Here is a 60,948-nt window from a genome sequence, read left to right on the forward strand (position 1 = left end):
TTTATTTTTTATTAATATTTGAAGAGAGAATAATTAAGTAAAAATATGTAAAAAAAATAAATACATCTAAAAATTAAAAAACAAACAAATTTTTTTAAAAATCTTTTAATTAGGTACTGAGGAGTATGTATTAATATTTTGGTTTAAATTTACTGTTTAAGGGGGGAATATTTGAGGTAGATTTAAGGAAGAGAAAATTCAGGGTGAAGTTGGGAATTTCTAGCAATCCTTGGGAATCAGCTAATCAAGCTATAGGGGGGTACATATAAGGCTCTTTTTGAATTTTGAGTGAGTAGATATTGCGTGATGTTGCCTGGGAAGTGTCAATCAGGCCAATATTCCTAATATGGGTTTTTCATCATAAAAATTGTTAACCGAAATTATTATAAATGTATTGCCCTTCAAATCTCACAAACTGATCTCGCTATTTACTATTGTCTTGCAAAATATATAGAAAGTGTTGATTGATTAATTTGACTTGTTTAAGTGTTCAATATAGCTGATGAAGCCATCGCTCTCTCTCTCTCCCACCCTTTCCTTATACTTCTGCTTATATTCTCCTATAGCCAATTCTATAAAGAAAAAGATGGCTATTTGGAGCAGCAATTATTGAGACAAGGATGCCTATATATACATGATTGGCCAAATGTATTTGTCCAATTGATACAATCAATTATCAGTCAGAAGCGGGGTCTCTTGGCTTCCCTCTATGTCATTACTCGAACTAGTATCAGCTGGCTTCAGCAAGCAAGCAAAACAAAGAGAAATTATCTGAAAAAATTGAAAGATTTCAAAGTTAGAGGAGAGAAAGAGTGTACAATAGAAGGGAGAAGAAGGAAGATGGAATTTAGAGAGCTTACCATGCATATGGATGCACATATAATGCTAAAACCTTTGCATTCAAAAGGAGCATTGCTAGATAAAAACCATGCTGAAACAATAGTTAATTATATCGTCAGCATCGAGAACTGTCAAATGGTCTAATAAGCATCTAGCAAAGACAGTGTTCAACTCACAAGTCAATGGACTCATAGCAATAGGAGATAGCAAATCAGATATAGATTGTGTCCCAGCAATAAATGTTTGTGCTTTTCCCTGCAGTGAAGTTAATTAAAGCATAAGATTCTGAGAAAGAAGATCATATAAAATGTGTTAAAGATTATTCCAAGGAAGATATTGTTAATTTATTATTATATACTATTGTGGTTAACTTTCTTATAGAAAAAAGAAAAAAGCCTTATTTCAGCTATGCCATCGTCTCTCATTTTCATTCTTTAGTCAATGCAGCAAACTCAGTCACATAGTCTAGAATATTTCACTTGAAATATATTGTCATCATTGACAAGCTTGCTCGAAGACTTTTGCTTCATATTGTTTTTCTTAGTTTCACCATTTCCTTGGTCAGCTAAACAAGGTAATATGACTGCAGCATCTGTATCTCATTTCTCCCAGTTCAGTCTGTACTTTAGAGACTCCAAATCCCAACTTCCCAATTTCATAACTTGTTAACTAAAAGCATCATAATAGAACAGACAAAGTTGAGAAATCTTTCATTATTCCATACCGATCAAAACAGGACATAGTCTAATTTTTAAATCCAATTAGTTAATAGAGAATTTTGCAGGAGATGACATATTAGTGAGAAGACTCTGTGTTAGTTGCTTGTAAGTGAGGGACAATGCTGTTTGTACAGCATTTTCTCATCTCAGCATTCTGTGTAATCAGTAATGTTTATGTGGCTTGATTTCTTTTTTATGAATATATAAATACTTATTGGGTACATAAAAGGGAGAGCAAACCTGATTGGTTGAGCTTGACGCATTTGAAATAATAGCATAAGTCTGCACGACAAGAAATTAATAGTCATATCAGGATCATAAAGCTGGTTGTAACTATAAAAGTGGGGAATAATTTTATCACATATCAGGAAAATTACTCACGGCAGGTTTCACAAGGACATAGATGATACCAAAAGAGGCACTTAAGTATGGTACCTGCATTGGTGAGTTAAATTCTTAATATCACTAACAACAAGGAAATGTAAACTGTAAGATTTTTTTAACAAGACATATATGTACTGTAAATTTGTATGATACGAAATAACTGCATGGCACAAGGTTACACACTCCAGTTATAACATTTTATTTAAGTTATCTAAAAGGCTTACTGTAGATAAGGTGTTACTGTTGAACTTGAAGTACAACAGTTATAAAATAAACATTGATATTAAAACAACTTATACAAAGTTATCAATTTTACGTACCCAAGGTGCCCATGCTAATCCATAGAGCCAAGCCTACATAGAAATAAAATATGAATAGCACAATGGTATCAGCAAGTTTGCTTTCAGAAGCAAGGGAAAAAGTAAAGGAATGAATACAAGATAACTTACATATGCTATTGATGCAAGCAAGGCAGAGCAGAGTATAACTTTCTCTCCAACCAATGGATTGAGTATTGGAAGCAACAACATCTGGAAGCCAACTGAGGGTAAGTAACCATGCATAATAAACTTATTAAACACTCATAGAAGCCTGATTGAATATCACCAAGTTAGAAACAATTTTTGACAAGCAGAATATTAACTGCACAAATAAAAGTACATAGGTTTCTGAATTCAATGGGAAAGTATATAATGAGAATGAGAAAGCAAGTTATTGATTCATAAGTAAACAAAAGGAAACAATTCAGAAAGAAAAAGAAAAGAGACCAAGATGATTAAAGAGCTAAAGGCAAACTGTAATGAGTTGACAGTCAAAAAGGTACAAAAACTTAGGATTCTTGGGGTGGCAATGGTGACATGAACTTAAGCTATCTTATTTGAAGCACAGCCAAATTTCACATGTGCATTAAGTAATAGGATGCAGGTTCAGAATATTATAAAGTAATATTTACAATTACATTAATTCAATGATCCATGTAGTTGACCTCACTCAGTGACAAAAGGCTATTGTTCTTGTATTTACATTATTGCGAATTCTCTAAACAAAACTTCCTTAATAATGTCTTACAGTCAATTCTAACACCTTACAGCTTTGGCAAGCTGTTTCACTATTAGAAACGAAAGGTGTTTTTAGACTGAAACTTTAAGTAGTCAAATTATTAAGACAGGTTGGTACAAGTTTAAAAGAATTTCTCCATTCTACTTACATTTGAGAAGCCTAGATTAATTATAAGAAAATTCTGTCATGCACTCTTTACCTGGGAGAGAATAATCATAACACCAATAGCTTTATTTACAAATTATATGAAGTTACTACTAACTAGATATCTTTAATTTTAGGTATGGAGGAATTAAAGGAAGAAAATTCCTTTGGGAAATATTATACCTGAGAAAAGATTGAACCAATTCCCACCATCATCAGAAGTTCTGAGAACTGATTTTTGTTAAAACCAAAAACAGCTTTCAAATAGTACTGCACAGGAATTGTGATACTGTCAAAAAACTATGGAATCAGAAAAAAGAACTTTTTAATTAAATACAAACCCTAAAAATAAGAATAGAAATAATAGCCTGCATCATATGAACAAAAACAAAGGTGGAAAAAATTGATAGATTAATAGAAATAGAAATATGAACAAAAACTATGCAGTTGTAAGTAAAAAAATGTTAGCTGATACTGTCCAAATGGCAAAGTTGAGGGTAAAAATATGTTAGTTTGACACATTTAAAGTAAGAATAATGTACTTGAGAAGGCCAAATAATGGATTTTAGTAAAATCTAGAGCAAGCTCCCTCACTTAAACGCTCTTTGGTCTTGAAATGTGCACAAACCACTGACACATTCAACCCTTATGCTGAAACTATAGTTTAAATTGAAAGTGCAGAATTAGCATTAATCACTTTTTTGCAACTTGGTAAAAAAGGCTCTCTCTAATTTTTGTTTTCTTGGGTCAAAAAACAACTATCCGAAAATATTTAACCTAAAAGAAGAAGGTTCTTAATGGTTATTAAAATCTCCAACACTGTCAAGATAACCAGAGCCTCAGCATATGGTCTTCAAATAATAAAAAGAATAGCAAGCCATTAAGTTGGGGGATTGGAACTTACCAGCAAAACACTGCTTATGCCTGACATTCCCAGCTCATAAAAGAAGGACACAAGAGCCATGCCCCTCAAAGTGGGACTGAAAAATGAAATATATCACAGTATTTATGATTCATGCACATACAATATTTCACAAAAGAAAACTATACTGATAATTAAATAATGCTTAGCATTCAAAAATGACAGGCAACCTGAAAATTACTATTTCCGCAGCTCTCCTCATAGATATATATCTTTGTCGGGGAACATCAACAATTTTAGCCCAGCAACCTGACTCACGATCATTTTTCGGAGCCGGTATCACCGTTTCAACAAGGAAGAATTTCATATAAACAGGACAAGAAGTCAATAGTACTATTGAAACCTGGAATCATTAAACTGTAAATAAGATTTATTATCAAAGGGGAAGTATGAAAAAAATGTGATATGGTCTGAACAAGTGAACATTAATGTAGAACTCACGACACAGACATACCGCAAAAATGTACTTTTCAGGAAGAGACCAAGCCAGTACATCCCCCAGAACATGTGAAGCAGAAAGGAGACCAGTAATCCAACCAAATACTGCTGCCCTTTTGCTTTCATTGACAACATCTGCCTGACAGAGGAAATATAAAAGGTGTGTATAAAATTCTTTACCATCTTATGTTTATTTTCAATTAGTTAAGAAAAAATCTCACTGCATATGCAACAGAAATGCAGAAAATACTCCCTTGACTGATTATATTTGAAATTGTGCGAAGCACATAGTAGGCATAGACATATTCCTCAGACTGATGCCAGACAAGTAAAACTGCAACAAGAATACAGTGAAAAGAGAAAAAAAAAAATCCATGAGTAAACAAACTGACATGGAATTAGAGAAAGTCATCATCACAAGTTTCTATCTGTTTGAAAACTGACATGGATCATTTATTTTTTCATCGTTGAGATTAATTAAAAGGATGAAAATGGCATTCACTTTTCCTTTCAATTTATTTTTTGAATTTTTCTGGTATTACTAAAATGCTAATTTTAAGTAAATAATGTTGTTATGGACAACTTAACATTATCAACACATTAGATTGAGCAAAATGTTGACTTCACAAATTTTTATGCATTTTTTCAATTTGTGAAGGTGACACTGTACTCATCATTTGTGACCAAATCAACATTAAGCTGTTAGTGCTTAGTAGACTACATGAAGTCTAGAAGAATACAATAAGAAATAATTCAGTATTTTGGCAGAAGAAACTTCAGCAAAGCATATCAGATGATCTGTAATAAATGCATCTTCAGTTCAATTTGGTATCAATTTTATGAACAAACTACAAAAGGAAATTGAAAGCACAGCAGAATAAAATAAAAGGAGTATTAACAACGAAATTTAAAGGTTTTGCTGTGATTTTAGTCAGAGATACTGAGGTGGTAAATTTTTACAAGTTCTTATATGCATTTGATGTCAACGAGCATACCAAAGGGAAATATAGCCGTGGATATGGTAATCAGGAGCAAGGGTTTACGGCCATACTCATCTGAGAGCTGACCCAGTAGTGGAAGTACCACCATCTTGAAAATTCCAACAATCTGCAGAAAAAATTACATTACTAAATCTAAAATTCTATTAAAAAATAAAAAAACACACTTCCTCATTATATTCCACACACATACCAAATATGCCAAAGAAGGACATCATGTATTGGTAAAATAAAGAATCAGCCATATGAACATGGACCAAATTATTAGTGAAGCAAGAGAATAAATTGAGGAAGTGGAGAATCTGCCACATATAAAAATGTAAATAAATATAGGGTTGTGGACTGGAGAGCTAGCTGACAAAAGTATCTCTCTTTTTCCCTTTCTTCGTATTTGTATAACATCTTGTTGAATGGTGACTTCTTCCACCAACTATATCTTGTCTCTAAGATCAATGATTGGTCGCAATTTCGGTACACCTTCCCCACTACCTTACAATAAAATACTGCAGTGCTTCATCAAAGAAACTGACAAATTGGCTCTCACGAACATGTCACCAAGACAATCCTTGCAATTCAATAGTATAATAGTACTATAATCACACAGCCAAAATGGAACACTTGATTCCAAGGCCTCAGATCTCTTATCCCTTAATTTTCCCACCAACCCAAAAGAACATGGTAGAGAAAAAGCTGAAAGAAAAAGGGATCATGAATAATGAGGATCATGTTGGTACCGTTTGTTGGAACCCATTGATGTAAATAGCTTTTGAGCAAGTTGACTCTCCAGGGCACAAAGCAGAGGTTGTGACATCAACAAGAACAGAAACTGTCATCTCCTCAGCTACCCAATGGATGCTAAGTGGCAGCAGCAAGTGAAGCAAAGGCCTCAGTTCTCTGAGGCCACTCAACCATGACATGTTTGTTGTGCACCTTTGCAGCATCAAAAAGTTGTACTAGTACCTTGTTCTGGGACAACACACGTAAGAAAGTGGTTGTGTCAGAAACTGAGCATTGGGATTTGTATCCAAGTACAGAGGGAAAGCCTTATTATATTATGATTATAAAAATTGACTACGAAATCATTTCTCATGTCGAGTGTGGTCCTGTCCATTGGAAAGAGAGTGGCAAGAACAAGACACCATCGCAAACAAAGAGGCTGTCTACGTGCCTACACTTGCACCAAATATTCATAGAGTATAGTTTATAATTTGTAGTAACTATAGCAGTATTTTTTTGCCGTTTTAGATCATTATAGAGTATAGACAATTCTAACGATTGTAGAACACTGTAACTTATAACTTACAGTACATAATAAAAAAAAAGGTCGTATTCTATAAATATGAATTACTTTATATTGGGAAATTTTGCTGAAATAATACTAATTTGATAGCTTCAAGGAAAATTACCCCATTAGTTAAAAAAATAATTAGTACAAGTTGGTTGATTTTATTATTATAAAATCAAATATTAAAGTGATAATCGTTTATAATTTTATCGACTAAAATAAAATTTAGAATAAATTATTCTGACACCATGAGGTTTCTAGAAATTGCACATTTTTTTTTTATTTTTTTAATGTTTATAGTAACCTCCCTTACTGGATAATGCTTTTTAAATAGTTGAACAATTACATTAATGTATGAGGAGCGTCAAATGTAATATTTTTTGAATAATTAAGGAATTGGTGTAAGTGTACTAAATTGACAAAACCTCAAAATATTAGTTTAATTTACATTAAAATTTATTTATCATTATTTTGTTCATATTTAAATCAAATCCAAAATAGTAAAATCAAACACGCTGCGAATAAATTTGGTACTAGTGTTTACTATTCTGTCAACGCAAGCGCGTTATAAAATAATACCGGTATCTCTTTTCTCTTTTAAATGATGAACAAACACTCAATAGATGTGAACCGGAAAAATAAGTCTTTTTTTAATATTTTGTGTGTTCATAATCCTTAATAAAATATATTTTTCCATCTTTTTCTCTATTTCTTTTCACATAAATTTTATATGATTTATAAAAAAAATTCAATTAAATAGATTTATTTTAGTAACGATATGCATAACTCATGCATAATTCAAGTTCATAAAGAACAAAAATACAATGAATAAAATATTTTTTATGAACTCATAATATTTCTCGTTCGAGAATCAATAACTATTTTTCTCAATTAGTATATTGAAATCTATTTAAGAAATTATAAAAAAAGAGCTTTACTGAGGAATGTCTCAAGAGATTATGTTCTAACTAAATTATTATACTTGAAGTTATTTGTTTGAAAATTGTTAGTAATGGTGCAGATTAATTTAGTCCATTGCAAATCACTTGGCAAGAAACATGCTGCGACTCCCATTTGCATGCCATACAGCAAGAAACAGAACGTCCTTTCATTTTTAAAAACTATATGACGTAAATGATTTTTGACTAAATTCTTTCTGCAGATTATACTTGCGGATCATGAAAAAATCACGTTACTGTTTGGCTATTGTTTTATGTACTTATTGAAAACTGCCTAGTTTTAATTTTCCCAATATTCAATTTGATTATGTCTGCTGTAATTTTTTGTTCTTATTTTCATTGCCCTGGTTTTTCACGTGATTTCTATTTTTTTTATTAACCTCTGCTTTTTTTTTTTTTTTTTGCTGAATTTGTAAACCTCTGTTTCTAATTTCCATTATTTCCCTGAAACACCAAAATTAGACTTTTTTTTCTTCTACTTCTTTAGGAAATTCATTATGAGCTTATTGAACAGTAGAATTCCATATTTGAATGGTTTTTAATTCTGGTTTTGTGGAACAATTGTAAAAGATTAAATAAGAATGCACCAAAATTAATTGTCATAAAATTAATTATATAAATTTACATGTACATTAAATATACATTAGAAATTTTTAATATTATATATAATGACATTAATTATTTTATAATATAATTGGTTTATGAGATCAATTGATTGATTAGAGTATGTTAATAATCTGAAAATCATAAGTTTGAATCTTACATGAATTATAAATTTTAAATTATTTATTTTATTAAATCTTGGTGTCAATCTTTTAATTATTTATATATATTTATTATTATACTAGGTAAAAAAAATAGGCACAAAGTGCTTGGACTGAAAATACTAAATATATATATGTTGTTGGTGTGACATATTTGAAAAGATGTAACTAAAAAATAAAATAAAATTGAATTGCACATCCAGCAACATAACAAATTGATGTGTTATTGTGTTAATGAGTTTTAATTAAGTAGAAAGAATAATATTTTATTATGAACTAATTTTTTTTTTATAAGTTTTATCCCATTTGTATAAGTTTTCAGGTACAAGATTAAATTTAACCTGTATACGACTAAAAGAAATTATATGTTTTACTTATAAATTTTAATAAGTTTCTATGTGTACAACCCATCTCTTATCTCATCAAAATTGTAAAACTATGATTCATTCTACTTCAAATCCGATCCAAGCTAATTTAATTTGTTCAATTATCATATTTTTATTTTTTCCATCTGAATTAACCTGATGACCTAATTAATTATTTTTTTAAAATAAGTTTGGGAGTTCAATTAAAAAAGAAAAAAATGAAAACTGAGTTTTAGAAAAAAAAAGTAAAGAAAAGGAGAATGAGTTTACATTTTTAATAAATATTTTTAATTTAATAATTTTAATCTAAACAACTATATAAAGAGAATATTTTACATTTTTAATAAAATAAACTTATTAAATCAATTTTAGAGCAAGCAGACATATAAGTCCGACAACATTTGTGTGTCTGCATTTCTAATGCACTCTCATATTTTATTGTGTTAAATTTAATATATTATAAAAAAAACAATTCCTTGTCTATATTCTTTTAATTATATTTTTTTAATATTAATTGTACTGTTTATTTCTTTTGTGGAAAGTAAAAAAATAAATATGACTTTTATTTTTTTTTTCTTTAGGGAACATGGCCTTTATTTTTAGTTCCTATGTACTAATCACACGTCAATCTCTCTTTCTCTCTATATATATAAACTTCCCTTTGAAGTTTTTAGAGTTGTTGGATTAAAATTTTTACTTGACAACATCTGTTGATTTCACTTCAACTCATCTGAATTGTTGTTAGAATAAAGTTACAATTAATCCTTGATTGAATTTCACCGAATTTAACATTAATGAGTAACTAAACTACTCAATTATTAATTAAGTACAAGATTTTTTAAAATGATTATAATATTTTATTTTAATTATTAATTAACGACAAAATTAAGAAATTTATATACACATGCATGTCTAATTTTTAATTTAAATAATTTATTTCATATTTCATGAATAATAATGATTAAAAAAATATGGATTTTATAATTAAAAATAATATATTATATTGTTGAAGAAAGAATATTATAACATATATTTAATAAATAAAAATTAAATTTAAAATAATTTATAATTAAAATTATATATACTAATAATATTTTTATTACTAAAATCAATATAAAAAATTTTATTAGTCCAGTATTAAAAAAATATAATCCTTATTTATTGTGTCAATAATAATAATAATAATAAATTAATAAATAAAATAGCATTTAAATTTGAATTAGCTATTTAAAGTTAAACTAATAACATTTGAATTGGAATTTTAAATCTTAAAAATAAGAGTTACTTAAATGTGTATCAATTATATATTAAATAATTTTGTAATAGTCAGGTATAAAAAAATTCTGAAAGTTATTTTATTGAAATCCTTGACGGACCTAGCTGTTATAATTAAAAACATGAAAGAATTATATAGATTTAAGAAATGATTGGACCTTTCTTTTAAAAAAAAAAGAATGATTGAACCTAATTATATTAAAAATGAAATTATAATTATTTTTTATAAATAAATTTTAAAATTCATGAGTATTGATTATAACTATTGTTCAAATAATATATATATATATAATAAAAAAAATTACGTTTGTATCTAAAGTAAAAAAAAAAAAAATAACGTTAAAAGTTTCAAAGTTTTTTAACTGAAAAAAAAAATACTTAAATGACTTAATTTCTAACGGTTATTGACAAAAAGAAATTCTAACTGTTAAAGTATTAAATAAATCTCCACCTTTATTGTTATTAAAAAACTCACACAAAAAAAAATTGAAGTAGGTAACATACCTCATAATTATAAAACAAAAACTGAAACCAAATACAATTATAAAACCAAATACCTAATTGTTCATTCAAATAATATATTAAAAAATCCACCTCTTTCATTTACAGCAAAATGGTTCGAAGTTGAAATAAAACAAAGAAAAGAAGTTGAAAGTAATCGTAAAATGTTGAGCACGAGTCCCATCCGATAGATCTAATCCCCAAGAGACATCCATTTCATTTTTTGTGTGAAAGGAAATAAAATTGATAAACAAAATCTTATTCCTAATAAGGAAGGAAAATAAATTTTGAATTCCATAAAAAATGTTTTTTTGTTTTATTTACTATGAATATTTAAGTATTGATAGAATATGATTCATATAATTTTATTTGCGTTTTCAAAACTATTTTTTATATACCAATATGTTAGCAAATAATAACAAATAATTACTACTTGCAAGTTAGTCAAGAAGTAAGATATTTTTACTAACAAAGAGCAAATTCTATATAACATTAACATATTTGTTATCCTTTATTTTGATAGGTATATTGCTCAATAATCTATCTTTTAGGTTAGATAAAAGTATGGTAAAGGTGTGAGTTTTTCAACTATGAGATATTCTCAACATTTATCAAAAGAAAGCTTTAATCAGTACATATGCGATGTTAATTGATGAAGAGTCAAATATCAATTTTATTACTGTTTGTCTGCTCCAATTAGCATGGACATAACATATTTTCTGACCATGTTTTGTTAATCTGTGACTCTTTAACGTATTATAAAAAATTTACTTAGGCTAAGTCACTTATTCTTTCTAAATATAGATAGTAAAAAAAGAAGAGAGATAGATACAACCATATGTAAGTCTTACATGCAATACAGATTCTATCTACAAGAATACATGCATTTGCAATGACAAATTCACAACCTCTTGGAAAAAGCTTATTTTTTGTTTATTCCTTTTGCGTATGATTTTCTCTTTAGTTCAACCTTACAATATTAATCAAATTTAACATATTAATACTATTTTATTATACAATTATACACAAATTAAAAATATTTTTTCAAAATCATATTCATGCACAAATTTAACACAAAAAAATACACTTATTGAAAATTTAAATTGCTCACATTAATGCTTTTACTATATAATTTATGCATAAATTTGAAATACTTTTAATAATCAAATTCATGCACACAGTTAACAAAAAATATATTTAACAAAAAATTACATTGCTCATATTAATGCTACTCATTATATAATTTTAATTATTATAATTAAGTTAATAATATATTTATAAAATCACATTCATGCATAACCTACCCTTGGTAAGATCAAATCAAATTTAACAGACAAAGTTATATTTAATGAAAATTAAATATCTCGAATTAATTATATTTACTATATAATTTATTTAAACAATTATAATGAAGTTAATGAAAAATATTTTTTTAAAATCAGGTTCATGCATGTAAATCAGATTTGTAACAGTCAATTCGTGATTTAGAAAAATGATGTAATTTTATATAATTTTTTTTATAAAAAAAACGCACTTAACATTTAAAACATGAAAAATATTAAGGTTTAAGGTGGTAAGAAGTTGTGACTTCAGACAACTTAACAAAGTTTTAAGTAATTTACTCAATACAACTTTATATCATAATTTTTATAAAAATTAAAATTTAATAATAATATCTACCCAATAATAATAAAAATAAGAAGAAAAAGAATAGAGTTTTTTTCTTCATATTAATCAATTATAAATATTATGATTTTTACTTTTATAAATCCAAACCTTAAAGGATAATAAATATCCATTGAGTATCATAAATTTAAAATAATTGTTGAATATAGAATAATAGTGTATTTATTATTAATAATAATTTTTAATAATTATGGTTTTTTTAAAATTATGAGAAAAACATAATAATTAGTAACATATGAAAAGATAGTATGTAAGTTTTGTTTTTTTGACAATAGTAACATATTAAAAAAAGTAAAACTTATAAATAATAATTAATAAAAGTTAAATTAAAATATATAAAGTCTGCAAAATATACTAGTTCTTATCAAATAAAAATACTAATTATTGTAGATAAATTATTTTTAAAAATAATAATAATAATAATATCACCCAATGAACCTAAAAAAATATGACGTAATTAAATTAATATATTCAAAATAATTAAAAATATCATTTTAAAATAATTAGAAAATATATTTTTAATTAAAAACAAAATTTCAAGATATTTAAAATAATTAATTTTAAGTTTTAAATAAATATATTTAAAAACTATTAAATATAAACAGAAAAAATTTCAGCTACATGTTAACATAATACTCAAATTAAATAAATGAATATTTAAATTTAAATAATTATATATATATATATATATATATATATATATATATATTCATATTTACTCGAATTTATCCGTTTCATAGTATTTCATCACTATCATTACTTTAAAAAAAAATAATGATGATAAATTTCAGAAGGTTAAGATTTTTTAAGAAAACATACGTTTGATTAAAAATTTAATTAACTATTTTTCTTATAATTTTAATGTAACTATGCTTAATATACTACAAAATATTTTGATAAAATCTAGTACCGATGTAATTATGGCTTAAAAAATAGTGATATAACTGGGTACAATTAGTAGTACAATTACAAAATTGATAATCCAGAACAGAAGTGCTTTTGATATGTTAATTGAAGTGCATAATCTTCTCAACATGTCTGTTTATAATAGTTATAGATAAAAATAAAATGGAAAAAAAATCGCGTAGTATTAGATGCGGTGGACACGTGGGAGAGAGTGTAAGGAAGGAAGTTGCATCCATCCATCCATCGTCGTCGTCGAACCAATTAACCAAACCCTATCTAGCTTCTTCGCATTCTCATTCACTCTGCCCCCAACCCAAAGCCCCATTCCCTAACCCTAACCCTAACCCTAAATCCGAATCTTCTCATGAAACCTCCCACGCAACACTCCACCGTTTCAGAATCAGGTTCGATTCCCTAACCCTCCACAAATCCCCTTTCTTTTCTTTGCAGTTTCTCCATGGAGGGCTCTGCAGAGGATCTCGGAGCCCCCGAGTCATGGGAGGTCGCTGATTTGGACGAGTCCATGAACCGCTTGAACCTCATGGTCTTTTCCAACAACGATTCTAAGCAACCTCACCAGCGTCTCGCCGATTATAATGACGATGATGCTCCGCTGCCGCCGCCTCCTCCTCCTCCGCCTCCTTCGTCCAGTTGCGACGAGGTTTCCGATGACGCCATCAATCAGGTTGATCAGTTCCTTCGCGAAGCCATTCAGAACCCTCGCGAACGGCTTTCAAGTAGGTTTACCTTCGAATCGGTGGAAGAGATTTATTTATAAGCTGTTCAGAGAGAAATTGCTACTTTGTTATAATAGACTCCGAAGGTCTTGGATTACTTTTTCTGGGGGTGTTGTGTGTGTGTAGACTCGATCAGTGCCCTAAATTGTCATTAAGGAGTTGATTTAGGTAATGATTACTGATAAAGTTATCGGGGATTCAATTAAGTACACTGCTAGTGGAATTTTCCACTTGTGTGGTCTGATTAGAGAAACAATTCCAGCATGCTGTCTCTACTTTCGAGTCTAGCTACAATTTGAAAGGATTTGGGTCCCTAAAGTGATGGATTCTTATTTGAATTGAAATGCATCTCCCTCGCTCTCTCCCTTATCATAAATAGATATAATTCCTTATTCCTCACCTCTACGGTGAATGCCTCACTTCACAGGAGCCAACTCCCGAGAACTTAACCAAGCTGCTTCCCGACAGTGATTTTGAGTTTGAAGCATGTGTTTTGTATGTCTGGATTTGTGGCGTAGGCCTCTCCCTGTTCCTTCTAGATTTTGAGTTTTTTGGGGGAGATTAATAACCCCCTTCCCAAAAATATAGGATGCAAAAACACTTAAATGTTCGTTCTTATGTGATGCACTTGCTTACAACTTTTCTAATGGGCTTATTATGCACTTATGCATGCATTATTTGTATGTTATTTGTTTAGATCTAATAAGCTGTATGTTCTTAGAATGATATATCTTGCCCAACTGATTAAGGCTTCTAATTTGATGAATTCAGTCTTGAGGATGGAGCAAGATGTTGAGAATTTTATTCGTGATCCTACTCAACAGCAGCTTGAATTTAAGCAGCTTCCAACATCCTATTTAAGGCTGGCCGCACACCGGGTGGCTCAGCATTACTCATTGCAGTCAATGGTTTTACTGGATAATAGTTTACCAGATGGTTCTGGGTCAAGAATTATTGTTCGCAAAACCTCTGAATGTAAGCTTCCAGTTATCCGCCTTGCAGACATCCCAGTAAAATTATCACCAGAAAACAGTGCTGTCATGAAGGTTGCAATCAAACAGAGGCCGCAGAAGTGGACACAGATTCTCAGCAATGCAAATTCAAACTCAATGAAGAATAATAGCTCTAAAAGTGTGGAGGAGAGAAAAGAGGAATATAATAGGGCTCGAGCTAGGATTTTTAATTCAAGTAATAATGATGGTACTGTAGGTGGGAAGCCAGAATGTGAGTCAAGGCAGCAGGATAACTCATTGCATAGTTCCTTGGTTGTTCCTCGGGTGGAAGATAAATCAGCTTCTGTATCTGATGTCACTTCTGGTAGGGGGCTGGTTGAGTCTTCAACTAATACCAATAGGGCTAGAAGTAGGATAGAGAAGGAGCCAGTTGGTAGGTACAGGCAAAATAATAGGGTGGCTATATTTCGGGACCGAGAGGTTGACCGCAAAGATCCTGATTATGACAGGAACTATGATAGGTATGTGCACCTTTTACCATGTTAGTCATGACTTTGTCTGTTAAGTTTTGTGACCTTTTTGTCTTGTTCCTCTTTGTCAAAGTAAATGGTTTAAGTTTGCTCGCATGAATGATTTGTGACCTGTACAGTGATTATAAATTTTTGCATGTTTCTTCATATTCAGATCACATTTTCATTTATCTTGTAGTTATGGAGTGTAGACAGAAAATCTAACCAAGGCATTTGCACATGCATTTAGCATACATTAAGCATATCCTGTCCTGTGCGCATTTACTGGATATTTGCTAGCACCTGTCATGTTGAAGATTTGATTTTATGCATGCTCTCTTGTTTGAATGAATAAATGAAAATTGGCTTTGGTTAACAAAATATTCAGATTTCCCTGTCTGTTTGCAAGTGCTCTTCAAACCTAGAATGATTTGAATGATTGTTATGCTATTATTTTAATACTAAAAATATTATAGCAGCAATGTGAAATATTTCTGCATTATCGTGAAATGGTAGTGGCAAGTGATTATATTCCAGGTGGGGGTGGCAAAGCAAACCAACTCAATCCATCCCAACCCATAAAAAATGGTTGGATTGGGTTGAACCCATTTTGATAGTGGGTTAAAAATCTAATCTTAACACAACTCTTGATGGGTTTCTGGTTTGGATTGGATTGACTCGCCATAATTTTTTTAAAAATAAGCTATGGGTTGACCCACAACAACAACAAAGCCTTATCTCATTAGGTGAAGTCGGCTATATGGACCACATGACGCCATTCAACTTGGTTAAAGACCAAACTTTTAGAGACACTAAATAAGAAAACAGAAAAATATAAACCATCCGAACATAACCATAATAACATTAATTAGTCCATCAAAACATCCTAATAATTGAAGCATTGAAGCATCAAATAATCCACCAATGACCTTAAATGGCCAAAACTAGAAACATTAATACTTTAGTTCATCAGCACCAAATAAGTCCATAACCACAAATAACTCTTGATGAACCAATAAACCACAAAGCAAATGCCTAAGGCTGTAGTCAATACTCAAAATGAATCAGTAATAGATCAGTGGGTTGAGTTATTCAGCCCAACCTGCCTCTTTTAGCGGCTTAAATGGGCCAATCCAATGGGTTGAATCCATTTTGCCATCCCTAATTCCAGACAATGCTTGTGTCTATTATAAATCGTAAATAATTATAACTTTTCTGCAGGTTGGCTGAAGCCCATAGAACTTATCAATGTCTTTGTTATTTCATGTTCAAAATTTAAAAGTATCACATTTGTATTTCCATTTTTCTTTCAGCATATTCCTATTGGGTCTTGCTCCATTTATCACGTGATTGTCTATAATATGTATAGTTGCTGCAAACACATAATCTGTGTGATTTCTACAATACCAACTTTTGAGGTCAGGGTTGTTCTCTACTTGTGTAAACTATTTAGGCCTTATCACTAGTCGATGTGGACTTGGGTTTTTCTTAATACACCCCTTCATGCCCAACACTATTGGGCTTGATATGTGGATAATATGGTGGTTGGCCCAATAGCCGATTTAGGATAAGCTCTGATATCATTTTAGAATGTGAGTTTGGGTCCAACTCAACCCCATAAAACTGATTTTTGAGGTGAGGGTTGCTCCCCCTCTTATTTACACTATTTTGGCCTTATCACTAGTTGATGTGAGACTCTTGAGTTTTTCCAATATTTTGTATTTGTGGTTTACTTGTTTGGTATCATAGTTCTTTCCCATTGAAAGTGATTGGAATATACTCTGAAGGAGTGATCCTTATTCCAAGTACTATGCTAGAAATGCCCCAAAATATGTTTAAGTGGCTACTACCCAATTGACAATATATTAATAAGTTTTTGAGGGGATTAAACCAAAAGGACAGTTCTGAATGGTGGCTAATGTGTTCAAATTTCTTGCATAAAGTATGCGTTTAAATGCTGCATAATGGATGTTCAAGCATCTAGAGATTTATTTGGCTTTAGGACATCTATACCTGATTTGATGTTGGAATTGGGGATCACAATGAATTGTGATTTTCTGTTCTTGTTTGTCATATACATTGGATTATAGTTATGTGTTGTATTTTACTATAGTGTTCTGGTTGCACAAGTAATTATATAAAAACTGTTATATTTGATGTATGGATTAACCTAATAATCTACTTATAACTTGCATGGCAGGTATATGCAAAGATTTGATCCTGGTTTTGGGTTCAATGGAGGATCATATGCAATACTGCCAATGTATACAGCAGTATTGAATTACAAGACTGAGTTTCCACAGCTTGGATCCACTCACAGACCCCACCTTTCTGCTGAACACCAACCACGGCCTCTTCCACAGCATATATCTGGGCCCTGGGCTGCACAATCAGCACCTGCTGGAATTGGATATGGACATCCCGAGACCATGATGCCACCATTTAATCCTAATCAAGTTGGTGCACACTCATCATCAGCCATGTATCTGCATTCATCTCAGTATCCCTGTCAGCGCCCTGGAATGCCATTTATCCATCATGAACATGTTCACCAACCCTTTGCACAGGTATAAACAGCTACCAAGATCTCCATTTTGTGATTGTTTAAGTCTTATACTATGTTTTAACAAGGTCCATAGCTTCCCTATCAGTGGCTTAATTGCTTACAGTAAGTTTTTTACTACTTCCATGAACTGAAAGCAAGCAATTCTAATGTGTTATGTAAAGCTTTTGTTGCATAAACTTCCATGAAGTTCAAAGGCATAAAAGGAATTTGATAGCAGTTTATATAAAGATGTAGATTAGCTCTATAATAGAATAAATAGGTAATTTACCTTTCCCATTCGGCCAATTTGATTGATATACATGCATGGGCATACTTAAAAAACTTTTAAAGATCTATAAAATTGTAATAGAAACATTTGATCAGTTATAGAGGAATACAAGTCTCTATTCAAAATAATACAATATTTTTATAGCTAAACAGTAACCTTAAGAAGTTGAACTTATCATCTGAAACTTTATAGAATATAAAAATATAAACTTCAATGGTTATATAATAATAATAATAATAATAATAATAATAATAATAATAATAATAATACAAATTGAATTGAATATTTAAAATAAAAAAGCAAATTTCTTAGTACACTTGCATTTGACATAAAAGACCAATCTTATTATTCTTTAGTTTTTCATTTTGCCTTTGAAGTTTGAATCTAATTGAACTCTTTCATGTACATGATACTGCAGTCTCATCAGCCCCCACCTGATGCAAGTTTTGGATTGGCCCGGCCCCGGTGAGGGGCATGGGCCATGCCTGCACCCAATCAGCCAGTGGTATAAGACAAGATCATGGGCTGCTGCAGCTCCAAATTTCTTTTAGCTGATTGGAGTGCAGGCATATAGGCCGAGTTTGGCTGGAATGGATTTTCGTATTTCTGAAAGATAAACTCACCAGCATTGATCTATCCCTCCAATCTCGGCTTTGCATGGATGCTTCCTGCATCTTCCACCAGTCCGTGACTGTGTCCCTATAGACATTTGAATTTTTTGAGGAGCTTTTAGAGCTTATATTGTTGTTCATGAAGAGAAAATTGAGGACCTCTTCAGAGGAAATGGAGCCAAAGAAGTTTGTGCTTGACTTGGATAAAGGTATGTGTTAGTATATATGAAAATATCATAGTCTTTGATTATCCTTCTTTCCTCATCATCTCTTAGGATTGTTTATCATATTTCGTTATCTTATCATGTTTTGTTTTCCTAATTAATTAGCTAAGATTATGTTTCATATAAATAGGGGTTTGTGCTTTAGGTTTTATGAACACACCACTACATTGTAATACATCTCAGTTAAATATCAATTAGTGTTCCATTCTCTTTCATCTCTCTTACTCCCTCTTTTTTCCTAAAACTCTATTTTCATGGTATTTGAGTGATACCATCTTCCGTGACCTATCTTGTCACTGCACTGTTGCTAAGCTCCCTAGAATTTGGAGTTCTACACTTATACTTTAATTTTATGGTTCTTCCGTCAAATTAATCTTCTCATGTGTCAACCTTTTGGCATCTTAAGGCATTTTCTCTTGCTTTAGCTGTATTCCTTCATGCAAGTGTGACCCTCTTTTGCTTGTACTCTTCATTCTGACTGCCTCGTTTTTCATCTTAGCCTCTGCCGTGCATTTATTCCTCTAATTAGTTAGAATTATGATTAGTATAAATAAGGGTTAGTCCTTTAGATTTTATAAACAGGCCTAAAATCATATAATTTCAACAATATGCTTTGCTTAACCTGTTCTGTGGTTTGACTCAGTAGTGTTTCCTATGTTAAAAGTTCATCAATTTCATTTTATAAAACTGGGAAAATGAATAAAAAGGAATCGTAGGCCTTATCCTTTTTCATGTGAACCATGGTGTAAAACAAATTTTACAGTAATGCTTTCAAGATGAGTATGTAATGCAAATGGAGCATTTGTTAAAACGACCTTTTAAGGAATGTGTTTGTTGATATTTTGTTTTTGTTGTTTTGGCTAGCTACAGCTCCCTCAACAAGCTTAAGGGGTTTCAGTTAAAGAGCTCGGTCCATCATTTGCTTTGAGGTTTTTGATGCAGAGATTTAACTGAATTTTCCAAGCTCTAGTCACTAGTGGCAATCGCTATACTTTACAATATGGTCTGGTGAATTATCCTTGACCTTATGTATAATACATGACCAACTATAGATTTGAGTTTGTATATTTCACTCAGTTCTATCATTTCTTTTTCTGCATTTCCTTATTCTCTACATATATATTATCAATTTTTTGGAGTAATCGGTTATTTGCTTCATTTTTTACCCTCGTCTTTTTGTTAACATTATTGCATAAAATGAGACAACTGTTGCCTGGTATTGGTGGGAGTGAGAAAGAGGGGAAGAGACAGAAAAGGGGTGGTGAAGGGTGAACCAGGCGATGCTTATGCTGGTTAAACTAGATTAGAAACAATAAGAAAAGTTAAACTAGATTAGAAAAATAAGAAAAGTTAAACTAGATTAGAAACAGTACCCAGATAAACCATAGCCCCCAAACAAAATAAGTAAAGTAAAATAAAAAAGGAAGAGGCGGTTGCTTGCATAAGGCGAAGGGCAACAGAAAACAGAAGTTTGGAACAATGATGGAATGCAATGCATGTGGTTGGCTCAACGCCTTGGGGTGCTGGCAAATCTGTCACACAGAACTCTCTTCCATGCCTTTAGAACATGGCGGCGGTGGCTGCTGGATTTGGGATCGGTTGGCAACGGGAGGTGCCAGGGAGAGGGAGATGTAGAATTTGAAAAGATTAGGGGGTGTTTGGTTTGGTTGTTTTCTGTTTTCATTTTCACTGAAAAATGTTTTTCCAAACGAACCAAAGACTGAAAATAATAAAATCTTGTTTTCAGTATTTTCAGTTAAAATCAGGAATCTCATTTTGGGTAAAATAAAAACGCAGTGACAATTAATGTAATTTTAAACAAATTTAAAAATACATTTCCTTTTGAAAATGTATTTTTATTGTTTTTATTTCTTGAAAACAGAAAATAAGAAATCAAATCAAACATATTTTTAAAATTCTAATCTTTTAAAAATGAAAATAATTTTTAGAAAATAAAAATATAAACTAAACACATCCTTAATGTTTCATTTTACAAGATTTCATGTAAAAGCATAGTATATGTTGGAGCATCGGTGGTCCAAAACTCAGAAAATGGAAAGAATTTTTAATTTTTTTTTAGTTTCATTAAGATGAAAATAAAGAAAGAAGAAAGAGAATACAACTATAACAAATTAATCTCATTTTTTCCACCAATTTCTCAATTTTTCTCGTTCGAACAAAGTGTCAAGTGTTCCAGAGTGATGATCTATGACACGGCAGTGACTTAGTTGTGATGTAGTCAATAATTTAATGTCATGTTACTGCTTAGCAATATTTTCAATTTGAAAATTGTGACGTAAAATTGACTATTAAAACATGTGTTTCAGTTATTTTTCATAATGTTGCTTCATGTATAATATAGTTTAATCATTATAGTAAATTTTTCATAAAATAGACTGTCATTATATTCTAATCATACGAATATATATGAGCACACCATAATTGCACCACCCAATACTTGATTATCTATTTCAAGTTCTATACCATCCTGGCATCGTGGCACGTGCGATAATTAACGTTAAACATGATAATAGGCATTCAGATTTCATGGTGTGCTACTCTTACCACCTACTCCAACAATCTAAGAACTGCTGACAAGAAAATTCATGTCTTAATTTAATGTATTTACAAGTACGCTTTGGGCAAATAGAAAGAATCGGAACGCAGTTATATTTGCAAAACAAAATTCTGGCATAATCCATCTGCTTGAGTTCAAGGAGGGAAATCAACTTGTTCGGAGATTGAATCCAAAGCCATCTTAAAAACATTGTGCTGATTTTACCATCAACACTTCCTCAGCAAATGCAACTCTCAGGTATCCACAGTCAGCATCTTGTCTACGCTTGAAAAGCTTTGGTAGAAAGCTTTGAAATGCTTGTAAGCAATGTCTATATCTTCCTTCGCACATATTTCCCTTATACTGCAATCCAAGTAAAAGCAGGCTCAACCCATGTTATATTCTTGTAGTGGGTCAGAGATGAATAAAACAAGAAAATAAGAACACTTGCTTCTTTTCCACTCCAGCAAGACTTTTTGCTTTATAAAAGAATTTCAATAAGAGGAAGGCAAGAATTTGACCGGGTTAATAACTAATGTGCTTAGTAGCGAGAACTAAATGACAATAGGGCCTTCATACCAACAGCTCGCACCTGATTCTAAATACTGAATATCACAAATTGATTTTACTCCCCTCAGTTTAAAAATACTAACAAACCCTACTACGGTTTGTTGACTTTCATCTTTGCTTATCTCATATGTAAGATGTATTTTTAGTATCAAGGCTGTCTGGCTGAGTATATGACATGGTTTCAAAGGCTTTGATTAAATATAGGCTTTGGTTTAATTTCTCTCTAAACAAAGTATTAATGCAAAAATCATTTTATACCTGTGCATTGAAAGTTGAGCAATTCCACAGTCAACCGTTCGGATGCCAACTCCAGAAGCAAGTATTGGGCCTATGGTTGATCCACATCCCATGCCATTTCTAACCGCAAATTCCTACAATTTGAGTAGACAAATTTTAATTTTTCAGATGCCTCAGTTATGTAATATAATATAACAATCAACAAATCAGAGAAAAGAAGACCTAACAACTCTTATCTATACACTAATTTTCATTTTTGACAATTCATGCAAGCTTTAATATCTGTCTTCCCTATAATGATTCAAAAATTCCTTTCTTAAAGAGAAAGAGGTGCCTCTAGAAAACTATACTAATATAGTAACATTAGTAAGTTGCCTCCAATGGTCTGTGATTAACAGCATTAATTATAAGATGTATAAAACAATTTCTGGAAACTGATATGCTAATTCATAAATGGATGGGTGAACATTGTTGATATAAATAAATTAGTAGAATCTCTATAGTAAAATATATGATTTATTCTTATATTGTAATGGGTGAACCTTTAGGCTAATATATTGAAAATTTATTCTAATCAACAATGAGCAAAGATTGTTAAGACTTGCATCAATGGTGGTAATAAGATAGGCCAAAAATACTCTTTGATCTTTTCTTTTGATGATACTTATTCTATTATTCTTTGCTATGGAGTTAGGTTGGAATGGGATTTTTTTATAGGTTTAATTACCCATTTAGTCCTTATAGTTTTCAAACTTATCCCTTTTAGTCCCTATAGTTAATAGGTGGATTTTTTAGTCCCAGAAGTTTATATTTTAATTCCCAAAAGGTCTCTGCCGTTAAAATAATTTAACTAACAGAGTTAAAAGAATTTAACGGCAGAGACCTTTTGGGAATTAAAATGTAAACTTTAGAGACTAAAAAATCTACTTATTAACTATAAGGACTAAAAGGGATAAGTTTGGAAACTATAGGGACTAAATGAGTAATATAGTAACTTAATCTTAACTTAAACAATTCAAATAATAACTCAAATAATTAATTCAAATAGTAACTCAAATAATTAAGATAGTTTAAAGGAAATTTAACTAATGTTGAGTAAAGTAAATCAAGGAGAAGCTAACAGATTAGCATAGTATATAATGTGGCTATTGAAATTGAAGAGAACTTCATATTGTTACATGTCAATCAAATAACTTGCAATCAAATAATTCGCACTTAAGACTTTATAAATAGATGTGTATAAACAAATGCAACCCTAAAGAGGAATTACCTGAGTTGGAAGGTTATGGATTTTTCCAGCTTCTTTAAAAAGAAAAGGTGTGATTCCACTAGTAGCATAGCGCTGGTTTGCATTGTGCTTAATAACCAATACTCTCTGCAGCTTTGGTCGGTGGAGTTCTTCATGCTTATCCATAAAATTTGGATGAACTCCATGGGCCATATCTGCAGACACTGTTAAGGATAGAATCCAAAAGATACTTTAGTGGTCCCTGACAGAAAGCCAATTGACAGTATTGAATAGTATTACTAAATCACATAAAATACACATAATACAACAGTAGTTGCTGTCCTAGAGTCACAGACTCCAACAGAGATGAGTTCCCAGTCCACCAAACTAAAAGCAAATAATACACATAAGTGACATAACTAACTCCCTACTACATATATATCTAATAATACATGCCACTTTGACAGTTATTACCACACATATATCTAATAATACATAACTGCTACTAATTGCCTATATGAAAGAAATTACTGTGCTACATGCCCACTTCTGAAATAAACTTTGCAGATGGGTGATTTTTTCCCCGGGGCAGGATCTAACTATGGATCCTTTCCTGGCATACTTGAATCTTGGTTTATCATCAGTCCCTTTCAAAATACTAAGTTAAACAATGAATTTGGGAACAAAGACATCAAATTTACTATTGCTTATCACTATTTTCCATTAAATGTACTCTTTTATCTCGAATATAACTATTATTTTATTACCACATTTAACATCTAATTAAAAAACAAATTTTCAATGTTGCAGGACAAAATCACCAGCACATTTTCATTAAATCGATAACAAACTCCTGCATAACCTCTTTTCCCTCTTTTTTTGTTTAATTCAAACTTGGTTTGTATCCAAAAAACCAATTGGCATTCTGATAGATCTAGCAACCAAAAGAGAGGGTCCCACACCACACCATTCTTAATTTACATTTACAAATTCTGAACTTTCCAGCCAAAACCCATAACTTTGAGTCTTAAGCCTTTTCAGAACCCATTGTAATTGGGGTATTCTAGTTGATCAATAACACATGATGCACAATTGACGTTTGCAAACAGTCCATAATATTGGAATCAAGATGATGGTATCAACCCTTGTGTATCATTTGCCTCAATTTTACTTTAGAAGGGTGATAAGTGGATGATATACCAAGAAATGATTGGCGAATAGTGCGCTCAAAAAGAGCCTTCACTAACATAGTTATTTGTTAAGTCACCAACTATACGTCTCATGGCCTGAAACATGGTGGGTGCTCCAGCTCCTTGAACAGAACCTGAACCCACCTAAATAGCAGCAGTTAGACATAGCATTGAGAAATCAACAGCAAAATGTCATCATACTGTAATTAAAAAAAAATGCATAGTAAGCTGTAACAACTCTAACAGGCAAAATCCTATTTTATCTAAATGGCTTTACAGCTTTCAAATGAAGGAATTTTTCCATCTTGGGATATCTTCTTTTGGGGGTTGGGGGTGGGGGGTGTCTACAGGTGCAAGAACAGTTTGAATTTAATATTATTAAATTAAATAATTACAAACACAATTAATAAATAAATTGATTGAAGTTAAACATATTACTCCTTAATATCATAAAGGATTTAATTTGATCTACAATAAGTGCGAAGAGTTTTGCACTAGTAATGAATGATACAATGCTATTTTCATTAATTTGATGGAAGTTATATGCATCTGATCTATGATAAACTCCGTAAAAAAATTGTTAATAAGTGATAATAAGATTTCTATCAAAATTCTTAGTAATTCTCTCAATAAAAGAAACCAAACCATCTATAAGAAACCCATTCCACTTTATTCTGAGTTTAACAGTATTTATTATTAAAGAATGGAATCTTGAATGTAACAATTTATTGGATGCCTCAATCCAAGTGGATGGAACAATTAATTGAAGAATTTCATATTTGCTTTAATTCTTTGGTTGCATCTCAACATTGGTCCCAGGGACAGAGACCCCAAAGGTTTGAAACAATCTCCCTTGTGCCTGGTTTTGAAGGTTCATTGATTTAGTCCTTGCTTTTCGATTGAAGAGAAGTAGTTATGATCATTTTGTTTACTACTGGCAGTCTAGAGTGGTTGTATCCACATGGTGGTATATGGTGATGATATACCCACAGCTGGGAGTGACATCCTACATTATGGTTTTTTCATTTAGAAACAATAATTTGGTGCTTTTGGTGAATCCCAGGTGTTTTGTTCCAATTTGGAGCAATTTCCGACATAATAAACACATAATTTATTGTTGGCAAGCAAAAATGGAACAAAATCTATAAACAAAACATTGAGCATACAAATTAAGCAAGATAAAGAAACACCTCCTCATTGTCAAATAAAGCAACCATTCGAATTGCATTTTCACTTGCTAAGTCACCAGGAGATTCACACGAGTCAATAAGTGCCCTTAATGCACAATAACTTGAAGCCAGATTATCTAATCTTCCAGAAAAAATAAATTCATTGTTTCCACCTCCAAGGCAGCTAGGTTGAGTATCACAAACATTCAGTTCAATATTCACTATGTCATCAACATCACAGTTCAACTCATCTGACAGTACCTGTGAATTAATACAAGGGCTATTATTGCCTATTATAAAGAATAAGTAAGCAAAAGATAGGTAATTCTATAATTTACAGTTAAAACCACAGATAATTTAAAATCATGATGGACAAACTATTACACTATTCCATTCTCAGAATAACAATATTACATTTTACCCATATCAATGGCTAAAACACCTAGACATCATTCTAGTTTGACCCAGCAACTTATTCCAAAATCCAAAAAACTGGTGGCATGCAGCCATTCACATGTGAATTCATGTTACATCACTAGTAGTTATGGTGTCATTATCATTTTCGCATAATATTCCATTTTGCCTCCTTTTTTCTTATTTGTTAGCTACTCTAATTAATTCCTTCTCACATATGATTTATTTAAGAACTAATATATGAAAGCAATTAAAAATCTTGGTTTACAGTCTTTATCTTGGCCTCAATCTAATCATCCCTTTCTCTGACTGAAAATCTTCATTCCCCATCTTGCCACATATTGTCATGCATTTACATACCAAACATCAAATGAAACCAATTCATTGGCATATTGCTTTGTAATGAACTGAAGAATAAAAGAATATATAAAAAGTAAATTGCATACAATTTTCTGAGACTAATAAAGTACTACTACAACTAAAGAAGAATGGTAATCTGAAAGGTAGAAATGTTTCTTATATGATAGTCAAGATCAATTGAATGAATATCGCCAGGTGGGTTTCTTCTTCTTTGTTTTTGGAATAAGTGTTTGAAATTGAAATCAATATCTTTTCACAGGATATGCATGGTTTACTATCCTCTGACAGTCATAATATGTTCAAACTTCAAACCTATGACAATTCTTCACATTGAAGTAGAAAGAAGCAAAGACAACAGCTACCTGCATAAGCAGCCGATGATGATGAGCTTTGGATGACAAGGCACTATTCTTCTCCTTGGAGTTGGATTCCAAAGAAGTGTCCTCAGGTTTCATTGAGAGTAAAGGAAGAAGATGAGTCTCTAGATTTGGTTTAAAACCATCCAGGTTCACTGTGCTAAACAATAAACCACCAAATAAGAGAGGGTGATAGAATCTGCTGGTAGCTTGCATGTTTCTGTGGCAGAACACTGGCATATGACAAAGAAAGTAATGGAAAAAAAATATTTGGGCCAAACAGGAAAACTAGATACATTCGTAAGTTACTAGTAAGTAGTAACACTGTTTTGATATTACAGCACAATAGCCAACAAAAATTGAATTGCTAGAATTTTATAAAGCACAACAAAGTTGCTTCAATCTGGACAACAATATACCCCATCTAAGCATCCAAATCAGTACAAATATAGAAGAAAACCACAATCTTCAGTTTTGTACAACCACTACATATTTGACTTTAAAATCAGAAATATCAAATAGATCACCGTAAATTTGATAAATTTGTTAATTCTAACAAGTCTACCAAATTTACAATCATATGGTCTATGTAATGACTTGGGTGTAATTCGGTTGGCAACACACACTAACCTTGTGGGAGAGGAGGACCTGGGTTTGATCCTGAGAATACACTCTTGGGGAGGGGCGATAAGTTTTAAGTGACTAAGCCCCGGATTGAGGATTAGTCTCATAGTTGGTCCAAAGGACTTGTGGGGATGCCTCGAGATCCCATCGGAGAGCCAAAGGCCCCAATTACGGTAGTTGAAACAAAAAAAAAAATAATATGGTGTACGTGATGAATGATGAATGACATAAAGTTATAACTTATATAATATATACCGGTCGAGATGAATGGCGAGTGTGGGAATGCGCAAAATGGGTCTATCGACTTTGACAAGCTTATGCACAAAAGAATTATGGCCAGTTCTGAGAATGACCCTTCCAGCAACACTCAAATCCCTATCAAACCAAGTGTACCACAAGCCAGCTCCATAAGTCTGCACATTCACCATGGAATAGTTACACTTGCACGACGCCGTTTTGGGCTTCAGTTTGAGGCAGGGGCTGTCGGTGTGCGCCGCTATCACGTGAAAACCGTCCCCGACATTGTACCTAGGCAAAAACAACGGCGTCAAACAAAACCGCACAAAACCGTAACGGAACAAAGTATACTACAGAGAAGGGAGGGAGGGATTCGAATCCCTCGCTAACAAAAAACTAACAAACTAACAATAACATTTGGCGATAAAGAAAAATAAAAGAGAGAAGGTGAAGAAGTAAAGTGAGCTGACTTATCTCCGATGGCGAAAGCGATCAAACAGGACATGTTGCGGGTGAAGAAGTAGCGCCCGCCGGGCTTGAGGTGCCAGTCTTTGTTTTCGTTGAGCATGTGGAAACCGGCGGCGAGTAATTGTTGTTTAGCTTCGGCTGTGGCGTGGAATTGGGTACAGGAGTGGTTCAGGTAATGGAGGAGGTTGGTGACGATGGAACTCGAACCATGAGGCGCCGAATTCGAATTGATGGAGCAGAAGGTGCGACGAGGAATGCGTTTTGGGAAGAGGAGAAAGGATGATGATGAGGGTTTCAGTTTCAGTTTGAGTTTCAACGATGGAGAAGGAGAGTGCAGTAGAATCTGTGGTCCACCTATCGACGCCATTTTTCATTTGGGAGAGCTCACCGAATTACATTTGATATTTGATATTGTCTATAGCAAGCACTGTTATACTTATTGTAATGTAGATGTCAGATCGCGTTTTAATGAGACGTAGTAAAGTCGTCACATGAAAACCGCCGCAAGTTGCTCCACTAAATAAAAAAATACAAACTTTTGCCTTTTGTCGCAGAACAATTTGTGAATTGTGACAGTTTTTAATCGTCACAATTTTTAACCAGCAAAAATTATTTAAAATATAAAAAATTTCCGTAAAATTAAATATCTAAAAAGCAAAGTCATGTTTTTTAAATCTCCATTTTGATAATAATTTAAAAAAAAATTACCCCATTTTGATGTAAAAGCCTACCCTCCTGTACTCCTAGTTCTCCCGTTATATTTTGAGTACTTATATTCGCGCATCTCAAAATATACACCATCGTTCTGTTTTTTTTTTTAGGTAAAAGTATGCACCATCGTTGATCTAACAATATGATTAATTATGTATGTAAATATAATTAATTTTATTTTATATATGATTAATTACTCTTAAATATAATTAATAAAGTAGTGATTAAGAAAAAAAAAAGCTTGTTTTACAATCGTAAGCAAATTGCCTTTTTCCCTTTGCAAATGTGAACAAGAGTTACATTATCCAAGATATTCATCAGCTTGGAACGGGTTACATAAAATCACTAGCATGAGAATCTCAATAACAGTTTAGCCATTTTGAGAAGAAAAACAATCAAGTATAAATGGAATATCTGCGGCTTTTTTCAACATCTCCGCATTGCTGACATGACTCATACTCCACATTGCTGACATGACACATACAATGTAATAAAATCGCCCCTTACCAAGTTATTCAATAACCCTTGATCTCAATTGACAAAATAAACTTTCAGAGGTGATTTTACCATTAAAAAAAGGAGAGTAAGATGGTGGAAAAAGGCTACAGCCTAGAGTTCAAAGTAACAAAGACCAAAATAATTAGATAATCTAATCCAGCTTGATTTACTGGATTAATTATATTTGCTATATTATTGCAATACCATCATATAGTTTAGGTGTAGAAACTATAACTGGATGCATCAGCAACAATATTCCTCAAGCCACCAATAGTAGATGCCAACATAATGCACACTCCTATGTATATTGCAGCCTGAAAGACACGTTAACTGAGGGTCAATTGCATACAGGAAACAACTCAGAGATCCTCTAGTTTTTTCTTGTCTTTTAGAATGTTCATTTGATGCATCTCAAAGGAAAAATTGTTAATGTGAATTGTTAATCATTACCCAATTGATGAACCAGTTGATGCTGAATCTTCTTGGTTTCTTGATTATCAGCCACATTATACTAGGAAGCTGAAACAATTAACACGCCAGATTATTGTTTTTCTAATTTTTTTATTATAGTTCTAGTAAATTTGGAAAAATTAATATGAGCATGAGGAAACTTAGAGAGCAAGAGAGCCTTACGAAATATGAAGTGGGAGCAAAACCAAACCCACCAAAGAACCCCAAAAGATCGCCAAAGAAAGGAAAAGTGACCCCAACAAATAATGTAAAAGCTGAAACATTTTTAACAAATTGAAGTCACTCTGCATTTCACAACTAAACAGAAAAATGTTTTGCAGTGATAGCATGTATTAGTTGAGTTTTGACATGTCTCCCACCTACATAAGCAGTTCGAGCAACAAGTCTGAGTGCTAGTCCTGGAGCGAAGTTCAATCTTCTAATCATCATCCTCTCAATCAAGTCAAAAACAGGCATAGCATAAACCTACAATTGAAATTCTCCACACCAATCAGTCAAGAAAAATAAATAGCTTAACATGCGATAGAAGAAGTTCTTGGTTTTGCATTCATACCTGGTAGCTACCAACAACATGGATGAATACCATCAAGTTAGCAGAGGCAATAAGCCATGCAGGCTTTTCAAGTGCCATAAGCACATTATCATCAACAGCTTGACCAAAAGCCCAGTATCCTATAAGTGCAACTGGGAAATAGCATATTGCGTTGATGAAATAGGCGCCAAGAGCACCGTGCCACATTGGTATCCTTGATGGTTTCTCAGGGGTTGATGGAATTGTAGCCTGAATTTCAAGGGCCACTGCATGGCCAGCAAATGCAAACGAGATTTGACCAAGTGCATTGAAGACCCTGAACATTAAGTCTGTATTGCTGGTTCTTTTGTAAGCATAGCTAACATTTTCAATCCGTCCTCTAGCCAAGCAAGCCAGCCAGGCTATAGTTGAATAGCTGCAACAAAAAAATCCCATGAAAATAAGTATAGTGTTTTTAAATAATAAGGACAAAACTTAGATGAAGTTCCTTAGGTATTTTTGGTTTTGTTTTCAAATTAAAATTAGAATTTTATGTCTTTAATCTACTTAATAAAGGTGTGCGTTGAATGTTAAATAAATTAGTGAGGTGAAACTCCAATTTTTATGGAAGAATAACACCCAAAACACTTAAGTAACTGTGTATCTTTGTCCTAATAATAATCACTTTACTTGTATTCTGGTATTTACTTTTAGTTTCATCCCATCAAGAGTTAGTATGTCATGAAATTGTAAGAGTATCACCAACTAAAATTTTCTTGTAATTGATACAAAACAAGATCAAGAGTTTGCAAAAGTATGATATTGTCTAAAAGCTGAGTTCACCAGTTATTTATTGCCTTGGGTTTAAAGGCAACATACCTCTGCTTCCGATTTGTTTCACTCTAGAAGCAAACACTTTGCATTCATGCCCAAAAGGTAAAGTTAATGATGTCTTTCATATCATTATCCTTTCTATTGATTTCCTAGTTTCTAGGATAGATCTTATACTTGTCTCATGTTTGTTTTTTTGGAAGAATCCAAATTATACATTTTCCTTCTTTCCTTCTTGTATGTCAAGCTAGAACTCAGGATTGATAAATAATCAAGTTCAAAGGCTTGTGTTCAAGAAAAAACTAGACATGTGGGGATCAAGAAGCACCTTAATGACATCACAGCTGCAGCTAAAGAAACCCCGGCAACAGAATTGAAATTGGGAAGCTGAGACAGAAAGAAATGGATGGCACCAAAGATCAGAATCCAGTAAGACTGCTTTAGTTGTGTGCAATCAGTGCATGCTATCTCCATGAACTTCTTTAGGCACTTCCCCCCAGTAACCATGTAGACAATGTCACATCCAACCTGAACTATTAGCTGCTGGGGGAGTACAATCCATGGTCCAAGTTTTGGTCCAAAAGCATGTCTACCAAGATCAAGGTAGCGATCAAAACGAGTTCCAGGAACACACTCATGTAACTGGATCATTTGCCACATTGTGTTTAAGGTCAGGCACCATGATAACAACAACATCAAGATCCCTGGACCCCTGCAAAGAAGAGAAAAGATATATTTGTAAAGTTGCCAACTTATGTTGCGTCTTAGGTTTGTTTGAAAAACTTCTCCAAAAATACTTATAAGAGGATAAGAAGGTAAAATAAATCAACTAATTCTCTTAACTTTTGTAGAAATTCTTTTCATTTTAACTTTTTTCACAAGGTAATGTAAGCAAGTTAATTTTAACTTATAGAGAAGCTGAATGTATTTTATGTTCTTATTTTCAATTCCTGTGAGTGCTTATGGAGAAGCTTATACAAGCATGGCCTTAGTGTGTTTTAGTTTACCATCCTAGATATGCCATGGCATTGGGCAGGCTTAGAACACCAGCACCTATCATGGCTGTCACAGTGTGGAATGTTGAATACCACCATTTGGCCCGGCGAGAGGGTCCATTGTCCATCCATTTTTTATCTGATTGAACTTCCTGCAATTGTCGAAGATGCAAAAAGAATTAGAGAACTAGTACAAGAGGAAGAGCATGGCCATGCAAAGAGATTATAAATATAGAAAGTAGAGAAGAAGCTGAGACCATTTTAGCTAAGCCACAAAGAGTGGAGAAAGAGGACCCCTTAGGATTTTGGAGTTAAAGTGAAGCACATGAGCTATATATATGTGGTGGTTGATGTGTAACAAATATTAGGTGCAAATAATAATAAACACAAATAATAATTTAGTGTTTTCCTTGCCACCTGAGTACGTATTTTTGCTGCTTGTAGGACTTTGAATGATGAGAACAAAACAAGAAAATGTGGCAGAATTCAAAGAACAATTTTGGGAGACACAGTAAGTCGTACAAGATAAGTGGCACGATGAGGTAAACCCACTACACCCAAAAGGAAGATTATGTGCGAGGAATTTATTTTATCATCACTATGTGATTCTGGTTATATTTAACTCCACCTCAAATTCTGCCCAGTTACAAAAGTAGGAAACCTGTAGGGTATAGAGTAATGTTTTTGTTTGTGGTCTTATCTAGTGAAAAGATAACTAGGAATCTATATTTTATGATGAAACAACTTCATTTGATCATTTTATGGTCTTGTCTAGTGAAAAGATAACTTGGAATCTATTTTTTTTCCAAACTAGTTGTATGAGTTTTTTATTTGGCATTTAATTAATTTATTTTTCATCAAATCATTTCATTTTAGGATTAAATAATACTGTAATTTCGTATTCAAGTCGGGAATCAAACTAAGATCTTGATTAAGAAACTAAGTGTAAAAGATTCTCACTTTAATTTTAAAGCAGGTTAATTTAGAAAATTGGTCTGCCCGGCCGAAGAATCGTAATTCAGAAGATCACATACATTAATTAATATGTAATGTTCAAATCAATCCACAAGTTAATGATAATTTAGAAAGATTTCATTGATACTGGGAATAATTTAGAAAGATTTAATCATTACGCTTTGTTAACAATGGCCTTTGTTTATCCTTGTGATAAACCACTAAATTCTATGTTGATGATTACATTTGATGGCATGGTATTGTTTTTCTTAGTTAGTGGAGGGTCTCATCTTTCTTGTGAATGGATGTAACGAACAGAAGTGCACCCCAGTAGGTTGTGTGGTACAAAAATGAGCGTGGGAGTAAAACAAATTATATATTAAGCAGTTCGATATTATTATTATTTCAAGTTTCAACATTTAACTAATTTGTATATGATATATAATTAAGTGTTAATTCTTTATTAAATTTGGAGTTTTTAAATACATTTTACATGAGAATTTGATTAAAATCATAAACACGTGATATTGATAATCCTGATCTGTTTAGTAATTTCTTCAGGAGTACAGCATGCCATGCACCACTAGAAATACGAGTTAAGCCAATTCTTCCAGTCAATGTTATTCTAGAGTGATATAATTGATTTCGATAATTTGAATTTCAAAGCACTAAATACTATTAAAATTGTGTTTAACGGCTAATTTTACATTAGAGGCACGGCACGATATATGCAACTAATTAATTAGGAGTTTAGGTTATTTTTTTATCTGAAAAATCCATTCAGGTCCCGATTAATCTTGAGTAGAGTTGACTTCGTTATGTCAAATTCATATAGTTAACTGGTTGAGCAGCCCACGATAAACTTGAACTCCAAAATAATTATTTAATCCTCAACTATGGAAAAGTTAATTAAGGGGTCATAATTTTATAATTCTTGTTAAAGTAGATAAACACATAAGATTTATTGTTAATTTCACCAAATCATTAAGTCATTCTGACGTAATCTTTTGATGATTATTATTTGTTCGGTTATATTTCAGCTATAATATATAGTTAATTTAGTTTTTCGGATTATACCACATGTATTTTTTTCCTATATGTAATTTTGTTCCAGCTAGACGTAACAACAAAACTCTTCTCAACAAATATGCATATATCTAAAACTTGAATGAATTAAGGTTATGTTTGATAAAATATTTTAATTATTTTAAAAAAAATTGATTAAAAAAATTATTTGTTTGTTTAATAAATAATTTTTTTATAATTTCTTAATAATTTCTTAACTGTTTTTCAATGTTATTTGAAGTAATATTTTTTAAAAGAATTTTTTAATTTTTTTTATATTTTTTATTTTTATCTTTATCTGTAATATATTTATTTAATTTTATGTTTATTATTTTTAAATAAATTATAATTTTATTATTTTTATAATATTTTATATTTTTAATTACTTTAATAACTAATTTTGTCCCACAGTTACATAAATTTTGAATTACACTCAAAATTCAAAATACCACTAAACTGACATCCCAATGGCCAGTAGCAAAGCCATCATCATTGCTGCCAGAGATGTTTACTTTAAGGAGTTCCTCTCCAAAAGAATGATTCTTCAAAAGTTAAATTAGCTAAGAGTTAACTTTGGTCATGATGCATGTCTCAATTAATGATTGTTTAACATTTGGTTAAAACTGATGATTCAAGATTTAAATTTTTTTAGTGGCTAAGATTGCCTTTGATACACGTCTCCAAATCCATGTTTTTGGTATAGTTTTTGAAGAAAATATTATTTTTAAAGTTTTATAAGAGAATTGATAATAATAAAAAAAAATCTTTAAGATAAGCTCACCCACTAACACGTTTAAAAGACAACCGATATTTTTTCCTTTTCCTTCGTGTGATTTTGGATTCTATGATTAATGAATTAAACATACATGCTTTTATACATTTTCTAGAAAAATATTAATTGTTTCTTTATTTTTTTTTTCTTCCCAACTTTATAATTTACGCATGTCTAAATTTTTCTCTCCACATGAGTAAAAACAATCTCTTCAGAGATAACGCACTTTTTTAAAATTTTAATAACAGGTTTTCTTTTATTAGAGATAAAGTTTTAAGATTTGTTAATGACATAAATCTTATATCATATTTAATGAAATTCATTTATTAATCTTACTTGGCTCGAACGCAGTGAAAGATATTTGTACTCAAGATAAAAAAAAATTATTCTTTATTCAGCTTTGCATTAATTTCATCTAATAATAAAAAATAATTTATTAAATTTTAGAAAGGAATTGTTACTCTCCCCAATCTCATGTGTACAACCCATTGTAAATTATCCAAGTCTGTATTACTAGCATTAATTCTTCTAGTCTCTTGTCAGTTGAAAAGAATCATATCATATCTAAGTTATATGTGCTAAAGAAGTCACTCAAATAATTAAATAATTCTTTTCTCTGTGGAGGCGTTGAATTTGAATTAATTACCTTCTTCAACTTGTTCATTCATCTTAAGCATATATGCTGTTTCCCATTTGGCTAATTGAGTCAGAAAGATGTCTTGAATTTTTATTAGTCACGATGGCAGGGAAATAAAAGGTCAAATTTCATACAAATGATATAACCTCCATGATATATTGGAATTTCTATGATCCATTCAAGCTAAATTTCAAATTCCTAAAACATTCTCGCATAAAGCATTATTTGCAATTATTAAGTTGTTCATAAGGATTAGAAGAAAAAAAAAAAGTCACCCAGCTACCAAACCAATGTTAGATTTGCACTCCACAATTTTACCCACTTGATTTCTTCTCCAACGTGCATAAATTATGGTTTATAAACGAGTTCATGGGATTCACTTAATCTTATTTTTGGGTGACGTTTAGTAGGGTTTGTGAAGATTATGCAAGCAGGAGCATCACCCTAAATTAGATACGTACACAAAGTCACACGATTTTTAATTTGAGACTGTTGAATACAAGTGTGAGGTGAAGTTCCACATCGGGTAGAAGTGGAAAGGTTGAGCACCATATAAGTGAGGAGAAGACCCATAAACCGAGCCTTAAGGTTTTGGGTTAGAGTGTGGTGTCAGGTCTCCTTATGTGGTGGCTCGTGGTCCACAGGTGTACCCCTCGAATCTCCCCAACAATTGGTATCAGAGCCGATGGTTCAAGTTGATGACCGGCTCAGACGAGTATGCAAGTACCGCAGATAGCCAGAATGGAAACATATATTGGTGTTGTTTGTTGTTGCCGCATTAGTTGTCCTTGCATTACCACATTCTTACCCTTATAAGATCCTTGTTGTGCGGGTGACCCGAAATGATTTAAACACAAACTTGGCAAAGCAAAAATTTCAAATAATCATATACTCAAAATGTGCAAATTCCAATACTGTTTTTGATAATAATTTTATTTTATGTCAAAACATAATTTCATGTGTTTTTAAACGTGGTAGTGCATGGGAGTAGAAATCAACTTAGACATTTCATCAAACATATTATACACAAGCAAGAAACTCCAACTATCAAACATATTATACATTTCCGTTGTATAAAAAATACAATGGAAACATATTTGTATTTTTTCACACCCCTTTTTACCTAATAGAAATATGATTCCCATGTATATTTGTATAATTTTTTATTACTGTTGTATGTTTGTATATTTTGTACAACAAAAAAAAATTATGTTAAAAGGTTATTTTGGGAATAATAAAATTTAAAAGCGCGTGTGGGTGATAATGACAATCTCGGGGGTGAGAATAGCAATTCCCCAATTCGAGGCCTTCTTTATTTATTTATTTTTTTCACCCAAAAGCCAGTACTACTTCCATACACTTGCTGGACCAGAGCATAGGCTACTAACAGCCCAAGTAGATGTCAGCCTGAGAAAATAATTAATCCCACTGGTGTAAGATGCAAAACCCCAAAAGAAAGAGATATATAAAATCAAAACCAGAAAAAAATGACATAAGCTGAAAGGCAAAACTAAATTCAAGTATGTAATTTCTTAAATTGATTGTATTATGGTTATTATTAAACCAAGGAGTCAAAAATGTGTTCTAGACATGCTTTATAGTTGAGAAGGCTCAATAAAAAAAGCTTAATGTAAAAACTTTACCCTTTATAGTGATTTAGATATTTATTACTATAATTTAAATATCAATATATTTTTATGTAAATTTTTATTTTAGTGTGAAGAAAATATTTACTCATTTAATTTAAATATTATTTCTATATAATTCATTCTTATAATCCATGTGAACTTACACTAAAGTATATGTAGTACTGATCTTGAGAAAACATTTTTTTCTTAACTTTATTAGTTTAGAAATTCAACTCTTTCATTTCACGAGTGGATTTTTTTATTTTTCATTTTAAACATTTAGCAAAAGGTTGATGCATATCTCTAGGATCTTCTGGTAGCTCACAACCACTCCATAATTTGGTTGGTGTGATCATGCAGCAAACTCAACAATTAACATATGTATTTGGAGTTGGTGTCAAAGGGGACTGAATGTTGCCTTTGAAATTAATAAAAGAAAATCTAATCTAATATTACTTTATTGCCTTTGCCAAGATTTTTATGTTATACTGCTTGCAGACTATAGGATTTACCCTATTTACTGGCTATATATGTCTGCGTCAACCGTGACAGTGAAACTCGAACTTAATTCTTCGATTTACATTAATTCAATGATGACCAATGGCAGCTTTTTCTCTTGTTTGTGCCTTATATAATTTCTCTTTTGTTATATCTTTGTAAAAAAAAATAAAAAAATACGGCACACAGTAATGCTATCTATCATGTGATCATCGTCGCACTATATATCAAATTAATGAAAGGTCAAAGAGAATGGAGTCAACTTAATCAAGCTTTTGTGCTGGCCGATAATTTTTTTTATAAATGACACCCCCCCGCTCCTGTTTTAAAGAATTACACCTTTTCTAAGGTTGACAAAGTACACATAATGTTACAAGACTAGACTGATATCAGAATCAATTCATTGTATTCTTTTAGGATGACCAAACGTTACTTCGTGTTTGAAAGTGATTATTTGCTTTATTATATATTTGATCATATACATGCAAGAGACCAATGGATTTAGCACAATTTAAAAAAAAAAAAAAAGATGTTATGTTCAATTCAACTTTACCGTTCAACAAAGTCCATATTCTGACCTTAATAAGGTCCAATACCAGATGAGAATCAACTTGAGAGTTAGAAAAAGCACTTTTGTCAGATGTGATAAAGTTGGCCTTAAAACATAGAACCATACCAGTTCTACTTTCTTGTTACACGTTTTTGCCACACAATTAATTTTTAACTTAGTTTATTATATTTATTAGTGCGGTTTGTGAAAAAAGTTTGGGATGGATTTAACTTAACCTGACGCTGACTTTATTATGTTGTATTGTTAATTAATGACCAATTTATATTAGGGTTTACTAAATACTTTAATGAATTATTCTTTCCATCCTATAATCTTAAAATAATTGTTGTTTTAACTCTTAAATGTAGCATTAATTACTTTTTTAATTATATTTCTTATAATAATGATGATGGATAACAAATTAAGTTCAGATTACTTCCTTTAAAAAAAAGTTCGGATTACTTAACATTAAACTCTAATTGCTTTTTCTTCTGAAAAACTCTTATTGCTTCTATTCTATGAATAAAAAAAATATTTTCTTGTTATTTAAGGTTTATTTAAAGGATTATTTAAAATTATATCATTATTCAATGTTTAAATTTTAATTATAATTTTAATTTATGGCAATTGGCAACATCCAACAACCAATCATGCATTATAAATTTTCTAAATTATATTATAATTAAAAGTTACAATAAATAAAGAAATTTAAACACATAAATTGTATTATGGATTTATAGTATATAATTTAAATTGTTATATGAAATTATTTTATCTATTAATAATTTTATTTTAAAATAAAATATTAAAAATTAATTTATAAAAAAATAATAAAAGATGATAGATTGAAATCAATAGGTGGTACATAAAGACAAAAGGAGAACAATACGATATCATTAGAGAAATTTTTGTAGCGTTCGTAATGCGTGAAATAATGCAGAGAACAATTTGAGTTTGAGGCATTCGTTAAATTACATATATTATAATTTATAAAAGACTAAAATAAATTTAGGTCTCTCATAAATAAGAGTTTTTTTAAGTTCTTAATAAAAAATTTGATTGCATTGGATTTTTTATATATCAATTTTTTTGTTTCAAATATCTGTTATTAATTAAATAATGATGTGACATTTTGTGAATATGTATTTTTAATATAATTAGCATTAGATGATATCACATCATTCGTTAATTGACAATAGAGACTTAAAATAAATTTTGATATATCAGGATTCATATAACAATTTTTTTTATTAGAAACCTAAAATAAAAAAAATATCAAAATACCTAAAACATATTTAAGTTTTTATAATATTATTGAAATACATCAATTAAATTTTGAATTAATTAATATAAGATGTGAATTGATGAAATTACCTTTTCAGTGAATCTCATACAAATGAAAAGAGTGTAAAATGTATATAAAATAGTGATTAGGAAACGCAACTTAAGAAGCAAAGAAAATTAAAGTTTGAGAAAGAGACAAATTAAAGTGTGCATTATTCTTGTGAAATTCATGATCACGTTAAACCGTAGAATTATTCGACTTGAGAAACCTAACAAATTTTTGGTTTGCCTTTGCTTTTATGTTAAGGTTACAAGAATATTCCTTATCATAATTATCAAGGGAGGCTTAATATATTTAGAAAGAATCGATCAACCAAACTCTAATTAGGACTTTACTATATATACACTGTACCCTTTGTCTATACGTTGTTTTTCCAATTTTTAAGAGAACATTAAGGGTCACTTGACCTTAGATCCACTCAAGGGACAGATTTAGACTCTATCCAACTGTACTCTTGCCCGAAAAAGAAAATCTCCATTGGTCCAAGTCCATGTTCTAATGATCCAAGTCATACAATCAACAATTAATTAAATTATAATACCATCGACTTATCAAACACGATTAATACTTTTTTGGTCAACACGTGGTTCAATCAGTCATCAAAAAACAAATCCTTCACGTCTTCAACCACTATAAATTATTAAGATCTCGTATATGATCAGCTGAATATATATCTAGAGAAAAAACCTGTCAATTTTTGCTAATCCAACACTTTAATTAATTAAAATAGGTTAAGTTATAAATTTAGTTCATATGTCTAATACTATTTTTTAATCTTTATATGAAAAAAAAAACATTTTAATTTCTGCATTAATTTTATCAGAATATACCTCATTATGACTTTACAGCTTTGAAATGTATTCCAAGGAATTCGAATTAGGAATGTCCTTCGCTTCTGAAATTTACACACCATCCACACACACATTACACATAGAAGGGTGTCTAGATTGGAGATTGATTTGTGAGCTTTACCTAGAAGAAGATAATATAAAGTAACAAAGGAGAATATACTATCACATTCATTAGATGTTGATATTTAAAATAATATTCCTCTCATTATCCTCGAATATTCCTGATGGGGACCATATATATTGCCCATAGGTGACTTTGACGACAATCCTTATATATATATATGTGTGAGTTGTTAATTTTCTCCTTCGATACGTAGATGAAGCTATGTATATGCGCAAGCGTAAGCAATAAATTATAGACAGAAGGCTCCAATTGCAGCTTTTGTCGTCCGTTTTAATTTGTTTGTTTATGATACTTGGTCACTCACTGCTAATCAGGGCAAACGCATAATTAATTCTATATAATTGAGTCTAGTTGGTACATGAATATTGAATTCTCAAATTAAACTTTCCATTTATATATATATATATATATATATATATATATATATATATATATATATATATATATATATATATATATATATATATAACCCAGATCACCGCCATGCAAATAATAGCAACATCAAATACTGGAGTGCAACATATTTAGACTTTGGAGTTTAGACAGTTGTTTAATTGCAAGTTTTTGTTACATTTTTTTCTTCGCAGAAGAAATATGCTTGGATAGGTATCTTAATTCTCAAAAAGCATCGAATTCTAAAACCCACGAGGCCACGAGGAGTGGATCCTAAATTAATGAATGTGAATATTTCTACGTCATAAGGTGATTGTAAATGTTCCTTTTACTTTTTGAACAATCTTGAATATCTGTTTACGTAAATATAACTATGATCCCAGTTTGACACATAATTAAGTATAGAAAAAATTGGACATTTGCGTAAATATGAATAATAGGAAATCCACTACATCATGCTTTTTCTTTTACTGCAAAGATCAGATCATGTTTTTCGATTAATTGATTAACCTAATTAATAGAGATTGATTAATTTTATCCATGTGATCGGAGGGAATATTATTGAGTATCCACACCTAACTCGCAATATAATTAGAAAGGTTGGCCGATTGAAAGCTTTGACTTTTTGTGTGCTTGTGATTGTGGATATACATTTGTTGTGCTTTTAAGGTCATTTTGCATAAAGTAATGTGTGTAGGGTGATTAAAGAGGCAATGCAAAGGGTGCCGAGATAGAAAAATAAGAAAAGAGAGGAGGGAAAATAACATTATTTGACTATTCAGTGGCAAGTAATATTGTAAAAGATTCTATTGATGACCAATGGAGTTCCAATTTCATATAGAAGGAGTTTAGCAGCTAATTCTTAAAAAATAACTAAGATTTTGTCTAGCATACCTAATAGTGTAAGACCCGATGCTATCTATTACTTACTGTTAAGTACCCTCATTCAATGCACCAAATACAACTTTTATCTGTTCATATTTAAGAAAACAAACGTTTTCTAGGAGAATGTCAGTCATTTTAGACAGGTAATAAACCTCAATCTCAGGAAGAAAATAAACGTTTCCTAAAGAGATTTGACGTGACTTAAGTTGTTCGTCTAAAGTGGATTTGCAATGCACGTTTGCATTGTTTAATATAGTAGTTTGGTAATTTTTCATACAAAAATCAATAATTTTTATATCAAGGGTACACTATATTTCTTAGGGTAGGATAAAATGAAAATTAAATCAAAGATGATAAATGCCCTGTCTTTAATTCTCATCATGCATGGCATGTTAGAGTTGTAATTTTATAAAATTATTTATGTGTATTTATGTAACATCTTAAGCTGTTAGAAGAAAAAATATAAATAGTTTTTTTTTGTGATATAAATAGTTTTATTTACGAAGGATTTTGCATTACATGTTTCATACAAAGTAACCAGTTTGCTTAAGGAGAGCATAGAAAGTGGTTCTGGTCCATATGATCCTCCATGCATCGTTAAGTGGATGATTGTCCTGTTTAAGTAATTTTCCTTGTTTCTATTAGGCTTGTGGCCCCGACAAACAACTCTTCTAAGTTCTAAAGGTTAACAGATTAGCTTCATTTAAGAAATTTTAAGTGGAAATTCTAAAAACAACGAAAACAATATAAGAAATCAATCAAGTTGAAAAGGAAATTGAATTAATCCGTCCTTAAAATAAACATGACTGTAGCCATATTTTGCCATGTAAAGACAAAAATAGTTGTTTGATGAGGAATCAAATTTAGAAGATTCCAATGCAGAATCCTGTGGTGCAAATGACTTAAATATGTGTGCAAATTTCCAATGCTTGTATTTATTTGGTAATCTCTTGTGCAACTTGCAAGTTCATTTGGGGCCACTCTCAACCAAAAGGAAAGAGACAAGGACAGAAAAAAAATTAATGAGGACCCTCCAGCAAAACCTAACCTCTGCTGTAATCTTTAATAATCCACAATAGTCATTTGGTCATAATCTAATTAGTTTCATAACTGACAGTTTTTGAAACTAATGAAGCTCTTCAGAAATACTATTGTAATTCACAGTTGCTGAAATTGGCATTTTCACAACTGACACATGTCTGCATCTTTTTTTGTCCTATGTAGGTTCTGTTCATTGCATATTCCATTGGATATTCTTAGATCCTCCTTCATAGTCATCATGCTACAACTATAATCCATTAATTCTAACTCCAACCAAACAACCAAGACAGTGTAGGTGCTTAGGTGGACCACTTTTAATTCCCAACTAACACAGTGGTGTGATTAATAGTTTACCCAAGGTGTAAGGAATATGACTAAGTCAGAACAGTAACTTTAATTTGTCACAATCTTGAGAAGCTGGACCAATTGAAACATTGAGCATGCTTCCAAATTTTAAAATTCGAAATTTCAGTTCACCTTCTGTACCAAGGAGATAACATAGTAACCAGCCAAGAGGGTGGGACTTCATTTGACATCAAAACTGTCACCTTCTGTGTATTTTACCTCTATGATTTAAATCCCAGATAACAGGAGTAAAGAACATTTTTAGTAAAAAAAAAAGTCATAAGAAAATATCTAAGGACTTTCTACAACAACTTGGTTACAAAACTTGTGCAATATCTTAAAACTCAATAGCCAAGGGAAGTAGAGGTATGTGTGGAGGAGGATGAGGTAGGGGAATTTGAATGAACAGCTCCTTCACTGTGATTAGCCCTTTCATCTGAAATTGAATGCTCAAACAGCTTTACCTTCTTAAACTGTGGATTCTTAATTGAATCAGCTGGTGGGTGTGAAACAGGTGTAGGGTGTGTGGCCACTGGTGCATAAATTCCAGCAGGTGCTGCAACTGTGGCCACTTCTCTTGATGCTGTTGAGGTAGCTACAGCTGCATATTCTGGTGATTGGACAAAAATGTTTCCTACAAGGACAAAAGGTGCTGCTTGTGGATTGGAACTGTTGTGAACCATGGGACTTGGCCTTCTAGTGTGCAAACGGTATTTCTGTCCAAAACCCCAAAAGAAAATTTTAGACTATGGATTCAGAATATGGAACATTTGGAACTCAAAAATATTAAGTTACTGTAATTGTGCAACAAAATCTTAGCACTATTTAAGACTGGAGGGGAGGATTTTAACTTTTAAGAAACAAGAAAAACAGTTAACGATTCCATATGATGGAAAGAACTGGATAGACTAATAGCAAAAAGACTCCAATTATGACTTTACTAGCTTAAGCCAAATTTGATAGCAAAAGTTTGGGAATTGGGTTATATAAATCATCCTATATAACTAACATACCTGCAAATGGCTTTTGACTTCATCATTTGTGAGGCCATCAACATTCATTATCTCTCTAATTTGCTTTGGTGTGGCAGCTGCAGAAACCACCAAAATAATCAATAAGCAATTATAGTAACATCTCAAACACATAACAATCAGAACATACTATATAGAGATACTCACTATCTGCACCCCCAAGCTGCTGAAGGGCATGCAAGAAGCGCTTGTGCAAGTCCTGTGACCAGCACCTGCGCTGCTTTCTCTGTCCCTCATTCAGAGATTTTTCTGCTGCGGGTTCTGCGGCGCTAGAACTCGCGGCGGCTACCGAGGTTGAAGAGGGTGCTTTACTCAATGATTCACTTGTCTTTGCACCTCTTTCTTCCTTGTGGAATGGCTGGAAAGCACCACCACCATTTCCACTTCTCTTCAATTCCAATCCAGGCACTTTCTTATTCACATCCTGAACAATTTTCCACAGGAAATTAGAATTTTTTGAGACACACAAAAACAATTCAATTCAACTCATCTCTTCAACAAAAAGCACAAAACAAAAACTTATTAAAACAATGACAAATTGACAATTAAGCTTTTGATTTTCTTACCTCCTCAGCTGGGGGATCTGGATTCCACAACTGAACAGATCTAAGCCAGTCGGATTTCCTCTTATCACTGTTATTATTTTCCTTTGAAACCCTTTGCTTGTGAGAATGTTGCTCATCATCCTCATCCTCTTCATCACAAAAAGGGGATGATGATGCCATTTTCTTGATTGGAATAAACTCCTCCAAAACAGGCCCTTCCGTTGATGTTGTCTGCTCCGAACACTCCGAGTGGCCATTCAAATTATACTCACTCGCAGTTCCAGACAATTGCTGCTTGCAAGCTTCAATGGCTGCCAAAAAAAAACAAGAAACCAAAATCCCCTCAGAAAACAAACCCAGAAAAGAAAGGAGGAAACTTTATGATCCTCAAGCCAAAACAACAAAAGTGTATGGCTGGTTTTTTTGTTGCGTTACCTTGAGTGACCAGTTCCAAGGAAAGAGGTAGCTCTTTGGAGAACACCTGAATCTTACGGCGTTCTTCTTCCAATGTTTGGATGTAGTCAGGGAAGCCCATCTTCAAACTGTGCATTTTCTCAGTGAAAAAATACATTTTTAAAGGAAGCCAAAGGTGGTGATGGCGTTAAGAAGAAGAACGAGAAGAAGAGTGGGAGGGAGAAGGGATATATAAGGAAATGGCGTTTTGTAGAAGCAGAGAGAAAGAGCTTGTCATTGAAGAATATGGGATCTTGGAATCAAATTTTGGAATAAATAAAATAGACTTGTAAATCAACCAAGAAAAACAATTGAAAAAAAAAAAGAAAAAGAAAATTCCCAACAAAGAAGGAAGAGAAAGAGAGAGACAGATCGAGAAAACGAGACATTGAAGCAAACGGCTCGGGAAAATATCGCGGTCGGGGCGTCGCATACAAAACAAGAATCTTCGATGCGTTTTATATTGTTTTTTATCTTTTTTAATATGTTCTTCTGCTATTATTGGCAGACGAATAAATAGTTTTTAGTTTTGGAAAAGAATGAGAAAATGAAACTCCTGTGTATAAATTTTAATAAAAATAGAAATTAAAATATATGGAAAAAAAATTTAAAATGACACACGAAATATTTTAGATAGTCTTATGATCCTTTAAGTTTGGCTCAACCATATTATTTTTAAATTTTAATCCATAATTTTGAATAATTAAAAAATGTATTATATTAGAATATCATTTTTATTTGAGATGTTAGAATATCATTAAAAATATTTTTAAAAATACTTAAATCAACTCGAAAAAACTAAAAGATTAATAAAAAAATATTTTATATAAGTACATAGTATTTCATAGATTTATCTCTTGTAAAAAAAAGTATTTCATAAATGGAGTGATTTTTTTTAAAACTATCATGATTTTGATTTTTCTGTAAGACATTTAGTTATCATATAAGTTTCGGTCATAATTTATTTTTAAGAAATCAAGAATGTATTTTATAATAATTAAACTTAAGTTTTTAATATAAAATCAATGTGTATTATCCATTGAATAATATCTATTGAATATAATTTATTGATATAATAATAATAATAATAATAACAAGTAATTAATAATTAATAATTTCCACGGATAGGAAGGGAGAGAGAAGGCTATTTTATTCGCATTTAAGCATTTTCTTCGTGCGCTAGTAATTGCACTCTTTCCGGTCTTTTCTACCTTTTCACCAATCACTATTCTAGTTTAAGTATAAGATAAAAAAATTCTCTCCTCTATCCTTTTTCTGCCAGCCTTTCTATTTAATATTACGCTACATTATCTTATGAAAAGTAAGTTTTTGTCAAATCATATTAATTGAGTTTAATATGCACATTTATAATGTAAAATAGATTTATATTATTATTTAATTATAAACTAATATTGATAATTTTTAAAGATAATTTTATAAAAGTTAATAAAATTTATTATATTGAGATTAATGTTTTTACTTGATAAAAAAATTAAGATTGTTAATAAAATAAAAAAAAAAGAGACAAACAGGCCAAGAAAAAATGTTTTTTAAAGACGAGGAAAAAAATAAAAAAAAAATGGTTATAAATATTAAACATAAAAATATATGTTGAAAGATATGAATCTTTTAATCTAAATTATGCAAGGAATATACCCCATGAGTTCCAAAGAAAAGGGAATGACCACGTTGCAAGCGTGTATTATGCTCCGTAATATGAGTGAGTGGCCTTTCATGGCTTCCAATGGCCAACCCTATTAATTTAGCATCCACTTTTCTCATGTTTCAATGTTCCTATGATTCTCTAGCGTACCGCTAGTACCAGCTGTGCATGACTTTTGTTACGTCTCAGTTTCTATAAATATTCAGGACCACTTCACATTAGCTTATTATTACATTTTTGGGTGTGTAAATGACTTGAGATTAGCTTAATTTATTATTACACACTTCATAGGTATTCTCTTTCTCTCTCTATACATGTGGACAGTGGAGTGGACACACACAACAGCCCTATTTAGGTCATGCTTATCTGAATCAATTTAGTCCTGCCTACAATTTGCTTAATTATTCTAAATTTTAAGGACTGACGCTTTGTTTGGATGATGAAAGAAGTAGAAAAGAAAAAAGTAAGAAAGAAGAGAGAATGAATGAAATATTTTTTTTTTAAAGTGTTTGGATTCAAAAAAGTAGGGGAAAAGTAAAAGACAAATGAAAGTTGAATTTTTTTTCTTTACCTATTTGGTTAAATAGAAAAGTTGAGAGAAAGAAAATTATGTTTTTTTAAACAGACATATTTACTCATAATTTTCTCTCCATAGTCATTTCTCTCTTCATAACTTTCCCCTTCTCATTTTCTATTAATCCAAACAATGCATAAGTTCATGTAATAAAAAAAAAGAGATTTATATTAAATTATGTATATTAAACTTAGTTTATGTTCATCTTATCAAATATTTTCAATTCAATAAGATAGTTTATTAGTTTTTAGCTTTTTAACTGACTTATAAATTAATTTTATTAAATGTTTAATAATTTTATGATTCTCAGACATGAATTTTTTTCTTGTAGTAAATGTCCCACTAAAGTAATTTATCCTTTCTCTCTATGTATCTATCCCGATTGAAGTTATAGAAGGGATAACAAGTAGATGATTTGCTTTTCTTTGGGAAATGAATGATAACATGTAGGATAGTACTGCTGGTGTTTTATGTATGTGACAGCTCAGACTTGAGAATGAATTCATTGTTCTGCATTGTGTTAGTTTATTTTATTTGGATAATAAAATAATACCCTGCTTCTGATATTACAATAATGTATAAACAAAAGATTTACTAATTCAGTCCCTAACATATTTTCATAATTTTGTTTGTTATTTTTTTAAGGTTTTTTTTTCTAATTTTTAAATATATTAATTATTTTTTTAACATATTTTTATTTAATTATTTTCTTTTTAAATATTAATGAAAAAAATTGAGTGGATAGAGAAATAAAAATAATAATTTTAAAATGATAGTATAATTAATTTTTAGATTTAATATAATTGACTAAACTAACTATTTTTTTTAAGGAGTGTAAATAAGTTAAAAAATCTTATAATTAGGTAACCAGGAAGTATAATTTTCAGTAGAAACATGCAAATAGAAACACATGCATTACCTTTATTCTATTTTATTAGTATTTCTTCAAAAGAAAATCGAAGAAGAAGAAAGAAAGATGTGAGTCTGTGTATTATTTGTTTTTCTAACTATTCGGTTTTGATGTCAGAGTATATTATGATTTTTGTGAGTGAAGAAGTATCACTCTAAAAATTTTATATGCGTGATAAAGAGACATTTTTTTTCGGATTTTGCAATCAGTGTCCTAATGATAATTGTTAGGGCATCTATTATGCTAGGTTGTTTAAACGAATTGTTTATCATAATTTTGTAGATTTTAGAATTTTGCATAAATTTAAATACTGAAAGTTTACTTTAGTATCAAAGGTTATTGAAGTAAGAGATACTTAATTTAACAGTCTTATAATATTTGAAAAATATTTTATTTTAATAAAAAATAATTGTTTATATTGTTATGTCATTTGTTTTACTAAAGAAAAAAATTAAGTAACCTTACTTAAAAGTTAAACAGTCATATAAACATTTTCATTAGAGATACAATGAGGAATTAAAATGAGAAAATTCTTAATGTATTAATCATAAGTGCAAAAACAATCATGAAGAATCCAGTTTTATAACTCCCAATAAAGAACTTTTTATTCTTAATTTTTTAATTAGTATACTTAGGATACTAATTACCATTTATCTTATTTTTTACATCAAATTTTGTGAATTGTGGTTTGCATTAGGAAAAAAATATTGAAAAATGTATAAATTCAATGATTGTAGATTTGTAGATGTTGTGGATCAGACTTTAATTTCCAAGTTCCGTGAGAACCATGAAAAAATAGAATGAATATAAAGAGCTAGAAATGAGCTTATTAGAAAAAAGACAGATGAGCTACGAAGAAGAGAAGATAGATAAAGGAAGAAAGAGAGAGAGAAGAAACTGCTCATATATTGCCTATACAATGATGGAAAATGTTCTAGCTAACAAGCAACGAGTTTCCATCAAAGGCCTATTCATAGGCTTAGGGAGCTACCACTTTATTAATTACTATCAGTTATGATGGATTTGGTTTTCCTTGAGGAAGTAGGAAAATGTCCCACTTTCATGACCCAAGTGGGTCAACTCATAATTTATATGAGAAGTTCAATTTTATGGTGAGCAATAAAACTTGCATGCATCTACACAAACAGTCTGATGCCAAAGTCAGAGAATATAAAAGGCGAATTATGAGATTCAAATGTATATTTGTAGGCATAAAATGTCTTATATAATGATAAATGAAGGAAAATTAAGTAGTTATTCTGGGCAATGGGTCACCTGACAAGTCCAAAATATCTACAGAACACCATTGTTTGAATATAAAAAGCCAAATTTTTCACAAGATGTTAAATTTTTTATATCATTTTGTTTTGGTCGAATTATTTTTGCGCATTATTAATAGATTTATTTGTAATGGGTCTATCAGTTCTGTCAAACAGATTTGATCAAGCCCACTAGTGTTTTCTTGGAGGCTAAAAATACTGAGCTCTTTCTCTGTCCCTCTTGAGTTGGTACGTTAGATGGGCAAGCCTTGGGTAATATCCAACGCATCTTTTTTTTTTTGTTGAATATATGCAACCCATCTGGCACGACCGATAGAGTTCCATTGCCTTCAAATTTTGTCTGTTTTTCAACCAAAAATTTCTTCTTGTCGGTTTGGTTTCCAATGCAACCAAGAAAATAACACGATCTTTTACAATCCCAATTTTCATACCCAAGTTGTAGAAAAAATATTTGACACAAGATTGCTGTATATAGCTTAAAGGAAAGAAAGAGAAAAAAAATTGAAAAATGTAACGAATAGGGGAAAAGAAATATAGACATGTAAAGATGCAAGGTAAGTAGCACTTAATATAACCCATAACTATCAACAAATTACAACGGCAAGACCCTATATAACCCCTAACCCCTTTTTTTGAGTTGTACTATTTTCTCTTTCCCACTACCATTATAATTAGTGATACCAACACCACTACTTTTATTATTATCACTAACACTATCATTATTGATTATATAGCTTATTATCATCCTTATTACATAACAATTATAATCATTCTCTCTATCACTCTAATAATCACTAATGTTATTGTTACTGTCACAATTGTAATTATTATTATCACCACCACTATAATTATCATTATTATATAATTTTTTGCCACCACAACTCTCTCTCTCTTTGATAGTTTTAATTGATGTGTCAAATGTTAGTTGGTTAATAAACATGTTATCATCAAGTTCTATAATTATGAATAACTTGTACCTTATTTGTTTTACCTTATATGCCTTCATGGAAGTCTATGTGACTCACTCCCTTTTTTTTACAGGTTGCGACCCTTAAATTTGGTGGGCCAGTTTTGCCTTACATTATACTTGCATGCTTACAGGCTTATTGGTAATTTTAGTTAACTTAACTGACCACTGAAAAAGAAAGATGGTGATTAAATTGGAGGGAAATATCAAAATATATAAGAAGGAACGTGAAGTGAGGAGGCAGTGACAGATGAATGATGAGGAGCTATGAAAGTCTGAGATATATAACACTGTTTGGTTTGTCCAAGTTAATTTCCTTTCTCGTACAAAAATAACAAAATGGCAAAGTTATCTTCGGCTTTCCCACATTCAAGTCCCACTTAAACCAAATTCACAAAGCAACTCATGCACCACCTAAAGTGGTGCTCCTGTCTGTACTTTTTTGGCCCATGCCATTCAATCCATGTGTTGGATCGAATCCAAAGCCTCTCAAATAGACATTCAATTCATTCATCTTCTAATTCCTCTAACCCCGCGCGCCCAGAAAGTTTTTTGCTTTCACCTAATTAGCACCACACCTAGCTAGCCTATAATGGAATTCCTGGAGTGAAGGATTTTATCATAAACATGCATGGCCGGGATTTGAATTTGAATCTGAAATTAATTATATTGATAACCTTTAAATATAAGTTATTTTTTATAATAAAAAGATATTAAAAATATGTTAAAAATATTTATTTATCAGTTATTTTTTACTTAAATGTTAAGAATTGATATTTTTCTTATTTATGACTTGCAAATATGAAAAGAAGGGATTAAAAGCGAAAAAGATCCAGAAAATATAAAAAATATGAATAAGGAAGATTTTTTGCATCGGACTCAAGTCCATTCCAACAACTATAAAAAGGGAGCTAAGCCAAAGAGAAAATACACCACACCGAGTTTCAGAGCATTCTAATACACACTTAAAGTCTGAGAACTCTCCTTTAGAGAATTTTCTCTCATCATTTTCTATTCTTTTTTTTTCATCCCTTCTCTTCCATCAATTTCTAAATCCCTTTTCAAGTGTAAGGCTCCTTATGACTATAAGAGGTTAAACTCTTAGTTAGGACCTAATAGGCTTAAAAAGTTAAAAGATGTATTGTACACTTCATATCTATCAATGCAAACAAGTGTTTTCTTTTCTATTATTCTTTCTTATTTTAATTTTATGTATCATTAATCCTTGCATCATCTTTGGGGGTTAAGTGCTCGACAAAGGATAATCCTTAATAGAAATACAAGGAAGGTCTTGCATGCATCTTTTTTAAGAATTAGTTGCTCGATAGAGGGTAATTTCTAATAAAATTAAAAGAAAGAGGTATCTTAATAAAATCATTGTTAGACATAAAGTGATTGTGTTATGCTCATGCATCAAAGAAAACATCTAGAATTAGAACTTCATGTATTTTATCAATTGAATCTTTGCAAAGATATTTAGAAGATAGATAAGTAAAATAGGTTTGTCATCGTGAGACATCAAGGGTAAATATTCTAATAGATGCGGGTAGGAAAAATTCACCTGATAGAGAAAAATATCAAATAATACATCTTAGGCAAATAAGACATGTTAAGTCCTAACATTCTCATCACATTAAATTTTCTATTATTCCTTTTTTTTTCTATTATTATCTAATATTCATTGTTCTATTCTTTTAAAATCATCTTTTATATCGCATCTTATCTTTTTTTCTTATAAATTGAAAATTATTCAATACAAGTACAAAATAAAATTCCCGTGAAAATCGACACTCGGACTTCTAAATCTTTAATACGGTACACTTGTCAAACCGTTAACATATATATTGTTACTGGTTTGCCTTAGAAAATGTTATTTCTTATGATTTTGGAAAGACAAATTTCTATATTTGGACAGTTATGTGGGACGTTGGTAGACTAAAGTATTTCCAGCTATTTTGGAAGGACAAATTATTAACTATGGAAAACTTAAGTAGTTTTATCAATGGGATAACTAATTAACTTAAACAAGATTCTAAAGAAATAAAAGGCATCCAAGTGAATAGACTAGCACAATCTTAAAAAATAATGAATCATAAGAAAAAGAACTTTACCATTTGTATTGTTTGGAACTGTTATTTCTTCTTATACTTTCTGTAGAAAGTTTCAAAATGTAATGTCCAAATGATCTCATAGAGGGATAGGTCAAAGGCTTCAAACATTAGTGTGTACCTAGATTGATTATTTTGCCTGTTGTAGATATATTTAGTAGGAAGAAGGAAACCCATCAAATGGTACTTGGTCAATGACAACTTGCATCACGTGGCAAGAGAAAATCTTATGATTTCCTAGATTTTCAACGACATAAAAATGAAATTGGTGCCTTCAATATAAATAAATAAAAAATAAAAGATTGGTGCCAAGGCAACCAACAAAGACACATTATAAATATATGTAAATTGGCAAGCATCCTGTACCTGCCATAAACAATGTGTTAATGCTGTAGGTCAAGGTTTTTTTCCTTAGGAGTTAAAGATAAGATTTATAATAATTCATGTATTTTTATTCAATCAACTGAATTAGATCCTCTTAATATATGTTTGTAAGGTTTTAATAAAACATAATATAATAAGTAAATTTTGTGATAGTTAAATTCATGTTTCATTTGGCAAAGAAAAATGTATAGTACAAAAGCCTTATAGGATACCTTAATTGCTAACAGATACCCCAATTTCTATAAGATTAGTAAGGAAGAACTAAACAAATAGTAATTTGTAACATGTTTGTTTTCAAGAAATAATGAAAAAATGAATATATTGTAAACAAAACCTTCAGCATCTTGTAAAGAGACTACTTAAATTTTATTTTAAAAGTCGCATTTTATGTTAAAAATGTCAGAAAATAAACAAATCAAAACATCTTTTATACATGAATTTGTTAATTAGTTCAACCAAACTCCTAAGCCTAAAGGTAATTTATATAGTCATTGTAGACAATTGAATGGTATATATTTCTCACAATTTCTATAAAATAAATCAATTTACCATAGCTGCATGAGACAGTCAGGTGTTCAGCACTCTACATTGGAGTATATATATCTGTTTCTTCTTCTCATGAAACAAGAGTCCGGGAGAGTAGATAGGAGAACAATAACCTAGAACCTACAAGAAATTAATCTCTAGGCAGTAGGCATGCTGAAACTAGCTTAGATAAACTCAAATTTGGAACTTCTACCTAACCTTTTGCCACCTTTTTTAGTTGGTGTGTGGATCACCTGAGTGAAGGCCAAGAGATAGATTGGTCATTGATGAGATGATTGAACAGTCACTCAAAGATTCCAAGTTTTAGGGCTATGTCCAATCAAAGACCATGGCCTACCAGCCCTTTACTTCAGCCCATTAATGCTGCCCCCTATCAATTTTGTCCACCATGGATGCTACTGTACTGTTCACGAGATGCTTCAACTTATGACCTGATTTGCCACCACGTACAACAATCGCCCCATATTTCTGACCTTTTGCCCGACATTGAGAATTTTATCATTTAGTTCTATACCCTTGACCCGAGCTATACAAAATTTACTAGGGTGATTTCAGATTAATTAAAGTTACTCAATCGCATACGTAGTAGGGTTATGGATACTGGAGTACTTCTTGAAATTTAAGTACTAAAGTGAATATAGGGTGATTTTGTTCAATTTTTTTTTAAAAAATATTTATTTTAATAAAATAAACAGTTTTATTTATTTATTTATTAGTATATTTGTCTAAAATATTTCTATTTAAAAAAATTATTTTTTATTTATTTTTAGAAACATATATATCATATCTGTTTATTAAAAAAATATTTTTTTTAAAAACATACTTATTTTAAAATTGATTTTTTTAAAAGTTTAAACAAACCAGCCTATTTCATCAAATTTAAGTAGGGTCATGGATACTATTATCTCGGGTCTCGATTATAAGAAGAAAAAAAATCATATTTCACACTTATTAAAAAAATTAGTTAATTTTATTAGATTATATTATTTTCAATTGGAAAAAAAATATGTTTCCTAAACTATCATTCATTAAAACTTAATATCAAGTATAAAAAAAGTCATCAACTTTATTAAATGAAGAGTAATATGAAAATAACCAAGAAAATACAGAAAATTAATTTTTTTTATATTTAAAATAAAAAATAAGATTTTTATTTCTTATATTTGACACCAGTACTTATCGAAATGAGTAAATTAATTACACTAGTCATTTTTAAGGTTTGATAAAATTATACAAACTTTTTTTGTTCTTTTAATATAACAACGCCCTTATAAGGGAACATGTACGATGCAATATTTATAAAAATATTTAATATGGCTAGTGTAACTGTGTAAGGTATAAATGATGTAGATATAATGTTTTTTAAATAATTAAGGTGATTAGTATAGGAGTAAAAGCAAAGAGAATGTAATTTTATAAAATCTCATAAATAATTGGTATAGTTTATCCTGTTAAAATTTGTTTCTTTACGTTTCCAACTCCAGTGCGATTTTATACACAAACGTTAATTAGTTATGCGAAAATTGCTTACTATCTCGATTTAGATGTTGCTAATCAAGATTAAACTAGGAGTGGTGTATATATAGTTATACACACGTACGTACACATGCAGTAGAGATTTCTTTCTCTTTCTCTCTGTAGGAATTGGAACAGTTAAAGTTGATTCACTCGAGTTTCATTACATGCAGTACTTCTCCATCACTGTCACAATCCCTTAAGTGAGAGAGAGAGGGACACACGCCTCCCCTTCTACAGTTCTCCATGTCTACTTACTCTATTCCTATTACCACTCACACTTATAGTTTTGTGTGTTTGCTGTCTGTATCTGAAATGGAAAGAGACTGTACCATTGCACACTCACTCTCACTTTTCGGTGTGTGTGCGTTGCAGGTAGAGATTTTATTTTTCTTATACGTTTTTTTTATAAAAAAAAAAGATAGAGAGAGATGCTTTGGTAGCGAAGAAAAAATTATCATGATATATATCCAAAGAAATCTAAAGGTTTTTGGTACAATTAGCTTTTAGGTCAATAATTGAATGAGTTTGTGTACCCTGTCAATAACTATATCAAAATCTTTAAATTTTTTAAAATGTCATTGAGTTTCTCAAAATATAAAGTCCAGCAATACTGGTTGAAAAATTCGTTTTAATTTTGTAATTTCATACAACTATTTTTAACAATTAAGATAGAGAAGATAAATTAGGTAAAATTGTTAAGTGTTGATCTGGTGATTGGTGCAGACGAGGGAGAAGTGAAGAGGAAGTGGCAGTGCCACTGTCACCAGCAATCTAGTAGATTCCTCTGCAGTTTTATGTCAACCCTACTCTTGCGTGTGTAACACTAATACTATTATAGTGTGAAATTCTGTTAGTATCTTTTATCATCACATAGTAGTTAATTAGTAGTATTAAAAATAACTGATCGATGTGATAGATGCTAACTGTAACTGTAACTGATGCCGTGTAAGAAAATTAACTTGCATTTACCTCTGTCGCGCCTAAAATTAAACTTCTTCCCAAAATACTATTTGTTTTGTGCTCTCCATTCTATGCTTTGCCTCCTCCACTCTTCTGTCTTTGCTGGTGCTGGCTCCTCCATTTCCAAACATTTCAAAATGCACACATATCATCCTTATCCTTTTCTTCATTATATATATATATATATATATTCTTGTCTCAAATATAAGAAAACAAATATTTTTTCTTGATTTAAAATATATAAAAAATTTAATTAATTTTATCTTATTTAATATTATTATTTTTTAAAATATTCGTCATTAGTTGAGTTGTTAGTTTTAATGACTCTTTCTTTTTTTTATTTCAAATTCTAATAAAAAATAAGTTAAAAATTACTTTTTAAATAAAATTGATGTCATTAAATATGCTTAATTAATTTTTTTAATTAATGTGAATTTTTTTTCTTATATTATAGACCAAAGAAAGCATACATTAATACCCTCTTTCTTTCTCTATTCTACCAAGCCTACTACTCCTACACCGGAAAGGAAATTAAATGAGAAAGCAGAGAAATATTTAAAATCTAAGTTTGAGAAAATAATAATAATTTTTTTAGCAGAAAAACAAGGTTTTTTCTTCTATTTTTTTTTTTACATTTTATTCAATGAAACAAAAGAAAGCACACTATTATTTTTTTTATTTACTAGTTAAATTAAATGTACAAAATATTTATCTGTTTTGACATGACTAATCTCTCTTAAAAAAAAGTCTAACTGAAAAATTCGAGCTGACGTAAATTAGTTTTTTTTTTCTATCTCCATTAAAAAGAAAACACAATAAGATAAAAGAAGTACACAAAAACAAGGATTTTTCCTATTAAAAAAATAAAAACACTGAAACAAAAACAAAATTAAAACACACAAATTATGTTTATTTATAGCCTTTATCGTCCCTCCACATTGAATTTCTCAAACCAAAACTCAACCCTCTCTCCCTCACTAGCTCTCTCTCATCTGCACTATTGATCCATAAATCAACCATGCAGAAAACATACTCTTTCTCCTTCATATCCTCTAGTGGCAGTGATAGTGCCTGCTACTTAGAAGCTGACGAAGTTGACAATGAAGATTCCATTTCCCTCTCCCTTGCCCCTCCTAGCCAGCACCAATTCAAATCCAAGGTCTCTAACCCAAAACACTCTTCTACTATGCCTGATCACCACCAGCAAAACCCTGACCTCATCAGTGGTGTAACAGTGGCCCTCCACATTGGCCTTCCCACCACCAAACCTTCTTCTCCTACTCCGATTCACTGTCGATATTGGATCCCTACTCCTCAACAAATCCTCATTGGGCCCACCCAGTTTTCTTGCACTGTCTGTAACAAAACCTTCAACCGTTTCAACAACATGCAGGTTAGTCAGTACCACCAGAAAATGAACTACCTATACTAGCCTCTCTTTTTTTAAAATTTTTTTTGGTAAATAATACTGATGAATATTTTAAAAAATAATAATATTAAATTTTTCCCATTAAATAGATTATTTTCCCATTACAGGTTAGTTGCAATACAGGTTAGTTGAGGTATGCACACAATGAGAATCAAATACAATTTTTCCCATTAAATAGATTATTTTCACATGTGGGTAGGGCAGGATTTACAGCATCAACCCTTGGGTTACCATAGTATCATTTTGTTGCACTATTTTGCTCTCAAGAATGGTCTTATATATACGAACGTTATAATGAGTGTGAAATTTTGTACGTAACACATATAGATGCATATGTGGGGACATGGATCGCAGTATAGGAAAGGAGCGGAGTCATTGAGAGGGTCAAAAGCAGGTTCTTCAATGCTGAGGCTACCCTGCTATTGCTGTGAAGAGGGTTGCAAAAACAACATAAACTATCCTAGGTCAAAGCCACTGAAGGATTTCAGGACCCTCCAAACACATTACAAGAGGAAGCACGGAGGGAAGCCATTCGAGTGCAGAAAGTGTCATAAGCCATTTGCAGTGAGAGGAGATTGGAGAACACACGAGAAGAATTGTGGAAAGCTTTGGTTCTGCGTCTGTGGTTCTGATTTCAAGCACAAGAGGTCCCTTAAAGATCATGTCCGTGCATTCGGCAATGGCCATGCTCCACATAACTTATTGAGTGAAGAAAGAGAGAATGAAGGTGGAGATGATGATGACAATGAAGTGGTTGTTTTTACTTTCAAATAATAATAATAATAATACTCCAACGTAGGTGTACGTTAGGCTCTTTTTTTTCGTTGTAACTAGGACTTGGATTGATCCATTAAAAGATTGTACCTTGTCTGTGGTGGAAGAAAAGGAGTGCAAGACAAACAGTGAAATGAAAGCTAAGGTTCTTGCATTAAAGCTTGAAGTGGCAGTCTTATCAACTTAAAAGGACGTTTTCTTTGATGCTACTTTTGCTGTGATTTTCAGAGAGAGAAAGAGAGAGTAACGTAACGGAGGTAGTCAAGACTGGAGAGTAATCAGTGAGTGTGGGTGCAGATGAGATGAGAAAAGGGACATGCAGACAAGAGCAGTCACAGATTCAACTGTTCTTGACTTTGCATTTGCTTGCCAAAGATAACATGCATCTCTATATTACAAATAAGGCTTCTTAAATATTTTTGGCCCCTGTATAGTTGCACTTACTTTCCAGTATGATATCTACATACATATTAAAACATGGCAATTTGATTTTTATAGTTATGTTTTTTTTTTTCCAATTTGACTCTCGTCTTGAAATCACTATTGACGATGTTGGTTTAATCATGAGTTCATGGCGTGACTTTCCACCGTTAGTTTTGTAGACTTAACTTTTCATGGTGCCTCGATTTCAAGAGAGGAGGTGCGTTTGTGACATTATATAGAAAAGGGGTTATTAAGAGAAGAAAGTCTAGAAGGTGTGGATATGGCTGTTGTGGTGGTGGATTGCCATTGTATATTTTTTTAATTCAATAAAATATTAATTATTAAATTATTAAATTTTATTTACAGAAAGAAGGATGAAACTCTTGGTATTTTATTTTATTTTTCTTAACCACTCAAGTCTTGTATCTCCAACCTATAATCTATATATTATGTAAAAAATGTGTGACGAAAAAGAGGGCAGAATGAGTGTGAGTTACGATGGAGCACTGATACGTGCTGCTGTTTTTGGGGTTTCACCCAAAGGCCTTTCTTTTGCCTTTTCAGACCAACTACAAACTGATACAACGAAACATTTTCAGACGCTCTGTATTTACCATTATTACCTCACTGTTTTAACCACCCTTTCTGTATGAACTACGAGAAATTATATTTATAAAAACAAAATATTCAATTACAATAGAGATTTAAAAAAGAGAAAAAAAATAATATTATAAAAATATCATATAAATAATATACCTCACAAATTATTTGATTAACTCTAATATTTTAAAGCACCTATTTTTTTATTCGTATCTTTACATTTTTATATTTCTTTATAATATTTTTCATTTTATGTACAAATTTTCACACTTTCAGTCAGTTTGGTTGGATGCTAATCTTTTTTTTCTTCTTGAAACTAATTTCATCTCTTACAGCAAGAATTGAAAAAGACATATTACAGCTCTCTTATTCCCAAATAAATACATATAATTAAACTCGTTACCTTTGTTGTAAGTTGGTCTTGGAAATAAACATAAGCAGGTGCATTAACTGTCACGGATTGAATTTTAATCACATTGCCTACAACAAAAGTGATTGCAGGTTATATTTAACAAAAATAATAATAACCGAGATGAATACAGGGTTTAAAAAGATAATTTTGAAAATTTCAAGTAGCAAATACAATGAAATTGTTTTTGAAGGATCAAAACTAATATGGCCATGCCATAACCATAAATCCATAATAGTAATAATAATCAAAACAATTACGTATGTGTGTGTATATATATATATACACACACATAGTGCATGGCCATTCTCAGCATTTTTCTTTGCTCGGTGCTGTCTTGTGCCATTTGCGTTGAAGCCTTTTGCCCTTTTTCGTTTTCTTCCCCTCTGGCTTCTTTCTTCTTTTATGTTACATGAAAAAGTAGATTGAAAAGGAACCATATATAAAAAGATTTGAAAACCTAGATAAGATCATTAAATAACTAATTGTATATGCACCATGCATGCTTTCATCTTGAAATTGAAAGTGCGCTCCTTTTTTCATGTTTTTAATTGATTTTCATTAATTAATATTGGAAAATAATAATGTTATTTATATACCATTTTATTTTACATCAATGGAAAGACACAAGAAATTTTAAAGTGTAACTAAGTCTCATACTAAAATATGACCAATCTAAAAGAAGAAAACTTATTCACCCGAAGACAAAAGTCCAAATTACGGTGATTATCCCTATATGTCATTTT

General features: G+C 31.1%; 5 protein-coding genes and 1 pseudogene across 9 annotated transcripts; 2 read left to right on the forward strand and 4 right to left on the reverse strand.

Annotated features, from left to right (window-relative positions):
* Positions 1-406: 406 nt before the first annotated feature.
* Positions 407-6,656, reverse strand: LOC114369177 (hippocampus abundant transcript-like protein 1). 2 transcript variants are annotated; one of them, XM_028326368.1, is made up of 14 exons: positions 6,239-6,655; positions 5,502-5,613; positions 4,728-4,840; positions 4,523-4,645; positions 4,239-4,411; positions 4,051-4,126; positions 3,330-3,416; positions 2,393-2,473; positions 2,264-2,296; positions 1,941-1,994; positions 1,800-1,841; positions 1,017-1,095; positions 861-931; positions 407-771 (listed from the first exon to the last, which is right to left on the reverse strand). In XM_028326368.1, exons 1-14 carry the CDS (start codon positions 6,443-6,445, stop codon positions 670-672), a joined length of 1,353 nt encoding a protein of 450 aa, XP_028182169.1. In that variant the 5' UTR covers positions 6,446-6,655; the 3' UTR covers positions 407-669. The 2 variants fall into 2 exon arrangements, with proteins under 2 accessions (XP_028182169.1, XP_028182170.1); XM_028326369.1 differs by lacking the exon at positions 3,330-3,416 and having other exon boundaries at positions 6,239-6,656.
* Positions 6,657-13,447: 6,791 nt separating this feature from the next.
* On the forward strand, positions 13,448-20,255 carry LOC114371112 (R3H domain-containing protein 2-like). 2 transcript variants are annotated; one of them, XM_028328529.1, is made up of 5 exons: positions 13,448-13,982; positions 14,754-15,456; positions 17,645-18,011; positions 18,697-19,098; positions 19,978-20,255. In XM_028328529.1, the coding sequence occupies exons 1-4, from the start codon at positions 13,703-13,705 to the stop codon at positions 18,745-18,747; spliced, it is 1,401 nt and encodes a 466-aa protein (XP_028184330.1). In that variant the 5' UTR covers positions 13,448-13,702; the 3' UTR covers positions 18,748-19,098; positions 19,978-20,255. The 2 variants fall into 2 exon arrangements, with proteins under 2 accessions (XP_028184330.1, XP_028184331.1); XM_028328530.1 differs by having other exon boundaries at positions 19,984-20,255.
* A 1,284-nt stretch (positions 20,256-21,539) lies between these two features.
* LOC114372070 lies at positions 21,540-28,937 on the reverse strand (annotated as a pseudogene). Its single transcript, XR_003658106.1, has 8 exons — positions 28,526-28,937; positions 28,074-28,346; positions 27,201-27,354; positions 26,086-26,325; positions 24,906-25,039; positions 23,748-23,929; positions 22,499-22,611; positions 21,540-22,033 (listed from the first exon to the last, which is right to left on the reverse strand). The product of XR_003658106.1 is annotated as a probable aspartyl aminopeptidase (transcript).
* A 541-nt stretch (positions 28,938-29,478) lies between these two features.
* On the reverse strand, positions 29,479-33,103 carry LOC114370214 (lysine histidine transporter-like 6). 2 transcript variants are annotated; one of them, XR_003657793.1, is made up of 8 exons: positions 32,798-33,103; positions 32,553-32,692; positions 31,874-32,257; positions 30,757-31,150; positions 30,567-30,668; positions 30,366-30,457; positions 30,183-30,251; positions 29,479-30,046 (listed from the first exon to the last, which is right to left on the reverse strand). XR_003657793.1 is itself a non-coding variant. In XM_028327507.1 (8 exons), the coding sequence occupies exons 1-8, from the start codon at positions 32,798-32,800 to the stop codon at positions 29,948-29,950; spliced, it is 1,287 nt and encodes a 428-aa protein (XP_028183308.1). In that variant the 5' UTR covers positions 32,801-33,101; the 3' UTR covers positions 29,479-29,947. The 2 variants fall into 2 exon arrangements, 1 of the variants encoding a protein (XP_028183308.1); XM_028327507.1 differs by having other exon boundaries at positions 30,563-30,668; positions 32,798-33,101.
* A 10,050-nt stretch (positions 33,104-43,153) lies between these two features.
* Positions 43,154-45,775, reverse strand: LOC114372678 (transcription factor HHO3-like). The gene is made up of 5 exons (XM_028330362.1): positions 45,640-45,775; positions 45,226-45,515; positions 44,807-45,083; positions 44,642-44,718; positions 43,154-44,344 (listed from the first exon to the last, which is right to left on the reverse strand). The coding sequence occupies exons 1-5, from the start codon at positions 45,773-45,775 to the stop codon at positions 43,973-43,975; spliced, it is 1,152 nt and encodes a 383-aa protein (XP_028186163.1). The 3' UTR covers positions 43,154-43,972.
* Positions 45,776-57,531: 11,756 nt separating this feature from the next.
* Positions 57,532-59,244, forward strand: LOC114369715 (zinc finger protein WIP6-like). Its single transcript, XM_028326960.1, has 2 exons — positions 57,532-57,960; positions 58,324-59,244. The coding sequence occupies exons 1-2, from the start codon at positions 57,586-57,588 to the stop codon at positions 58,768-58,770; spliced, it is 822 nt and encodes a 273-aa protein (XP_028182761.1). The 5' UTR covers positions 57,532-57,585; the 3' UTR covers positions 58,771-59,244.
* Positions 59,245-60,948: the final 1,704 nt, after the last annotated feature.

The sequence above is a fragment of the Glycine soja genome, chromosome 10 (assembly GCF_004193775.1).
Source record: "Glycine soja cultivar W05 chromosome 10, ASM419377v2, whole genome shotgun sequence".
Lineage (NCBI taxonomy): Eukaryota > Viridiplantae > Streptophyta > Magnoliopsida > Fabales > Fabaceae > Glycine > Glycine soja.

Coding starts and splice junctions, on each gene's coding strand:
- LOC114372678 (XM_028330362.1), bottom strand. CDS start 45,775: ATGTATTTTTTCACTGAGAAAATGCACAGTTTGAAGATGGGCTTCCCT. Junction 45,516..45,639: donor CTTGGAACTGGTCACTCAAG/GTAACGCAACAA, acceptor TTTTTTTGGCAG/CCATTGAAGCTTGCAAGCAG. Junction 44,719..44,806: donor GCAGCTTGGGGGTGCAGATA/GTGAGTATCTCT, acceptor TGGTTTCTGCAG/CTGCCACACCAAAGCAAATT.
- LOC114371112 (XM_028328529.1), top strand. CDS start 13,703: ATGGAGGGCTCTGCAGAGGATCTCGGAGCCCCCGAGTCATGGGAGGTC. Junction 13,983..14,753: donor CCCTCGCGAACGGCTTTCAA/GTAGGTTTACCT, acceptor TGATGAATTCAG/TCTTGAGGATGGAGCAAGAT. Junction 18,012..18,696: donor TTCACCAACCCTTTGCACAG/GTATAAACAGCT, acceptor ATGATACTGCAG/TCTCATCAGCCCCCACCTGA.
- LOC114370214 (XM_028327507.1), bottom strand. Junction 32,258..32,552: donor GCCATGGCATATCTAGGATG/GTAAACTAAAAC, acceptor TCTTCTTTGCAG/GGGTCCAGGGATCTTGATGT. Junction 31,151..31,873: donor GCAGCTGTGATGTCATTAAG/GTGCTTCTTGAT, acceptor TTTTTGTTGCAG/CTATTCAACTATAGCCTGGC.
- LOC114369715 (XM_028326960.1), top strand. CDS start 57,586: ATGCAGAAAACATACTCTTTCTCCTTCATATCCTCTAGTGGCAGTGAT. Junction 57,961..58,323: donor ACCGTTTCAACAACATGCAG/GTTAGTCAGTAC, acceptor TAACACATATAG/ATGCATATGTGGGGACATGG.
- LOC114369177 (XM_028326368.1), bottom strand. CDS start 6,445: ATGCTGCAAAGGTGCACAACAAACATGTCATGGTTGAGTGGCCTCAGA. Junction 5,614..6,238: donor TCAATGGGTTCCAACAAACG/GTACCAACATGA, acceptor TTTTTTCTGCAG/ATTGTTGGAATTTTCAAGAT. Junction 1,096..1,799: donor CGTCAAGCTCAACCAATCAG/GTTTGCTCTCCC, acceptor ACTTCACTGCAG/GGAAAAGCACAAACATTTAT.